Below are 72,089 nucleotides of genomic sequence, written 5' to 3'. Positions count from 1 at the left end.
GAAGTCATCAGTTGTTCATCTGTATGAAATCGTAACTGCACACTTTCAATTAACCGTGTGGAATGAACCACATATGAAGAATCAGAAATCACATTAATAGGCATATCAAAAGCAGTCAATACCCCAATTACAGCTACAAGCTCTGCTTTTTGAGCTGAAGCATAGGTCCTCTGGAAAACTTTACCTTTTGAGCCAAAATAAGAAGCTTTACCATTACTAGACCCACCTGTAAAACAATGAAAACACTTAGCAGGCTGCAGGTTGTTTACTGCAGGAATTGTAAATGCAAACTATTCGCAGTCTTGCTCAGCTAAAGGGATAGTAAAGAAACAGTCTTTGAAGTCTATGACTATCAAAGGCCAATTTTTTGGAATTATAGCAGGAGAAGGCAATCTGGCTGTGATGGTCCCATAGGTTGGATAACTGAATTGATGGCTCTTAAGTCAGTTAACATTCTCTGTTTACCTGATTTTTTCTTAATTACGAAAACTGGAGAACTCCAAGAGGAAAATGTTGGAGCGATGTGCCCATTTTCTAATTGTTCAGTAACTGATTTCTCTACAGCCTCCAGTTTCTCTTTACTTAGCAGCCATTATTCTATCCAAATTGGCTTATCTGTTCACCATTTTAAAGGTATAGGTTCTGGAGGCTTAACAATGGCCGCCATCAAAAATTATTTCCTAATCTTTGGCGGGAACTTTGTTTTTCCACTTGAAGCAGTTCTTTCAAATCTTGCAAATTTTTTTCTAGTCCTATACCAGGGACACGCCCCATTTTATGCATTGTATGTTGACTTTGAGGGCTATATAATTGTTCTGGAATTAGAACTTGTGCTCCCCATTGTTGTAATAAATCTCTTCCCCATAAATTTTTAGGTACAGAAGTTATAACTGGTTGAATAGTCTCAGGTTGTCCATCAGGCCCTTCACAATGTAAAATATAACTACTTTGTTACACTTCAGCAGCTTTACCAACTCCAGCTATGCTAAATTGAGTGGGTTGAATTGGCCACACGGACTGCCAGTGCTGTAGAGAAATGATTGAAATGTCTGCACCTGTATCTAGCAAACCTTTAAATTTCTTTCCCTGAATAGTTATTTCACAGGTAGGGCGTTTATCAGTAATTTGATTTACGCAATAAGCTGCTTTGCCTTGTTTATTTGTGCTTCCAAATCCTCCTGTTCATTTAATTTCACTTTTCCCCATTCCCACATACGGCACAATCAGGAGCTGTGCTATGCGCTCTCCTGGCTCTGCTTTCCAGGGAACAGAAGTAGATATAACAATTTGAATTTCCCCATTGTAATCTGAATCAGTGACTCCTGTATGTATTTGTACCCCTTTTAAACCTAAACTAGACCTTCCTAGAAGTAATCCTGCTGTCCCTGCTGGCAAGGGTCCACAGACCCCTGTTGGGATCTTTTGCTGGGGTTCCCCAGGCAGAAGGCTCACGGCTTTTGTGCAGCATAAATCTACTGTGGCACTACCAGCTGTGGTGGGGGACAGACGTTGTACGTGGGGTGAGGGAATGGCCTGAGCTGGAAATGCCCCGGTTTAGAATGGAGCCCGGGACAGGCCTCTCATGGCATTTCCCGAAATTGGGTTCCCATCTTTATCAAACTTAGAGTGACACTGATTAGCCCAATGTTCTCATTTTTTACATTTTGGACATATTTCAGGCTCAACAGTTTTCTTTTTTCCCCATCTGGTGGCCTGACTCGCTGATTTTTTCTACATTCTTTTTTGGTATGACCATGCTTCCCACAGTTAAAATAAGCTCCAGGAAATGGAACATTTCCTTTATCCACGCTCAGTCCTGCCACTGCCTGTGCTAGCAGAGTGGCTTTATGCAGATTACCTCCAATACCATCACAGGCCTTGATATAATCAACTAAATATGCTTTCCATCTGATAGGTCGCAGAGCAGCCTGGCAATCGGGATTAGCATTATCGAAAGCTAATAAGTGCAACACTATATCCTGAGCAGCCGAATCTGCAATCATCTTTTTAAGAGACTCCTGTAACTGAGCTATAAAATCCACATATGGTTCTCTTGGTCCCTGTTTTATAGCACTAAAGGAAGGGTATTGTTCCCCACCTGAAGTGATTTTTTCCCAAGCTCTAATGCACACTCCTCTAAGCTGCTCTATGGCATCATCCTGTGTGACCAGTTGTGCATCTAAACCAGCCCAGCCGCCAACCCCCAAAAGTTGGTCTGCAGTTATATTAATTCGCGGTTGGGCCAGGGCATTGTGAGCAGCCTGAATGGAAGCTTCACCTGCCCACCAAGTTTTAAATTGTAAGAACTGAGCAGGAGTTAGACAAGCTCGAGTAAGAGCGTCCCAGTCAGTAGGAATCATTCGACTGGAAACAGCAATATTCTTTAACAGTCCTATTACAAAAGGAGAACCTGGTCCATACTGATTTATAGCTTGTTTAAATTCTTTGAGTAATTTAAAGGGAAAAGGCTCAAATGTAGCTATAATATTTCCCTGTTGATCTGGGGGGTGTATTCTAACAGGGAACTGCCAAGCCTCTAAATCACCCTCTTGTCTAGCTTGCTGAATTCCTGCCTGAATAGAACTAAGAGCGGTCGCTTGAGGCGCTGCTTGAACAGTCACTGGGGCAACTACTTTTTGCCCAGTGTCCTCCAGAAAAGAAAGAACTGGAGGGTCTTTTTCTTCAAAATAATAAGGAGGGGGTGCAGAAGGGTAGGGATGAACCTCTCCTTCCTTTGCTGCTTTAGCTTTAGCTGGTAAATAAACATGTTCTGTAACCTCTTCTGTTACTTCGCTATACTCTCCTTTCTCCTCATCATCAGTGTGAAAAAGTTCCAAGGTGGAACAAACCAGATCCCATACCTGTCCCATTGTTACCCTGACGCTTCCAAGCTCCCCTTCTTACTCACCACGGGGATTGCTTTAAGAGTACTCGGGTGTCCTCCAGCTAGTTCCACGTTTTCCAACCTTCACTCTGGCGACCCTTCGACCTGGATGTGAGCCCCCACGATGGACACCGCTTGCCGAGACCAGCTCGGTCAGGGAGACCCTAACCCAGTGGCACTAGAGGAATGAAAGACACACACAGAGAGATATAGATGTGTGAAGTGGGAAATCAGGGGTCTCACAGACTTCAGAGCTGAGAGCCCCGAACGGAGATTTACCCATGTATTTATTAACAGCAAGCCAGTCATTAGCATCGTTTCTATAGATAATAAATTAACTAAAAGTATCCCTGATGGGAAACAAAGGGATGGGCCGAATTAAAGGAACAGGTTGGGCTAGTTATCTGCAGCAGGAGCATGTCCTTAAGGCACAGATGGCTCATGCTATTGTTTGTGGCTTAGGAATGCCTTGAAGGGGTTTTCCGCCCTGGGCAGGCCGAGTGTTCCTTGTCCTCATTCGGGTAAACCCACAACCTTCCAGCATGGGCCTTATGGCCATCATGAACATGTCACAGTGCTGCAGAGATTTTGTTTATGGCCCGCTTTGGGGCCAGTTTATGGCCAGATTTTTGGGGGGCCTGCTCCCAACATATGTGCACGGTGTACGTGCTCAGCGCCCCTTATAAACAAGTATAGCTTTTCCCCCAAGTTTGCCGAATATCTCTGACTCTATTGTGCGATACAGACCCTGTAAGGCATGAACCCCAACCTGCCGTTTCCCTCTTCAAAAAGAGAGCGCTTTCTGTCCATGCTGGAGACCATCTCTTCCCATTTCGCAAACTGATATCCCCAGTAAAGCTCTCCTTTCTACTCATTAGCCATCTTGATTGTCTTTTGAGCAACACCACTCAGACCCAGGTGTTAGAACTTGGAGGGCAGCAACTACATCTTACTCACCGCACTGTGCACAAGCAGATCATCTGAGTGTTTGCTGTTCACCAAAGTGACTTTGCTTTAATGTGCTGAAGATACAAATAGACAAAACCCATAGGAACTAGCTGGGCTTAAACTCCCTCTGTAGGCTGGGTGCAGTGGCTGACGCTTGTAATTCCAGCCCTTTGGGAGGCCAAGGAGGGAGGACTGCTGGAGGCCAGGAATTTGATACTGCAATGAACTGTGTTCGTGCCACGGCACTCCAGCCTGGGCGACAGAGCAAAACCCCGTCTCCAAAACAATAACAACAAAATTATCTCTCTACACAACCAGAATAATGAAATGGGCATTTATAATTACCCAATAATTACCCAATCAATTTGATCCCTGTATGAAGCCTATTGGAATGATTTAAGCCCATGAAATAATCTCCCAGGGCTGCAGTGCTGAGATGGGTCTGTCTGCACTGACCACATTAACCGATTTCACACACGGGCATATTGTCCTTTGTGTTGCGTTGTCACCACACATAAGCCTGTCTGTGGATGGCTCTCCTTCCCTTGCAGGAAGTGGAAGCCATCTATTTCAGCTCCTTTCAAACCACAGATATGATTCTTCAGTGGACTGCAGTCTTGCCCTTTATTAAAATGTAGTAATCCACATTTTTAACACTTTATAATTGTAAGGGTCTCTCACTTACTTTATTACATGTCATGTCATACTCACAAGTTACTCCATGAGGCAAGTTATCTTTGTTTTACACAGATGTGAACTGAAGTCTAGAGAAGGCCACACAGCTAGTAGGCACAGGGCTCCTGGTCCCTTATTTAATGTCCCCTCCCATACCTGGGGTAATATAGATAGTCCTATAAAGGATTATCCATTTAGCCATCAAAATATACACAAATGCTATTCTACATATGATACATGGCATATTTTTAGGTGAAGAATTTAAAGGACTGCAGGACTTGGAAGACAGGAGATTCTGTTGGAATTATTTTTCTTTTGCATAGTTTTAAATATACATCAAAGTATGTCATAGTTCCATTTTAAAAGTGATGAAGATAATTTAGAGGTGATAAATTACCCAAAGCCTGCCAAGCATCACTTTTGGAATCAGTTCCCAGAAACACCTTTTGGATATATGTCTTAATTACACACACACACACACACACACACACATTAAACTACATGGAAATGATGATACTTGAGTGACTTTGGCCTGTAAAACTACACTTTCATCTCGTTTAACCTAATAGAAATATTAGTTATTTGAGTTTACCGTCTTGGTCAGTTTTTTTGCCTGCACCTTTGTGGCGCTAACACTGTGGTCCTAAGAATCCTTTTGTGACAGGAGCAATACCCTGGGTGATACAAGAAGCCTTCTCCTTCTGTGCCTCTCCTTCCCAAGAGCTGACATGACTCTCACTTAGTAGGGGACCCGTGGCAGCTACACAAGGTCACAGGCACCTACTGCCTGCAGAGATGACACCTCATGCTTACTGTAGCGATGAAGCTATCTTCCCAGTGAAATTTGTTTATATATTTTGTAACCTGACACCAAATAAAGCTTTAGGATGATGAGATCTCTCCCACTATCCCTATCCCCTCTCCACACACGCATCATAGTTTGCCCCAGTTGCTGATGGTATATGGTAGTGATCAATGCAGGGTCCTTTCCAGTGATCCTTTGAGCGGAACTAATAGCGTACATCTCTGATGCATTTACCTTGAATTTTTCTCTAAGTAGCAAAGTGAAAGTTAATAAAATATTTCATTGTTCAGTCCCACAATTGTGTTACTAATGATGAAGTTGATAAAACATAAATATCCTTTCTGTCCCTTAGGGTACTGTTTAGCATCAGCAAATTGCGCCTCTACTGCCTGGTAGCCTAAGTAGCTTAAGACCTTGAGGAAGCTACTTCTCTTTGCTGAATTTCAGTTTCCTAGTCTATGTAAAATCTGAGCAACTATGAAGTACCTCTCAAATCTTGTGTTAATTAATGTCTGTGAAATGCAGGCTCTGGGTAAAGATTCATTCCGTCTCTCCTTTTTTCTTTCATATGTATCTGACATGCGGCCAATGGTACCCTATAACCTGCTCAGTGTGCATGTATTCAGTCTCTGAGCAAAACCTCAGTAGTTAGTGAAGTACTTTCATGTTCAGTTATGAAAATAAGGTAGGACTGGTAGTAACCTTATTTTTGTCATGAGGAAACTGAGAACAGAGTTGGTAAATAACTTGCACAAGGATAAAATGGAAAAAATAGATAAAACATCACCCCTGTTCAGAAGCACAGTAAACAAATGCACCAAATCTCCTGTTTTCAATTCGATTACACAGTATCTAGTAGGGTTCTATAAACCAATTATAGAGGAGAGATTCTGTCTGTATTTGTACAGTAACTACTTGAGATACCTTGTGGCTAAGATGTTTTGATCATTATCTAGATGAGTGGCTACTAGGAAACCTGAAGCTGAACAGAGCTTCATTTTTACTTAACAGTGGATGAAGGAAAGGGAAGGGGAGAAGGACACTTATATTTAGGTTGGGCACTGACTGTCTACCAGAACATGTGCCACATTCCACAGGCTACATCTTTAAAGGGTCATAGTTGGATGAGGTCAGCATCTTCATTTTACAGATGAGGAAGCTGAAGCTCAGGAAAGTTAAGTAACTTGCCTCAAATCATTCCATCCATAAGAAACTCATATCTTGGCACTGTTATGCAATTTTTTTTGGAGAGAGTACCAATTTGCAGATGACTTGGAAGATAATTTTATCAAGACCCTTATTCATTCTGTTTGTCCCGGTTATTCCACTAATGTAAGGTTATCGTTTTTTTGTTTATTTTTGTTTGTTTTGTTTTGAGATGGAGTCTTGCTCTGTTGCCCAGGCTGGAGTGCAGTGGCGCTATCTCGGCTCACTGCAGCCTCCACTTCTCGGACTCAAGCAATTCTCCTGCCTCAGCCTCTGGAGTAGCTGGAACTACAGGCGCATGCCGTCACACCTGGCTAAGTTTTGTATTTTTAGTAGAGATGGGGTTTCACCATGTTGACCAGGATGGTCTCAACCGCTTGACCTCATGATCCACCCACCTCGGCCTCCTAAAGTTCTGGGATTACAGGCGTGAGCCACCACGCCCAGCCTAGGTTATCTTAAGAAAATAGTTCAAAATACAGGGAAAAATTTATTGCGTAAAGTTCTTCCTGAGAGAGTTGATCATCATCGAGAGAAATTGGAAAGAACCTAATAGCCAACATGAGGGCCATGGCTAAGTAAACAATAAATTGTAAAACTTTCAGATGAGGAAATATTACCCAGCCAGTGAAAATATTGTTTCCAAAAAAGCTTGTAATACAGGAGACAATGTTACTGTAAAAAGGCTAAGTGAGAATAAAAAGACATTAGGACAGATATGATGATATATGTATAATCTATATTATACATATAGATTTTATATATATAGGTTTCCAGGGAGGCCTCAGGAAACTTCCAATCATGGCAGAAGGCAAAAGGGGAGCAGGCACATCACATGGTGAGAATGAGACCCAGAGACAATGAGTGTGCGGGGAGATGCCACACACTTTTAAATGGCCAGGTCTCATGAGCACTCGCTCATTTCGAGCACAGCACCAAGGGGATGATGCTAAACCATTCAAGAGAAATCCGCCCCCATGACCCAATCATCTCCCACCAGGCCCCACCTCCAACACTGGGGATTACAATTCAACATGAGATTTGGAGGGGACCATATTCAAACTGTATCAACACCCTGCCGTCAAAGCACTGATCATCAGGTACTTAGCTGTCCCAGTTAGGACAAACGCCTTGCTCACACAGACCATGTCTTAATCAACTGTGAATCCCCAGTGTTTGGGGAGTGTTCTATTCTCAATAAATGTTTAGCGAACTTACCAAGTAATTAAACTGGAGGCAGGAGGAGAGGATGAAGGGAAGATGAAAAAGGGGTGAAGGCAATATTGTTGTGTTGTGTTTTTTTATTTTTATTTTTATTTTTATTTTGAGACAGAGTCTCACTCTGTTGCTCAGGCTGGAGTGCAGTGGCCTGATCTTGGCTCACTGCAACCTCCGCTTCCTGGGTTCCAGTGATTCTCCTGTCTCAGCCTCCCGAGTAGCTGGGATTATAGGTATGCACCACCACACCTGCCTAATTTTTTTTTTTCTGTATTTTTAGTAGAGACGGAGTTTCACCGTGTTGGTAGGGCTGGTCTTGAAATCCTGACCTCAGGTGATCCACTGGCCTCAGCCTCCCAAAGTGCTGGCATTACGGTGTGAGCCACCACACCTGGCCGGTAATATTGTTTATATGAGGGAAACCACACACAATCACATCAAAGTGGACAGTGCTGACATTTCCTTTTTTTTTAAATCATCATATCTCGTTTTTGGACTCTTTAATCCTTGCAGAGATGCACTTTTCATGGTGTTGTCTAAATTCCTGAGAAGATAGATCAGTCCCAAGCAGCATCCCCAACTCCTGCTCAGGCCAGTCACCTGCATGGGGCCCTGTGACTGCTACGAGCCATTTATGCCCTACCAAGTCAGGGCAGGGAGGGGGGTTGAGGGCTGTGAAGCTGGGAGATCTCTGAAGAAGGGTTCAGCTGGCAGGACAGGCATCTGAGGAATTAGGAATGCTTTCCTGCTGTCGTTCTTTCTTTTCTTTGCTACAATCTGATTTCTACCATGAAACAACACAAAATCCAACCCTGCCATACAGGCAAGCAGGATTATGATCTGTTTCTGTCTCTCTCTCTCCCTTCCTTTTTCCGTTTTCCCCACCCCCACGTACACGTACATACACTGTGGAAGTGAGAATAAAAAATCAGAGATGACTCTAAATTTAACACTTTATTTGGGAAGAAAGAATTGCAACTCAGGGCATACAGGCAGACTGAGTAGTTTTTGGTATGTCTAAAGAATGAAAAGGAGGTTGGAGATTTTATGGGAAAAAAAAAAAAAGGGAATGTTCTGTGTGGTCCTAGAGAAAGTTCTTTGGTTTCAGCAAAGCTCTGGGGGCCGGCCAGCTCCATTTGGTTGGTGACCGTGGTGGACAAAATTAGTCCTGGAGTTGTAGCTGCTAAGGCCACAGATAAAACTGGTCTCAGGCTACAATAGGCAGTTTCAGCCACTAGACTTGCAGAGAATTTTATTTCTAGAGCAACGTCACGTGTCATTAGTGCTCTTTCCCCCCAGCCCTTCACTCTGTTTTGGTTGGGTGGATAAGAATGACTCAGCTTGTATGATCAATTTCCACAACACAGAGTATGTTTATGAAGAAGTTACTTTTAGACCGATAGTCCTAGTTTCAAAGTCACTGTCTTCACTATTATTTTTTAACTTGTTACTAATTTTCTTCCACATCAACTTGAAGAAAACTGTAAAATTCGAAACCACATTTTTAAACTTTAAAACTTAATATCTGGCTGGGTGCGGTGGCTCATGCCTACAATCCCAACACTTTGGGAGGCTGAGGCTGGTGGATCACTTGTGGTCAGGAGTTTGAGACCAGCCTGGCCAACATGGTGAAACCCCATCTCCACCAAAACAAAAACAAAAACAAAAACAATACAAAAAAAATACAAAAATTAGCCAGGTGTGTTGGTGCGGGCCGTAGTCCCAGCTACTCCAGAGGCTGAAGTAGGAGAATCGCTTGAACCCGGGAGGTGGAGGTTGCAGTGAGCCGAGATCATGCCACTGTACTCCAGCCTGGGTGACAGAGTGAGACCCTGTCTCAAAAAACAAACAAAAAAAAAGCAAAAACAAAACAACAACAACAATGAACTTAATATCTGAGCTAAAAAGGGTAAACGTTTTGGGAAGGGATCTGGTTACTATGTTTCCTGGAATACAACTCTCTTCTATTTGCAAATCCGTTCTATTTGCAAGTCCCTTTTCCTACACTTGATCTTAGCCAAAAGGCCGAGAAGCGATTGCAAGTCCCTTTTCCTTTCCCCATATTCTTAATTTCTTATAGGTTGAAACTCCAAGCCAAGAGCACAATAAAGTTTGAAGAGTTCTATGCAGCAGTTTGGGAAAATGAACCCATTCCCTCGGAATTCTTGCTGGGTTTGACCCTTTTAACAGAAGGCGGGGGCACTGCTGGCAGCTTCACAGATCCATGTAAACCTCAACGGAGAAGCTCAAACAAGGGAGACACCTCTCTGCTTTTGACCTAACGAGTAAATCACTGCATGTCTTTTTCAAAACAAGGAATTGCAGGCTGATTCTGAATGTCCGGCAGCTTCTGTTGGAACTCATAGGGCTAAATGTCTTTCACAGACAGCTTTTGTCTCAGACACGGCTATAGGCGTGACTTATTGGTTATTTCCCCTCTGCTTTCACACTGATAACTCAAATAATAAAATTCTAACAATCAAAACGAACATGTTTTACTAGCAAAAGAAAAAGTCAATGGGAGTCTATATACAGTATAGATATATCTGTAGTGAAACGTATTTCACATTTTAGCCAATCCGTTGTTCTTTTTATTGAAAACAGGTTCCTGGATCTCATACCATGGAATAGCTCAGTAGATGAAAGAATGATATTGAGGCTAGAATTTTAAAAAGACTTCTCCAAGCCTTGATTAAGAAAGAGGATTTTCTTAATCAAGAAAGAGGATTCAGTGGAAGGGGAAAGTAGCTAAGAACATTAGTTATTAATTACAAGGATAACAGGCCGGGCGTGGTGTCTCATGCCTGTAATCCCAGCACTTTGTGGGGCTGAGGCAGGCAGGTCACCTGAGGTCAGGAGTGTGAGACCAGCCCGATCAACATGGTGAAACCCTGTCTCTACCAAAAATACAAAAATTAGCCAGGCGTGGTGGCACATGTCTATAATTCGAGCTACTCAGGAGGCTGAGGCATGAGAATTGCTTAAACCCGGGAGGCGGAGGTTGCAGTGAGCCGATATCATGCCACTGCACTCCAGCCTTGGTGACAGAGTGAGGCTCCGTTTCAAAAAACAAAACAAAAACAGAAAAAAAACAAAAATTACAAGGGTGACAAAGTCAGGCCCAGACAGACATATTCTGTCTGGGCCTGACTCAGGGAATCAGCCTGTGAAATCACACAGCCCAGAGGGCCAGGACTTGTCCCTGTAATTTCCTACTAAGAGCAAAGCATGAGCAGCTGATGTATTTCACCATAATTACACATGCAAGAGTACATGTGGTGTGCATACAATGAGAATATTTTTTTCAAATCCAAACTCAGGACACATGGTCTGACAAAGGACTTCTAAAGAATTGTTCATTTTTGACATAATAAAACAGACAAATCTATTATGTGCATGTGTGTATATCTGTATACATATATATATAAATAAATATATTTCATACTGCATACCATTGCCAAGTGTTTGGTAGAACTTGGGAAAACTTCTGAGGCTGAATCTGGGCTCAACAAGAAGAATGCGGTGTTGAATAGTGTTGTCTGATAGGCACTATCAGGAGGAGATTGGCACCCAGGAGGAGAAATTGGCAGCCCACATAGCTCACATTTGCCATCACTAGACAATGAACTTGTTAGTGTCGTAAAACTTACATATTAAACCACATGTATCATTTCCATTAATGGTATGGTGAGAACAGAATAGGTGTTCTCAATAGAGATGCAACTCTTAAAAAATTGGGAGTAGAAGATCACAATGAATCATCAAAAAATGCAGAGGTTTCAGGTAAAAACTAAACAGATGAGGCAAGCTACACGTTTATTCTTTGACATTATAAAGTATGTGTACATCATTTAAAAAATCACCTTTCTTAATAAAATGAAGTCAGAATTTTCAAGGTGAACGCTGAAAAGAGAATCTCCCAGGTGAGGCAGAGAAGGCAGGTGAGAAGTCCTCCCTCTGTTCCCCCAAGAGTCACTTCAGCTTCGGCTTCTCATCAACCCTTGCGGCCACCTCCACACCCACCATGGGAGGCTCCCCCAGCTGTGGCCTGAGGGCCCTCCTGGGAGACTCCAAGGCACAGCTGAGACAAAGCTGAGGGTTCAAAAAGACCTTACCAAAGGCTGATGGATTACAAAGAAGAAATAAAAAGCTAGACCATAATTTGAGGATGCCTCAAATTATGTGAACCCCTAGATGTTCATGGACTCCAGGTTAAAAAATTCCGATATGTATAGGTATATTTTAGATTTATATGTAAAGTGATTTAAATCTTTATTTCCCAAAGTAAAATAATACTTTATGCAAAGGGTCAAACCTATTTCTTGCCAAAAAATTACCTTTTTGAGATTTTATATAATTTTAAATTAAGTAAATATTTGGTCTTTTCCCTCTTCAGTTATATCTATAGACCATGTCAAAAACAAAACAAAACAAAAAAAAAACAAGAACAGGGGAACAAGAAGAGCTACTTGATGTAAAGAAATGACTGAAAGACAAGTTCAGAGAAGAATTTAGGAATATGAGAGAACTTGAAAAACACGATCCAGAAAAAAGAGGCAAAAAGTAAATGTATTTTAAGAATTATACTTGGCCCACATTTCATTGTTTTACATTTGAGGATTTTTCAGATAAAAAAACACAGATTTATTATAGACAAATTGGAACCTCTGGAAAAATATAATCGAGAAAATGTGAATCATCTAATAATGTCGCCACTCAGATCAGCACTATTATTATGTTGGTACCTCTCTATCTAGTGTAACAAACTTTTAAATATAAATAAAACAAAACTTGTGATCATCCTCAATTATTATTATTTTGTTAATGTTATTATTATGTCACGAACATTTCAACAAATCATTAATTAGAGTTTTGACATGAATTTTAATATCCACCTAAGATTTTATCAAATGGACATATTATAATTTAACAATTCCCCCAAACTGGTAAATTATTACCAGTTATTCACTATTATATTTACTATGTTTAAGACTTTAATGGATATACATAAATATTTATTCATTTATTTCCTTCAGGCAAAACATAATTGTGAATATCTTTAGGAATATTTTTAAAACTGCTCTTCAGAAACTCACACCAATTTGCCTTATTACTAACAGTATATATGCACACCAGCGTTAGCTTTTACCCTGGTCTACGTTGGGTGTATTAGTTATCTATTGCTGTGTAAAAAATTACCCAGAGGTTTGCCAGCCTAAAACAATAAACGTTTATTTTCTCATGGTTTCTAGAAGTCAGGAATTTGGGCTGGGAGTCTCTCGGCCGGGAGCTCTCATGAGACTGCAAGTTCAGCTGCTTGCCAGGGCTGCAATCACCTCCCAGTTCACATGGGGGAGGATCTACTTCCAAGCTCACTCACTGGCTATTATCCAGATGTTATCAGGTCTTCGCCATGTGGGCCTCTCCATGGCGCAGCTCACAGCACAGCAGCTGGCTTCCCTCAGATTAACAGAATGAGAGACAGTGCCCGAGGAGGAAGCACCAGTCTTTTCAGAACCTCATTTTGGAAGTAATGTTCCATCAATTTGTCATATTCTATTTGTCAGAGCAAGTTACTACATCCGGCCCATATTCCAGGGAAGGGGATTACACAAGGAAGGGAATGAATACCAAGAGATGGGATCACTGTGGCCGTTTAGAAGCTGCCTATCACAGTATATTGCCTATCAAAGTATCCTTATTTCAAAAGTAAGCTTTCCCAAAAGTAATAACTCAATTTTATTTTACTTTGTTCATATTTGATTGCCTGTACAGTTGATCATATTGTTTATTTACTAATAAGCTAATATTTATCTAGTAAGATTTCTTTTTTTTTTTTTTTGAGATGGAATCTTGCTCTGTGGCCCAGGCTGGAGTGCAGTGGCGTGATCTCGGCTCACTGCAAGCTCTGCCTCCCAGGTTCATGCCATTCTCCTGCCTCAGCCTCCCGAGTAGCTGGGACTACAGGCGCCTGCCATCACACCCGGCTTTTTTTTTTGTATTTTTAGTAGAGACGGGGTTTCACCATGTTGGCCAGGCTGGTCTCGAACTCCTGACCTCAGGTGATCCACCTGCCTTGGCCTCCCAAAGTGCTGGGATTACAGGCATGAGCCACCGTGCCCAGCCTGTATGACCCTTTGAAACTGCACATTTGATTAGACTCCTTTGGCGTGCATGCCAGGCCTTGCATTCTCTGAGTATGGCCTTCCTCCCTAGCCTCGCCTCTCTTCACCCCTGCACATCCTCCTTCCATCTCAGCCTCTCCAAACCACGTAAAAGCTCTAAGATGCACTGTGCTGTTTCTTACCTCCAGTTCTCTTCATGTGCTGTTCTTGAAATGCTCCTCCCTTTTTTCTCATTCACTCACACTCGTCCTTTAAGTTCAGTTTAAGTGTCACCTCCTCAGAGTCTCCTTGCATTCTTCCATCTGACCTAGATGCCTCCTCTCCTCCCTGACTCTCTCACAGCACCCATTCCATACCCTATTATAATTGTTTCTTTTTTTTTTTCTTTTTATTTATTTATTTATTTATTTATTTTTATTATACTTTAGGGTTTTAGGGTACATGTGCACAATGTGCAGGTTTGTTACATATGTATCCATGTGCCATGTCGATTCCCTGCACCCATCAACTCGTCATTTAGCATTAGGTGTATCTCCTAATGCTGTCCCTCCCCCCTCCCCCCACCCCACAACAGTCCCCGGAGTATGATGTTCCCCTTCCTGTGTCCATGAGTTCTCATTGTTCAATTCCCACCTATGAGTGAGAACATGCGGTGTTTGGTGTTTTGTCCTTGCGATAGTTTACTGAGAATGATGTTTTCCAGTTTCATCCATGCCCCTACAAAGGACACAAACTCATCATTTTTTATGGCTGCATAGTATTCCATGGTGTATATGTGCCACATTTTCTTAATCCAGTCTATCGTTGTTGGACATTTGGGTTGGTTCCAACTCTTTGCTATTGTGAATAGTGCCGCAATAAACATACGTGTGCATGTGTCTTTATAGCAGCATGATTTATAGTCCTTTGGGTATATACCCAGTAATGGGATGGCTGGGTCAAATGGTATTTCTAGTTCTAGATCCCTGAGGAATCGCCACACTGACTTCCACAATGGTTGAACTGGTTTACAGTCCCACCAACAGTGTAAAAGTGTTCCTATTTCTCCACATCCTCTCCAGCACCTGTTGTTTCTAAACTGTAAACTCTTAAAGACCGAGTGCACTTTTAGCCTGGTGTATTAATATCGCATTTACAGACTTTATTTGAGTTTTTCCAGTAATGTAGCATATGCATTACAGCACAAGGTGATTATGTGCCCGCAACTTTCTCTGCTTTCCGGAGCTCCCAGGTGTGGGGTCTGGAGGCATGGGCAAGACCATCTACTGCTCAGAGCTGGGAGCTGCAGGTGCCACCTCCTTCCCCTAACCATGCCCCCTCACTTCTCCCTACTCTTGAGACTGAGCCCCATGGCCAAGCTGCTGTGGAGCCAGGAAATGAGATGTCTGGATGCTCTGCTGCTGGCCTGCCACAGCTTCCCATGCTATCTTCTTGGCCCCTCCCTATCCCCACCCCAACAAGACTGGGTGAGAGGGGAGGTGTTGATGCTCGTTCTGCTGACTGGCCCCTTTTGGGGGAGATGGCTGGCCCCAAGACAAGAGATGGTGGTTCTCTAAGCATAGAAGGTGGGAAACTCAGCACCTTTTCTTTTCTCAGTCAATTCCAGAAGTAACAGTAATAGCCAAATGCTTCTTGTGGGCCAAGAGCAATTTTGAGGGCTTTACATTTAATCCTTATGGTAACCCTATGACGAATGAATTAGCCTTATTATTCTCAATTGACATATGAGGAAATTGAGTGAAAGAAAGGTTAAGTAACTTAACAAAGTCACCAGCTAGTAAGTGGCAGCGCAGATTCAAACCAAAGCAGGCTGGCGCCAGAGCCCCTCTGTGTGCCCACGGGGCTCCACTGCCTCTCTCCTTAACCAGCTGTTACAGGGAGGTTCACTGACACCCACGGCGATGGTCCAGAGAAGTGCTTGGCAGCCAGGCATTCCTCCCTGAGCCTCAGTGACCGAGTGGGATCGTGGTGCTTCTCTTTGCCCCTCGTTTAATTCTACCTGCTGGATGTGGTTTTCAAGTTACAACATCTCTTGGCTGGCTCCCCATGGCTTTTCAAAAATGTTTCTCTTAGAGTTTAATTATTAGTCATCTGCCCACTATTTATTTGTACTTTTCATGACATTTACTTTCATATGCTTTTACTGCTTTTTTTAATTGATAAGGTAACATGCGCTCATGACAAGCTATGCTGATTGCAAAAAGTGCACAGTATGTAGAACAAAGGCATACATTTTGTTCACAGCTTAAATGTGGTGATAAAATGTATGCTTTTTTTGTCTGTGACTAATATAGCCTTCCTTCTAACTCCATCCTCACCTTACCTCTCTGCCACCCCCACCCACAGACTAGTGGCAAAAAATTAAAAAATAATAATAACTCGTGGCTCACGCCTGTAATCCCAGCACTTTGGGAGGCCGAGGCGGGCGGATCATGAGGTCAGGGGATCAAGACCATCCTGGCTAACATGGTGAAACCCCGTCTCTACTAAAAATACAAAAAATTAGCCAGGCATGGTGGCGGGTGCCTATAGTCCCAGTTACTCCGGAGGCTGAGGCAGGAGAATGGTGTGAACCCTGGAGGCAGAGCTTGCAGTGAGCCGAGATCGAGCCACTGCACTCCCTTCAGCAGGCAGCCTCATCAGCAGGCAGGGGAAAGGGGCGCCTTCGGGGTGGACAGACACCTCCTCAGGTCTCTCCTCTTATTATCAGAGTGAAAACCTTTTCAGAAGCTGTCCCAGCAGACTCCTCTATTTCATGTTACCCCTAACCTTGCCACATGCCCGGAGTTGGAAGGAACACTGGGAAGGAGAGTGCCAGGCATTTCCACAGCCTCTGCTGTGGGAAGCAGGATCTGCTGCCTTGGAGGAAGGGGGAGGTAGACGGCTGTGGCGTAAGAAACAGCAGCGTCTGCCACCTGAAACAGACCCTGCTCTTTCCCCTGGGCAGGGCAATGCTTTAAGTGCTCTAGGCTTGTGCTCAGAAAAGGAAAATAGAAGAATCCACTAATAATTTTAAAATATTATCTCCTGTATATGGCAACATACACTATGGATACATGGTAATACGTACTTTTTTGTATTTTACTTTTTTCATTTGACAATGCTAACTTAATCATATACTAAATTCTATATATACTAGGCTCTATTTCTGGACTTTCTGCAATGTCTAGTCCTGTGCAGTATGACACTTTGTGTTGTACAATCTGGCAGGGCGATGCATCTTTAGTACTCTTCAAAATTTGCTTAAATATTTTTGCAAGTATGTTTTTGTAATGTTAGCCCCATTTAGAGCTGAACTATGCCTTAAAGGCCTGGTTATACTCATGTTTACACACACATATTCATGCTTAACTGGAATTATGTGCTATTAAATGACCAAGTTCCTCTTGTTAGCTATCCCAGAGGGTCACAACTTCAAATTTCTACATGAGCCAGGCAAGTAATGTAAATGACTGAAGCAGGCTACAGTTCCAAGATTAAAACACAGCAATATTCTTAGCTTCCTGAAAGAAATAGTCTTTCCTCCATTTTTCTAGAACCATGTGTCTCATTTAATCTTTTTTGATGGAAACATAGTAATTAGGAAATATTTCTCAACTACCAAGTGACTAGTAAGTTGCATCCAACATTTGGCCTTAATTATGGGGAAATAATAAAGAGTAGTGGGGATTGTGGCAGATCTGCCTCTTCTAAGGAGAGTAATGGCATCAGCCCCAGCAATTGCTGCTACTGGGGATTACAGATACTCACATATCTGCTGATTTTTACAGAGAGCTAAAAATACAGATTTCATATGAAACTTCCTAATTTAAAATGCTAATATTTAACACATCTGCAGGCCAGGTGCCATCCATAGGCTACTAGCATGTAAGCTCTGAATTAGACCTATATATTACTACCATTAAAAAGTAGTTTTATGTTTGCTAAATTGTAAACTATTATTTTTAACTGACTAAACCAAATATAATCAAAATAGCTAAAAACCAAAACAACTCAGAGGAAACTGTATGTGAATTTATGTTGGATAATGTTAATATTAACCAAGGGGAACCAAATTGAGATCCAATGATTTCCCTAGCTTGTTTGGGCATAATCTTATTTATTCATTTTATTCAATTAATTTATTTACTGAGTACCAACTACATTCAAAGTGTGGTAGCAGACTTGGAGGGAAAAAGAAAAAAGACATGACATCTTCCCTGGTTTGACTTATTTTCTTAATGCCATTAATGACGATATTAACGTAAAGCAGCTAATAACAACATTAGCCCAGCTTTGGACTAAGGTTGTCACACATGCACACACACACACACACACACACTTTATTAAGATATTTAAATAAATATTGAGTTTTTTCTTTTAAGTATCACTCATAATGCAAATAAACAAAAAACCCTCCGAATTCTAGAAGAGTTCTTGTTTTCATTTAGAAGTCCAAACAATGGGAAAATTAATCAAGGTAAAGCAAATAATTTAAATATGTGAAGTTGTAAATTAAAAAAGAGGAAAACGCTGAGGCTGGATTCCTGACTTTATAACATGCTATCTTCACCGAGAGACATTAAGTAATATTATTTAATGTTACATTTTAAAATAGGTTTTGTAATGAAAGAAGAATCAGCCCCATCTCTACCTTAACCACAATTGATGTCAAATTGGCAAATTTGTTTCATTACGATTTTCTCTAATTCTTGACCACTTTCCAGTAGGTGTTTGATCAAAGTGAATGTCCTATTTTTATGTTTGTTTCTATACTGGTTACTTCCTCCTCAAGGGAATTACAAAACCAATCATTATTTAAAGCGTCTATTAAATTAGAAATATTTTTGATAGAGATATGATATAAATATACTTTCGTTGGCACTTCTATTAAAGTGATGGAGAGTTCTGAAATCATCTGTAGTTTGGTTTGTATGTTATCAGTAACTCTGAAGATTGTGAAGCTGCATCTTGAGAAGATATTTTTCTTCTGCCTGTGTCAAGTTGTCTATACTACAAAACAATAGAAAAATGCTCATATAAGTTGACTCACTTATGCTAGAAATGGGACCATTTTAAAAATCTATTATTTTTTGTGTAATTTGAGGGAACTGTTGAATAATTTTCAGGAAGTTAGAACTACGGCACCTGGATTTACCATGATAAGGTCCACTTTTCTTTTTCTCTTTCTTTTCTTGTGTGTGTGTGCGTGTGTGTGTGTGTTTGACAGAAAGATTAACAAATTAAAAGGACACATCATTAGTCAATAGGAATTTCAAAAATAACATACATGTAAATTCTTTTTTTTTTTTTTTGAGACGGAGTCTCGCTCTGTCGCCCAGGCTGGAGTGCAGTGGCGCAATCTCGGCTCACTGCAAGCTCCACCTCCCGGGTTCACGCCATTCTCCTGCCTCAGCCTCTCCGAGTAGCTGGGACTACAGGCGCCCGCCACCACGCCCGGCTAATTTTTTGTATTTTTAGTAGAGACGGTGTTTCACCGTGGTCTCGATCTCCTGACCTTGTGATCCGCCCGCCTCGGCCTCCCAAAGTGCTGGGATTACAAGCGTGAGCCACCGCGCCCGGCCTCATACATGTAAATTCTTGAAAGCAGGTAATAAGAATTTACATATATGTTTTTTTCAATAAAGTACTAGCATGTAAGCTCTGAATTGGACCTATATATTACTACCATTAAAAAGTAGTTTTCTTTTTGCTAAATTGTAAACTATTATTTTTAACTGACTAAACCAAATATAATCAAAATAGCCAAAAACTGGAATCTTTGGTGATTTCACTTTTCTACAGCGCCCTTAAGTGAAATAAATTTTTTTCTGTCTCTTTACAACAAAATGATACATATTTTTCTTTGTTTGTTTTACTTACCTTTATAAAAGAAAACTGTATGAGCTATCATTTAAAAAACTTCTGAGGCTGGGCATGGTGGTTCATGCTTGTAATCCCAGCACTTTGGGAGGCCAGCGGGGGAGGATCCTTTGAGCCCAGGAGTTCAAGAGCAGCCTAGGCTGAAATTAGGTGACAGATTTTAGGTATTAACCTACCCAGTAAAAAAATTCCAATGGTAATTTCCTGAATTTGAAATTATAATATTAAAAATTCATCATTTTATTTCCTTCTCTGTATGGATATCTCTTATCATCAAATAATCTCTGATTCCATATACTGTGAATCTGTTCATTATCATTATCATGCATGATTGGAGCAAGAGAGCTTTTGATTCCTACCTGGTGACTGTGAAAATCTCTAGGCCACCAGGTGGCAGAGTGTCCTTGGTTTAGATTCAGCATTGCTTTTTTTTTTTTTTTTTTCACTGATTGCCAAATGAATTAATAGTTTACAGCTATTGTGAGCAACCTTTAAACCTCTTACTCATGTACCCCTAAAATCATTTTGAAAACATGTGCATCACCCACAAACTTTTACGTTTACATATATTTCAACAAAAGTTTAAATAACTCAGGAGATGTAACTTTTGGCATACTGTAGAAACTTTAAAATAAAATTGTTATATCAATCTTTACATACATCTAATAGAATACAAAACATTATAGGGGTCTGATAACCACCATCATCTGTTTTTAAAAATTCTGAAATAAGCTCATCTTTCCTAGTTGGATGCTTTATATTACTCTTTTTTTCCTTGAATCTCATTTTCCATTTTATCTCCTCTACAGAATTTTATACTAATATAAAATATTTTATAATTAAAAAGCTGTGATCACCCTATTGTACTTCTCTGCAACAAGAGTATGTATATAGATATTTTATTTTTTGTGTCGTGACCAAAAGCTGTTGAATGTCAAAATTTTACTAATATACAGTTATCCAACACCATAAACATGTTACTTTTGATAAATAGTTATAACAAAAAGTGAAATTAATTGGAAATGCATTCCTGAATGAGTCAGCTTAGGGGCTAGAAGTTTTCATTGTTTGGGGCCCAGGATTCTTACACTCCCAGGCAGTGCACTGCAGTAAGATTCTGGATGGGAAGGGGGGGGCCTTTTGTAAAGTAGGAGAAGGGTGCTTGTGAAAGAAGAGACAGGAAGAGGAGATCCAGCCTAATGAAAGCTTGTTAATTTTAACATAATGGGCGCAGGTTAATTTTAGGAAAGAATATGTATATGAGCTGATGATCTAGAAATTTGTTTTCTTAAAACAGTGGTTCTCACCTAGGGGAGATTTAGCCCACAGGGCACATTTGGCAATGTTTGGAGACATTTTTGGCTGTCACACTGGGGGCAGGGTGCCGGCATCTATTAGGTAGAGGACAGGGCTACTGCTAAACTACTCTGAGAGCCCGAAACCTAGCAAGTGCTCAATACATGTTTGTGGAAAGGAAAAGACAATAAAAAGGAGGGAAGGAATCACACAATTGGCTGCAGAGAGAGCCACAGTAAGACGACTGGACTCCTGCAATTAAATTTGCTGAAAACCTCAGAGTACTGCCTTCTCTTCTGTGTTTATACAGTTTTCTTATCCGAAAGGAGAAATTCGAGGAATAAAATTTAAAAGGTCTACATTTTCCCAGTATATATTTTCATTAATTAGAGAAATCCTGAAAAACACAAAAAAGACCAAAATGACCCCTAATTTTACCACTTAAATACCTACAGAGAATGATAAATAGCAGCCCTTGTTTTGCTTATCTCATCCCACTTATATCTGCTAATCAGTTGATGTCCATTCCTTCATAATTTTTTCAAAGCTTTTTTTTTTCTTTTGATGGGAGTTTCGCTCTTGTTGCCCAGGCTGGAGTGCAATGGCACGATCTTGGCTTACTGCAACCTCCACCTCCCAGATTCAAGAGATTCTCCTGCCTCAGCCTCCTGGGTAGCTGGGATTATAGGTGCCCACCACCGTGCCCGGCTAATTTTGTTGTATTTTTAGTAGACACGGGGTTTCACCATGTTGACCAGGCTGGTCTCGAACTCCTGACCTCAGGTGATCCACCTGCCTTGGCCTCCCAAAGTGTTGGGATTACAGGTGTGAGCCACCGGGCCCAGCCTTTTCTAAGTTTATAAAGAGCAATTTATACCTTTAAACTTTAGAGTATAGAATATTAAGATGGCTTCAAAATTGCCTATTGAGAGATTCTTTCTTTCCTAATATTAAAAGCACAGTGGTCCATTGGGGTTATATATGTATACTCACACACACACATACACACATATTATTGTGTACTGTGGGAAACAAATGACCATACTTTAAAAATAATCTTTATTGAGATATCATACTGCTAAAGTTTAGAACCATCTCCTTGGGGGTTTAGGCAACCGCAAATTTAGAGGGAACCCAGCCCTCTATAAGACCCACTGCACTCCTGACACTAATTGCAGGTTTGGGGGATTGGTCCCAAAACCACCCTTGAGTTCATTTATTCATTAGAGGGACTCACAGAGCTCACTAAGAACTGTGACACTCACAGTTACGATTTATTACAGGGAAAGGTTACAGATTAAAATCAGCCAAGGGAAGAAGCACAAAGAGCAGAATCCAGGAAAAATACCCAACGTAGAGCTTCTGTTATTCTCTCCCCATGGAGTCTTAGAATTATTTTCTCAGTATGTGTCTGTAACAATATGCATGGAATATTGCCAAGTAGGGAAGTTTTCAGGGGGCTCCATTATACAGGTGTGATTGATGGCCTGTGTGGCTGATCTCCGTCTCTGGCAAGCTGACACTGTGTGACTCAAATGCCCACCCTATATCCCATTGTTGGTCTTTCTGATGGGGTCAGCCCCACCCTAAATACTATCTGGCATGGCTAGATCCAACCTTACATGACATTGTTAGACTACTAGCATAATCCAAGGCCCCCAGGTAAACAAAGACTCCTATCTCCTATGAAATCCAAGGGCTTAGATGTTACCACCCAGAAGCTGAGGGCAAAGGCCAGACCTCTTTGGGTGTAAATTTAAATTCTTTACTACACATATATACGTACAACCTATACATAGCCATTTTAAGTGTACAGTTCAGGCTGGGCGCCATGGCTCATGCCTCTAATCCCAGCACTTTGGGAGGATGAGGTGGGCAGATTACCTGATATCAGGAGTTTGAGACCAGCCTGGCCAACAAGGTGAAACCCCGTCTCTACTAAAAATACAAAAATTAGCTGAGCGTGGTGGCACTTGGCTATATGTAGTCCCATCTACTTGGGAGGCTGAGGTGGGAGAATTGCTTGAACCAGGAGGCGGAGGTTGCAGTGAGCCAAGACTGCTCCACCGCACTCCAGCCTGGGCAACAGAGTGAGATTCTATCTCAAAAAAAAAAAAAAAGAAAAGAAAAAGTGTACAGTTTAATGACTTTCGAAAAAATGTATACATCTGTGTGACCACCACCACAATCAAGAAAAAGGACATTTCCAGCACCCCAGAAAGTTCCCTCTTGTTCCCTTGTGGTCAGTTCCTCTCTGCTCCCTGGCAGGTTTCCCCTGTTTAGAATTTCATGTATAAATGGAATCATACAGTATGAATGATTTGCTGTCTGGTTTCTTTCAGGCAGCATGTTTTTGGGATTCATGCATAGTGTGCCAGCCGTGTGTTAGTGCTAGGTAGGATTTCATCTCCCATGTATGTGCCACAATGCGTCATCTATAGATTCACCTGTTCAACATTTGGGCTGTTTCCAGTTTTAGGCTACTTTGGACAAAGCTGCTATAAACATTCCCATATATGTGTTTGTGTAGACATATGTTTTCATTTATTTTGGGTAACTCGCTTGGAGTGGAATTGTTGGGTTGGATGGTAATCATGTGTTTAATTTATAAGAAACCGCCAAACTGTTTCTGTCGTGGTTCTAACATTTTACGTTCCTGCCAGTAAAGTATGAGAATCCAATTGCTTCACAGCCTCTCTAGCACCTCGGGCTTTCTAACTTTAGTCATTTTCATGGGTGTATAGAGTAATTACTTATTGTGGTTTTAATTTGCATTCCCTGGTGACTTTTTATGAGTTTACTGGCAACCATATATCTTCTTTTGTGAATCTGATGAGATTCTTTGTCTATTTTCAACTGGGTTGCCTGTCTTCTCATTGATTTGTAGGAGTTCTTTATATTTTTTGGATATATCCTTTTCCAGATATGTATGTTTGTAGCTTGCTTTTTTAAGTCTCTTGATGGTATCTTTTGAAAAGCAGATTTAATTTTGATGAAACTGAAGAAAACTATATTTTAAAATGGTGCTGTGAACTCTGAATACATTTATAGCTATTTCGTTGCCATCCAAAAATTCTACAAATGTTATCCAACAGGAAACTGATGAGTTTTAGGGGAGTGCCCACTTACAAAGCCTTTCTCCTAAAATTAAGTGGTGTTAATAGTAATATTACACAGTTTCTCACAGATCATCAACTAAGTCCTTCTTTGGTGGGAAAGGCAGATGCTTTCCAAGAAATAGGTATTAATTCTACTTCCTACTCTATTTTTTCTTTACATAGTAGACACAAAAACCATTAAAGCTGGCTGGGTGTGGTAGCTGACACATGTAATCCCAGCACTGTGAGAGGCTGAGGTGGGTGGATCACCTGAGGTCAGAAGTTCAAGACCAGCCTGGGCAACATGGTGAAACCCTATCTCTACTAAAAATACAAAAGTTAGCTGGGCATGGTGGCTCATGCCTGTAGTCCCAGCTACTCGGGAGGCTGAGGTAGGAGAATAGCTTGAGCCCGGGAGGTGGAGGTTGCAGTGAGCCCAGATTGCGCCATTGCACTCCAGCCTGGGCGACAGAGTGAGACTCCATCTCAAAACAATAATAATAATGAAATTAAAAAAAATTTTTTTTAACCATTAAAGCAACCAAATAGTACAATATTGGCTACTACATTGCTTTGGCTGCTACATTTCAGGCACTGTGCTAAAATAATTAATCCTCATGGAAACTCTGTGAAGTAGATATTTTTGTCTTCGTATTCAGATACTCAGGTAAGGACAGTGAGTTCAGAGAAATTAAATACCTGAATGAATATCAGACAAAGAGGTGGCTAAGCTGTGATTCCAAGCTAGGTCTAACTCCAAAGCTGGTGTTCTTCATTAATATTCTGTATCTGTTCAGGACATGTACAAATCAAATCATGGATATTTGATTTTAGATATACTGAATGTTGATTTTGGCAGGTTGTAGAGGGAGTAGAGGCTGAGGAGAGGGGAAGGGGGACAAAGATCAGGTCTGGAACTTATTTTGGCAGGGGCTGTTCATGCCTCCAGTTCCTCATCCCCTAGATAGGCTGGATAACTTTATGAGGATTAGAGTAGCCAAGCCAAACTGAACCAATTTAAACACATTCAGAAGCAGAACTGCTTCAGATAATCTAACCAGTTAACAGGACATTCAGCTTATCACATGCTCTGCCGGAATTTCACAGGATCCTTCTTTTGTTAAAGAATATTGGAGAGCGACTTCCTCAAACTTTATGCTAAGGCTTGATCTACCATTTCACATGTAATCAATACTTTTCTTGTTACCACTTATGTCAGATCTCCTCATTAAAGTCATGTAATTATTTGGAATCTTATCCTAGTGATTAACACAATTAATGCCAACTCTCTTTTGAAACCTTTAATGCATTGTTATTTTCCAACTTGGCAGATGTGAAATTCCTTTAGTTTACTGAAGCTGCAAGTTTGGGACTTTGGTAGTCTCACATTAGTAGTCACACATTCTACTAAGGCCCTTCCTTCTACCTGATGCCCTGAGTGGATGTCACTTGCACAGCAAACATCAAATGCTCAGTGATATCATTAAGTTATAACTGCTTTAATCAGCAATACAGTGTCCGCTATTGTATAATTCTACTGAATTCTGATTGTTTGGATTTTCCTTTTTACAGTTAATTGTTGCATTTGAAAATCCAGATGATCTTGACTAGTCAGACGGAGATGAATTAAAAGACTGTGCATAACCTATTAGAAGTTATGCACTTATTAATAAAAAGACAAATCTGTGTTTTCCCCCTTCTTTAAAAATCAAGCACCAAAACAATAATTTAGTTTTAGAATGCATTAATATGGTATTCAACTGCATTGTGGAAGGAAGAAGTAAATTAGAAAGAAAGTGATAGTTACATGTGCTTAGAAATGGGCTATTTTCAACCAAGGGAAAAAGGAACCCTTATATAAATGCCAATGCTCTTTTTTTTAATTGCAAAATAATATTTAAAAGATAGTTAAAAGACTTTCAAGTCTTTTAAGAAATGACAGTTAAAACAGAATTTTGCAGCCTTTTCTTTTATCATAAACTATAAGAAGAGGTGAAATCCACAATTTTCTGAAATTTTGTCCCATGTAAACTTCCAAAATGTTTCTTATTTTTAAGCCTGGAAAACATTAAAACACCTTTATCCTGAGAAGTTTGTGTCACGTTCATATCTGCTCTGATCCTCCCACAATCCACTATTTGATTATTAAAGGTAATTGGCACTTAGCATCAAATCTTTAATACACTGATATCTAAGTATCTAATTTTCTTACTATCAGACAGGAATTTAGACTTCTTATAAAGTTTTCATGCTTATTTGATTGTTGCTGCTTATAATGAAGGCCTCAATAATCATAAAAATTCCAATAAATGTTTCAGATATAAAAGAAATTTAAGCAATATTTTTAAAAATTAGGGTGAAAAAATGACAATAGCCATGTCTTTCTCCCTCTCTGAACATATTCCCTAAAAAAAACCCCAAAAAAAGTTTCTCATTAGAAATAATTATGAATATATTGTCTGTGCTTCACAAATGAGTTGTAAATATAAAAAAAGAAGTCAGATAAAATATATATACTAAAAAGGGAGAAAAGACATATAATATACTCTGTTCCTTTGGAATCCTATTTTCAAAGTGCTTTACAAATTACCATATTCTTATAGTATTTCGTGAGTTAAGTAGATAGTTAATATTCTTGGTATTTGGCAACTCAGATCATAAAGAGGTAAAATATGCTAAATTGTCCACATCCCTTGAGCCTACCCCTGAGTACTTTGTCCACGCTCTTCTCCTCTGTCCATGGTGCTCTGCCTAGGGGATGTAGATAGCCATCCCACCCTATAGGGGTTAGCTGGGCCAACTGAGAAGGGGCCATGACAAAGAATAGCTTAGGCATCACTTGACATCAGGCATAGAAAGAGAACAACTAATGGGTAAGAAGACTCAAGTGATATTGATCGGTGGCTCCCCAGGGTTGAATTCAGAACATGTTCTGCTGTCTCCTGGGTGCCAAGTTTTGATGGAAAGGGCAAAGGACAACTTGAACAATGTGGGGTGGGCGGGTGAAATCTCCATTCATTGTTGTTCACGTGGGAATGCAGTGCTCGGAATGAGGGAGATCTTGACAAGGCTCCCTGCCAGTAGCGGCCTCTTGTTTCTTATCAAAAACGGAATACTCAGTCCTTCTTTCTCTTCACCGTTGGGGTTGGAAAGTATTGGGAGAGCATATTGGTACCAGAGGGCAGAGATATTGTGTGAAGAGGACCTTTGTGCTTACTGGGAAAAAAATAGGAGAATGAAAAGAGGAGATTCCAAAGGAAAGAACAAGACTTGGAAGTTGGAAAACAGAAAACAGACTAAACGAAAAAGAATAAGCAAGAAAGTGGCCCTGGGTCTAGAAAACACCAATTTTTTTCTTTTGCCAGAGGGTGAGAGGTCCAATGTAAAGGAAACACACACACACACACACACGCACACTTCAAGAAGCTCATGTAAGGAAAGAGTAGGCACAACCTATATAGACATTAGTAGGGGGCAGGTCAAATACATTATGGTACATCCATACAATAGATACCATATAGGCTTTTAAAAGGATTTAAGTATGCAAATATTGGCACAGATATCTAAGAATGATTTACTAAAAAAATAAAATGGCAGAGTAATTTTTAAGATATAATTTTATCCTAAAAATAATAATATAGGTTAGCATATGTATAGAAAACAATATGGAGGGTAAAGCATCAAGCAGCCAAAGGTAGTTATTTCTTGTGGGAGAAAGGGAGAACGAGGAGAAATTATTGTGGAAGGTGATTATGTTTTATATTACACATTTTTGTGTTATTTGAAACTTTTTTTTTTTTTGATGTAGTCTCACTCTGTTGTCCAGGCTGGAGTGCAGTGGTGTGATCTCAGCTCAGTGCAACTTCCATCTCCTGGGTTCAAGTGATTCTCTTGCCTCAGCCTCCCGAGTAGCTGGGACTACAGGCACACGCCACCATGCCTAGCTAATTTTTGTATTTTTAGTAGACAGGGGTTCACTATGTTGGCCAGGCTGGTCTCGAACTCCTGACCTCATGATCTGCCTGCCTTGGCCTCCCAAAGTGCTAAGATTACAGGCATGAGCCACTGCGCCTGGCCTATTTGAAACTTTTAAAAATAAAAATTATATCGTTTCCATTGTGTATTAGAAAGAAATCAATAATAAGTATAGAAATAAATTACATTGCAAAGAAGAAACATAATACATAGGTTAAAAAAAGAAAATTTTATAATTTGCAGTAAAACTTAACATTGAAGTAATCTATACCCAGATATCTGTATCTGTGAAATGGTGATCCCAAAGTAAGAGTTTTAATTTCATTTAAAGAATGTTTGTCTTAAATTGACATGCGTGGTGAATTTTTAAAAGGTGATAATTATAGAAGTGTATTATACTTTATTAGCTCTAAAACTGAATATTAGATATAATCCATAACTTACCTATTGATGTAATTGACATTTGTCAGTAATTGAGTATTTTCTTCTGATCAATTTGAATTATTCTCTTCAGCTCTTATATTTGGGTAAATCTCATAAAGTAACTCTAATTGCTTTAATTTAAAGACAGTCCTTCCAACAAGAGACTCACAAAGCACTAAGAGGAAAGAGAGAGCAATAAAATTTTACAAATATGTATTGAAATACATGAACAGCATATTTTAAATCAGGTCTTTAGAAAACAGCGGAATTTGAAAGCCATCTAACTGGACTGCAATAGTCAACCTGCATAGATGGGCCCAATTGCTGTAACGTTTGAAGTAACTAGACTAGGTTACATGTAAAACATACAGTAATGACAATTTCACCTGGGAGTCTGGACATTCTTCTACTTATCATTTAGGAAAAGCTCTCATATGAAATCAGATCAATAAGCTATCCAGGGCATTGTAAAATCTCAGCCGCAGCCATACCAAAAAGAAAAAAAAGTGTAGGCCGAACACGGTGGCCCATGCCTGTAATCCCAGCACTTTGGGAGGCCGAGGTGGGCAGATCACCTGAGGTCGGGAGTTCGAGACCAGCCTGACCAACATGGTGAAACCCCGTCTCTACCAAAAATACAAAATTAGCCGGGCGTGGTGGTGCATGCCTGCAATCCCAGCTACTCAGGAGGCTGAGGCAGGAGAATTGCTTGAACCCGGGAGGCGGAGGTTTCGGTGAGCAGAGATCGCGCCATTGCACTCCAGCCTAGACAACAAGAGGGAAACTCTATCTCAAAAAAAAAAAAAAAAAGTAAATCTTTTATTGTGTACAAAATCACACATAAGCTATGTTCCAGTTTGTTTGCATATGGCAGTCAGGTCAGATAGAATTCTATTTAATAGGATGTCATCAACAATCCACTCACATAGAGCTGGGGCCCTGTCCCAAATTAATGCAACCGTAAGATGAATTGCCTAAGATGGAGAAACTTACATGTATTTATGATTTTGGAAACTCTTGAAGGCTTGTCTTATACATATCAGGCTGAAGTAAAACTTCAGAGACATTTCTCCCCATAGTATTGTAAAATTAGAGGCCAGGCACAAAAGAAATAAAAGGCTAGGATGAGGAAGTCAGTAGGGGCGGGGCGGGGGGATCGTTAACACCTAGAACAGTGCGAAAAGGCCACAGGAAACGGTCCCCTTCAGCCATCTGGACCAAGGTGAGGCACTAGGGAAACCCAACGGGAGACACCGCTCTTAGACAGGAAGAGTTGCTGGCTGTAAACAACTCAGGCTGTTTTGTCTTGTGAGAACAGTTACGGAATGGACACCGCGAGGGCAACGGACTTCTGAGATAACTAAACGCACCTCTCCTTGGCCACTCAGCTCCTCAACGGGCCCCACCCTTCCCAGGTTGCCTTCCCAGTGTGCCCCGCGCCTTTCCCGGCGTGCCCTGCTGCCGCTCCCCAAGCTGCTCTCCTGGAGGCCTCGGGTCGCCCCTCCGCCATCTGCAGCTCCCTGCAGACTTGCAGGCTCAGACGGGAGCTGTCCACTGCCTGCATCAGGAAAAGGGCTTGCTTGCGTGTGGTAACCACCTTCTTCAATGTGAGATTCCCCCAGGTCCCATAAATGCTTGGGAAATTTCCCTAACCCCCTCCCATTCCATGTGACCTTCAAAATCCTGAAAAACCTATGGCCCCAAGGCTTACCCACCTGGGAACAAGTCTCGTCTCCAAAAGTCAATCAACCTCAGGTTATGCAATCTAGGGAGAACACCTGCTCAGGATCAAAACGTTTCCTCTTCATTCTTTTGCAGAAATCTTCAGCTTTAGCCTGTCTTTAGCTATTATTCATTGTCTAATTGCTTTGTTCCCCAGTAACTCAAATGAAATCAAATTCTGCAGAAACCGAGTTTCACTGTGTCTGGAGGAAGAAGGAATGCAAAGGGAGTGTGAGGAAACGAACCATTCACCTTTTTCAGTCGTAGCGTCGAAGTGAATACAAACTTTACCCAATTGTATTGTTGATACTATGAATGTGTGACATTAAGAATTTAGAATTTATAGAGTAATCTATGTGTTCATTAACAAGCTTGAATCTAGAAATAATCTTGTTGGTTGGTAGCTTAATTGTGATTATCCTGCACATTTTAAAAATGAAGAAACAATCTGTGAGAGCTTACGAGACTTTCTAAAGCCTCACATCGAATAAGTAGCAGAACTAAGGACCCAAACCCAGGTCTTCTCACTTTATTACTCATGTTAAGAAATTCTTTTTTAAAAAAGTCATTGAAATTATTATTCGAAGCCCTTCACTTATGTTTATTTTGATTAATATAAATAAATGTTCTATGATGGCAAATATCCTTTTCTTTGAAGATAGCCTGATAATAAAAACAAAACACATCCATGTATAGAGAGATAGATACTGTAGATACAGAGATATTATATATAGAGTAAGAGAGAAAGAGAGAGATACAATATAAGTGTACAATACAGGAAAGGCAGTTGTAGGGAAAGAAAGAGAAAGAGAGAGAAAAAGAGAAAGGGAGATCTCAAGTTGATATGGCTCAAAAGAGAGGCCTCTCAGTTGGGAGGTCCTCTGGGGATTTGGGATGACGCTGGGCCACTTGTGGTTCATAATACCAGGATCACACTCGTAATTCCCATATCTCAGGCTCAGTCCCACCTGGCCCTTCTGGAGACTTTCAAGCCCATGGATCTGACTTTGGAGTACAAGATGGAGAAAAGACAAGACGTATTACTCAGGATGGGTAATGAGTATGTCATCTACCAAGAGATCCTGCATATATGATCAGGATTAATGTTTTTTATCATCACCCTGTGTTTGATCAGAGTTTTTGTTTTTGTTTTGTTTGTTTTTAATGTGCTTTTAACGTCTAATGTTAGAGTAGTAAATTCCTGGAAAATCAGTTAAAGGCTGGATTATTTCTCCATTTTGAAGTATATACTTTTACCAGAGCTTGAGAACTTATTTTATAATAATACCCAGATATTTTCTGAGGGAATATAGTATTAAAGATTTTGACAGTAATAAAGAGAACAGAGGTGATGAAAAATACTGTTTTTCCTGCACTATATATCCTGGTGTGTATTTTAAAGATAAAGTAATCTACTGGAAAAGATGTTGATGTAAGAAATTAAAGTCTTTAAAAAGAAGCTCTAAACATTGTACTTTTTAAAAAGAGGATAAGAATATCATCCTGAAATACTTTTTGAGTATTACACATGATTTAATTGCATACTAAAATAATTTAAGTATCCAATTAAACACAGATTTGTGAGGAAAATAGATGGTTCTGTTTAGGGATTTGGTTGAAGAACCAATGTTAAAATGCAATGAAACAAACCCAGATTTACATCAGTAGATGTAGTATTATTTCTAAAACACATAATTAGAAAAATATATTTAGCCAATATAGATTTTTTTTGTTTTTGAAGAATATGTCATTTAGCAAAAATTACAAAGTCCTTAATGAAGAGGGCTAAAGTCATTAATACATAAGCATTTCAGTTGTAAGCCTTCCCATTATAGTTACCTGTAGGGGTAAATAAAGGAGCTTTATTAAATGTAAGGCCCCATCTTTTCTACTTAAGTCTTTTAGACTTTTAGATTCCTTGGAAATTTCACCCACTAAAATCAAAGTGTGATTGCTAAATCAGTATTAAGATAGTAAGAATCCAACTGTGGGTTTTTTTCCAGATTATTTATTTTTTATTTCTTCTTGGATTCTATATACAAATACTATGCTTTGGTATTTTGAAACTTAAATAACAGAAAAGGGGAATTTCTATAATGGGATTCCTACTACTTATTTTATATCTATGAAAGCTACTTTGCTTGTTTATTTGCTATATACAGACAGAAAAATGTATGGAGCTAATTTTAAAAACCCAATATATTTTCTGTTACGGAATTTAAAATAAGCCTGACAGTAACTTATTTTTTTGTCCTTGGGGAGAAATATCAGAAGCTAGTTTCCTCTCTGAGGGCAGATCAAATTTATTGTGTGACAGATGATTTCTTAAACACACTGGATCTGTCCTAAAATACTATCTCTGGGATATAGGCCTTAAGACTACCTTCTAAGTGAAGGAGGTCTTTGGGATACTTAAGAATGTACGCTCTCTTGGATAAAGTCTGAGATGAACTATTCTTATTTCAAAATCCACTTACAGAGTATAGTGTTAAAGGTTAGCTTTAAGTGTATTGACTTTGTCATAATCTTATACATGAATATTTAAGTTTCTCTGGAAGGATTGTGGAGAGACCTTTTTCTGCTAGAGAAAGTGTGCAACATGGTACAGAGAACTGTAGGAAGAGAAATGGCAGCCCTGCTTGAGCAGTGAGAATAATAAAATGGTCACCTGGAGAGCTCCAGAGACAGTAGGCAAGGTTCAAATTCAAGCTCTACCAGGTAATAACTATGTAAGGTTTCACTGTACAACAGAGATAATATATAGTACATTTACCTCATAGTGTTGTTGTAAGGATTATATAAATACAGGTAATGTATCTGACATGCAGTAGGCCGTCAATAAATATTTGCTATTATCATTACAGCTGAAAACTTAAGCTACTTACCTGTACCTAGAGAGATAGTGAGTGATGAGCTAAAAATATGGCCTAGATGATTATGTTTGAGGTTTAGAATCTTAATCCATCTGGCCTCATACTAATTTTCCTTGTTATACTACCTGTAACGTAACCTCCGCCCCCCAATTGTCTAGCCTATATACACTTTCAGAATTCTCTTACCCTAATGTTCATCTGGGTTTCTTGTTCACTCTTCCAAACTCTGATGCTTCCCCTTGTTGTAAAATCCTCCAGCTGTGCCCTCCAGAATTCCCAACCCGTGAAGCACAAACTCTTCTCCATCCTCCATCCTTCTAAATGCAGTTTAATCACAAACTGGCTTTTTGCCCAGGACATTACTTCCTTTTTCAGGAGGAAGCTGTTCATTTGCCTCGCTCTTTAGTGCCATTTCCAGACTATTTCCTTTTAACTTTCTTCACACGCAGGCACCTCAGAGATCTCACTGACACTATTAGGACAGTGTTAGGAATGATAATAATTGATACTGGTAGGGTTAAATGGGGACAATGCATGTAAAATGCTTGGCATAGTGCTAAGAACATATGAAATTCTCAGTAAATTTTGGTTTTTGCTATTATATTCACTTTCTAAGTGAAGGAGGTCTTTGGGGGGTACTAAGAATGTAAACTCTCTTGGAAGTCTGAGATGAACTGTGGTATCCAAAATGACTACACCTAAGAAATCATGAATTGAGCCCATTCCTGACTATTATCTCCTATCTGTTCTAGTCCACTGACCTTCCTGCTGTTTCCCAGTTCTATCCCTGCACACATGTTCCCTCTTCCCTCTCTAAGCTGGAGCACGGTTTAGATTCTATTTTTCCATGAGTCATTTTTTTGGTCAGTATTCTACACTCCCTTGCTTTGTTGCCTTTTATTCACATCTATTTGACAAATTCTCAAACCTGCATGTGCCCAACTGCTCATCTTGTCTTCACCTGCACCCAGGCTGCTTAGTGCTGCTGGGGGAAACCGTGCTACTGAGGAGACATACGTTACTGTAAATTCATTGTCACCAACTTCACGTGGATTCCTCGTGTTTCCTGTCAATTTCCTGTCAATTCCCACTATGTTTTATTAGTCATTCTCCACTGTGCTTATTTCAAACCTTTTTCATTCTCTTCAAAGCACACATTCTCTACTGGTATATTTATTGCAGCACTATTCACAATAATAAAGATATGAAATCAACCTAGGTGTCCATCAACAGAGGATTAGATAAAGAAAATATGGTATATATACACAATGGAATGTTATTCAGCCTTAAAAAAGAATGAAATCATGTCTTCTGCAGCAACATGAATGAACCTGGAGGCCATTAGCTTAAGTGAAACAACTCAGACACAGAAAGACAAATACCACACGTTTTCACTAATAAGTGGGAGCTAAAAAAATGTGTACACATGGATGTAGCATGTGGAATGATGGACAGTGGAGAATCAGGGGGTGGGAGGCAGGGTGGAGGATGGGGGTTACTTGATGGGTACAGTGTGTTGTTCCAGTGATGCACTGAAGGCCCCGACATCACCACAATGCAATATATCCATGTAGGAAAATTGCACTTGTACCCCAGGAATATATACAAATAAATACATAAAAGCTTCTTTTTATGTTATTATTATTTCTTTATTCTTTTTTAAGTTGACATAAAATTGTATATATTTATCATATGCAACATGTTTTGAAATATGTATACATTGTGTAATGGCTTAATCAAAATAATTAACATATGCCTTATTTCACATAATAAAAATTCCTCTTCTCTCAAGTACATATACCCTTACAGTAGAAATGAGTTAGTCATTTGTTCATTGATTAAATATTTATTGAGTACCTTCTGGTTGTTGTTACATTCTAGGGATACAATGGTGAACAGGCAAATGATGAAGTCAAGTCCTGGAGATGACTGGTGTTTAGTCCCTAGTTGCACTAAACCTGTTTTCATGGAGTTTACACGAGAAGTGGAGACAAAAGACAGACAATAACCAAGTAGTCAGTAAACCAATAAAATAATTTCAGATAGTGGTAGGAGAGATAAGATAATAATGACAGTGTGATAAGATAGAGATTGGACACTGAGGTGGGAGACTAATTTTGGTGGTTAGGGAAAGCCTCATTTTATCCAATACAGTGAAGGTAGTTTCACTGTTAAGAAAACACATTTTACATTAAAGATAGTATATGCATACTTATTTACTTAATCAATTTTCAAAATAGCCTTTCTTGTTATACAAATGAAAACTGAGGCTCAGGGAATTAAGGAAATTGCCCAAGGCCACACATAGCTACTAAATGACAGAGCTGGGATTCAAACGTTGGTCCAGTTAACCCGAAGCCCATGCTATCTCCACTAAACCACATGCCACTCACCAAGACGGGCTCTTGAGAAAAAGGGCTTGTGTTACTGTTAGGTTTGAACAGTCTTTTCTAGTATGTTTGGGAGGGCTTTTTTAACCTGTTTTCTACATCAAAAATAGTAATACACGATATTTATGTGATGTTTTTCCAGGCACTTTTGTTATCATTATCTCACTATCACATAACCCCTCAGTAAGATACAGAACACTCACAGACCATTGAGACCACTTTTATAAATGAAATGTAAAAGTTAAGCGATTTTCCATGATTATCTAGCTGTAGAATGGTGGATATAAACTAGATTCGGATTTCTTGACTTTTAATCTTTTTTTTTTTCCCCAATATGCCTATACAAAATGTTTGTTTCCTTTTAAAGTACTGAGTTTAAGAGTTTAAATCCAAATAAAACCTGAGAATTAATTTTCTTTTCTGATGCAAAATACCAAGGAGTTCTCCATTAGTCCAGGTAACTTCATTGTGAAGAAATGATAAAGAGAATAAAAGGGAATAAGATAAACACTGTGCAGGTGTAACATTAAATTACCCTTTTTTTTTCTAATTTTATACAAATGAAAAAGAGGATACCCAACTGCAAAGTCCCTGAGATGCTATTTAAATTCAAGTATTTCTGAATACAAATACGTGATAACTTATTTGCAGCTTAGGACAAAAAGCCATTTTTGTTTGTTGCATTGTTGTTGATGATGTATATATGTTGTTTTATAATTATTAAGAAAGTATACTCTGGTTTCTCTGCAGATCATATAAATATTTTGCCTTTTTATAATTATTAAGGAAGTAATAATGAAAATGGAAAAAGAGCCTTTTTGATGTTATTCTGTCATTGCATTGTCAAAAGAAAATATATTCCCCTCTTTTCCAAAAGTCAGCTGGGTTTTATCAGCTTTGCAAAATGATGAATGAATGCCTTGTTCATTATTATTGCTTAAGTCATTCTTATTTATGCCAGTGATTCACGGATTATGTTTTGATTGTTCTTGAGAGATGAAAACACTTTCTTGCTGATGAATAAACACTGCCACTTTTAAAATATTTGTATGCAAAATGTCTTTAAAGCCATTATGAAATGCTTTGCAAGAGTATTAGGAAGCTGTTTTTCGAAAGGCATTTTTTTCTCTACCTTTTCTTTCATGCTAAGCAGCCCAATTGAAAGGCTTTTCAGAGTTAACTTGTTTAAGCAATACCAGTGTTTTAGTGTAATGAATAACTTTTTACAGAGGACAATCACACACAATTCAACATGCCGGTGTTTCTATTTCTGTGCTCCACCAATGCAGGGATTCTGTGGTAGAATCTCTTTCTCTGAGAAAGCTGAAGCGATCAAAACCCTGATTAACCTCTGATATTCACGTGGTGCTCTTGATCTTGAGGACTGCAGCAGTCACAAAGCTTTAATGGCAGCCATATGCTTAGGGTATTGTGGGTATGGGTGACCCAAATGTGAACTTGGGGGGTGACTGATGCTAACTGCTATTTGTTTCAGGTTTGGTGTGGAGATTACTGATGAAGAGTTTGACTTTCTACTTGACAGAATCCCCTTGATGAAGATGGAAATGTCAGAGACCCCCAATTCATGGCCGTGTTGGATTCTTAGCACTCCTTTTCCACATTTTCTCATTTCTTGGTAAATTTTTTATTCTTGCTTTTAGTACAGAGAATGTACCCCAAAAGTACTAGGATTATTTACATTTTCTCTTTATGGCCTGGTATCTCACTTATTAATATTTTATAAGTGACAAAGGATTTTTGAAAAAACATTGTTAACAAAAAGATAGAATTTTTAAATGATGAACTATGGCAATGCATTTGAAACTATTTAATGTCTCAGAACCTGAATAGTGGACGTGGGAGGGTAATGTGTGACTGAGGTGATAAACGAGGCATGTAAACTGTGTTTGCAGACTTGGGAAGAAAATTGCAGTAAGTGGCAAAAGTCAAGTCCTGGAGATGACTGGTGTTTAGTTCCCAGTTGCACTAAACACTCCCACACACAAACTGACTTTTACCCCCTCACTCGCCTCCCAAGGGACTCCCATTTACAAGACATCTTTCTACTTTCTTCCCAGAGGATTCTGCCTGGACGGTAGAGTACACACCTATTGCCAATGGTTGTGTTAAAGGCGGAGCAAGAATGCCTTCTGAAATATTCTCAATCTGTATTTCTCTATCAGGAAACCCAAGTTTTTACTCTTTTCTAAAATCTTTTCGTGGATTTTATAGGGTAGTTCAAGGCTTAAGTATTTAAAATTCTGATCAGTATTGACCATTTTATTCCTCAAGTACTTTAAGGCATGTTGCAGTCCCAGGCATCTGATGATTTGGGCTGAAGCTATTGAAAGATGGGCTGCTTCTTCCTAAAGATACTTTTTTTTTCTGGGGCAGTTTCAGAATATAATTATCTTCATCCCATATGCCTCCTGGACCATCCTCCAGATCTCATGATTATCTCTTTAGCCATGAAACCCACCCATGTTTTCTGTTAGTTCTTGATAGCAGGGTGGAAGTTACCAACCTGGTTTGGCTTGAAGGGCATGATAAAAGCATGCTACAAGTCAGAGAATGCCCTCAGACAGAGTCGCAGGTGCTGGCAGTAGGAAGCCCTTGAAGTGAAAGAGAACCAGGAGTGCTGAGGAGGTACCAGTAGGCCTTACCTAAAGGTGGGCATCTCCTACCGTGCAATTATTCCATAGCATTTCCCAAGCTTATTTGACCTTCTTTGATGGAGCATCTTAGAGGCTAGCATTCCACAGAACATGGGCATGCTAACTTAGTTGAGTAAGTTATTCAGCTAACTATTAGCCTTTATTTTAGGAGGTGAAGATCAGGTGCCTGAGAGAATGAAATGAAGTGGGGGGCGGGGGTTGTTTCTTTGGTTTTGTTTGTTTGTTTTTTGAGACAGAGTCTTGCTCCATCGCCCAGGCTGGAGTGCAGTGGCACGATCTCGGCCCACTGCAACCTCTGCCTCCCAGGTTCAAGCGATTCTCCTGCCTCAGCCTCCCGAGTAGCTGGGATTACAGGCATGCGCCACGACGCCCAGCTAAGTTTTTTGTATTTTTAGTAGAGACGGGGTTTCACCATGTTGCCCAGTGTGGTCTTGAACTCCTGACCTCAGGTGATCTGTCCACCTTGGCCTCCTAAAGTGCTGGGATTACAGGCATGAGCCACCTCGCCTGGCCTGTTTGTTTGTTTAAGTATGGGGCCTGTAGGGAAAGAGAAGTACAAGCAAGTTGTTATGAAGGGAGTTTCCTGAACTTCCAGAAGGCAGCAGAGTAGAGGCACTGAGGCCCAAGTGTCAGTGCCAAAGGAAAGGGGCAGGGTGGAAAGAAAGAGGTGGCCACACTAACCATAGAGCTGGCATGAGCCTGGCCTATTCCCCTCAATTTCAGGTAGATCAATATTAATGACAGGTCACATCTCTTTGAATTCTTTATATTATTGACAACACATAAAATGACAGATTGTAATTTCATTGTTAACATTAACAAATGCCTCTACTTATCGATATTTTACATACCCAATCTCATTATTATTCCTTTTTTGCCTGTGTGAAAACAGATACATAGAAAGATTAAGTGAGCTGCTCAGGTTACATAAGTCAGTGAGAGTACACTGCCAGCTAAACCTAGGTCCATCTGATTTGAAAATCTACAAGCATTTCCACTATTTCACATTGCATTTCTGAATTATACAACAACAAAAATAACTGTTCTCTTTAACAGGCGTTTATTATGTGCCCCATGTCCTGCTAAGAGCTTGACATGCGTTATTTAATTTAATGGTAAATACCATTTTCCTCAATTCTGCTTGAGTTCACTGATGGATTGCTAACTGTCCATCGTATCTGCCAGATAGAAGGATGGAATTTATTGCCTGGTGGTGTGGTGTAAAGGCCCCTACACTGGGTGTTAGGAGACTTGGATGACAAGAGTTACAGCTTGGCTTTTCATTTAATAATGACATGCCTTTCGTCAGATCTTTCTTTAATATCCCCTTGCTCTGGTTTTCTCATCTGTAAAATGAAAAGTTTAGCTCAAAAGATCTCCAAGGTTCTCTCTAAGTGAAAAGTTCTGCTTGAAGTAGTTTATATTCTTATAAATATTAATGAAGATTTGAGGCAGCCACTTAGTATGACTTAAGAAGATGCTGTAACAGAAGCATGTGTTTCCCTGGTAAATAAGAAGAATTAACAAGCCATAACATTAGAGTAATAAATTCATTTTTAGAGTCTATTTTATAATCATCAAATTAAAATCAACACAATAAACATTTATGAGTACTTGTGTTTACAGTCAAGCATTCCTGAATTGTGAAAATAAATGTTTCTTTTAGAGAATTTTTTTGTAATTTTGTCACAAAATCTGCATATATGATTGAGAACTTCATTTCATATATATATATATATATATATATATATATATATATATAAATGGAAATGGAAAAGAAACATAAGTGTCAAACTGAGGAGAATGAAGAACGATAGAAACAGTATATAGAATGGTTAACGGTTCCAGGAGTATTAACAATATAAAAATCCATATCACTTTAGACTCTTTTTATTTTACTTCTTCGTAAGTCCTGCCTTTAGTGCCCCAGTTTTTAAGGATACACATAAATACTAACACTTTTTAAAAATCTGAATTAAACTCAGGAGGCTGAGGCAGGAGGATCACTTGAGCCCAGCAGTTTGAGGCTGCAGTGAGCTATGACTGTGCTACTGCACTCCGGCCAGAGTGACCAAGTGAGACCCTGTCTCTAAAACAAAGAAACAAATAAAAAACTGAACGAAAATTAATGTTTTGGCCATAATAAGATGTTTGAAAAAACTGTGGCAAAAAGTGACAAAGTCCATTAAGAACAAATGGTAGACTTTGTGACATGCTCACACTAGTTTAATCACCAAGAAACCAATGGAATTATTTCGCTGGGTTTGTGACTTCCTCATTCATTTTACAGGCAGCTGTCCCACCAAGAATACCACGTCCAAGAGCAGGATTCTCCTTCCAAAGTGTGTGTGTGGACTTGAGAAGCAGCCTTTGGAAGATGGCTCTGCCCAGACTTTGTAGAGCCTACTTTAATTCCTTGGAGGTCTGCAATCTCCAGGTTGTCAGTCATGCAGGACCTTGGCTGTTGGTGAGACAGAGTGCTTCCTTTTGGGTGAAGAAGTCTGTATTACTTTCCTAGGGCTGCCATCATGAAGCACCACAAACTGGGTGGCTTAAAATGACAGGAATGTATTCTCTCACAGTTCCAGAGGCTGGAAGTTCAAAATCAAGGTGTGAACTGGGGCATGCTCCCTCTGAGACTCGGGAGAATCCTTCCCTCCCCTTTCCTTGCTTCTCAGGGTGACTGGTAATCCCCGTGAGCCTTGTTCTGCGGCTGTTCCATTCTCATCTTTGCCTCAGCTGTCATATGGCACACTGCGTGTCTCTGTCTCTGTGTCCAAGTTTCCTTGCTCTTATAAAGACACCAGTCTCCTCAAAATGAGGGCTCAACTTACTCAGTATGACCTTGTCTTAACTAGTAACATCTCCAACTACCCTATTTTCAAATGAAGGCATATTCTGAGGTGCTGTGGATAAGGACTTTGACCTATCATTTGGGGACACAATTTAACACATGACAAACCCTGTTATAGACCTAGCATGTCTAGTTTCTTACAAATTTTGCTGGGGGGAGGGTACAAATAATAATTAGCTCTTGTGTACTCTTGTGCATTCTCTGACAATAGCAGTACCAATAGCTAACATTTAATGCCTACTACTTGTCAGGCACTAAATACAAACTCATTTCATTCTTAAAACAGCCCTGCTTCACATATGAGAAAGCTGGGACACAGAAAGTAACTTGCCCATTGTCCTCCAGTTAGCAGTGGCGGAGCCAGGGTGCAAACCCAGACTGCACCTGCCCAGAGCCCACATACTCAATACCACCTTGCCTTCTGGACAGTCAGGACAAGCAATTGTGCCTCTGCTAACCATTACTGTGCCAACAAGCAAGGTTACACTTGAAATGTGGCTTGCAATGCAAGGTTTAGCTTTTACAGGAAACTCACTCATGTTTTCTGGTTACTTATTTTTTTTTAAGTCTGAATTCAATTTAGACTTAGTATTAAAAAAAGAATATTAAAACCTCTCAATGATTTTTATATTGATTACATATTGAAATGATTATATTTTAGATATATTGGGCCACATAAAATATATGATTAAAATTAATTGCACTTAAAAGCATCTTTTTTAGTGTGCTATTAGCAAATTTAAAATTATGAATGTAGTTTGCAGTGTATTCCTATGGGACAGCCCTGAATTAGACAGCAAATCTTTTAAATTAGAGTAGGCAGCATAATGGAAGAAAGAAATTGATTCAGTCTTTTATCCCAAGTAAATCAGTTCCTAAGGTCTCTGTGCCTTAGTTTATCTATACAACGTGATGGAAAACTTGAATTTTCTTCACGAGTTTAATAAATTGATGAAAGTCGATTATGAATCATTTTGCCCAATGTTTGCAGGAGGCTAGACAATTATCCACCAAAGCCAGAATATTATAATAAAATAGCTCATCCAGATTAAATATGAATTTTAGGTATTTATTACTTTCTTTAAGCAAATAGATGTGTATCTTTGAACTACAGACATTGAATCCAGAACGAAATATTTCTTTATTTTATTTTATTTTTTTTTGAGACAGAGCCTCGCTCTGTTCCCCAGGCTGGAGTGCAGTGGTGTGATCTCGGCTCACTGCAACCTCTGCCTCCTGGGTTCAAGTGATTCTCCTGCCTCAGCCTCCCGAGTAGCTGGGACTACAGGTGCGCACCACCACGCCTGGTTAATTTTTGTATTAGCCAGGCTGGTCTCAAACTGCTGACCTCAGGTGATTTGCCTGCCTCGGCCTCCGAAAGTGCTGGGATTACAGTTGTGAGCCACTGCGCTTGGCAAGAACAAAACATTTCTGTGGCGAGGCCTAGCTTGCTTGGCTCTAAGGCCAATACTTTTCTCATTATACGTTCCAGGTAATGAAAACTGTGGTAAAAATACAAAAAATCAGCTGGGCCTGGTGGCGGGCACCTGTAGTTCCAGCTACTCCGAAGGCTGACGGCAGGAGAATGGAGTGAACCCGGGAGGCGGAGCTTGCAGTGAGCTGAGATCGCACCACCGCACTCCAGCCTGGGCGACAGAGTGAGACTCCGTCAAAAAGAAAAAAGAGAAAATTATGCTTAATAATTTTTAGGTGAGGTGATGATCAGCTGTGCTTCACCTCAGCAGTGGAAGATGTATGTAGATAAATGAGATGGGGTTAAAGCTTCTATGCTTTTATTTGACATGATGTATTGATTTGTGTAGCCAATTTTTACATAAACCAGAATCTCAAAACTTTTACTCTGTACTTTGCTGGGACTGTGAAGTTGCCACAGTGGGACTTTCATATGAATAAATTCAGAAAACAAAACCACTTAGAGACGATAAGATACTCAGACGTTTCAAGCACTTCATGTGTTTTTGTCACTTACTCTTATTATCTTTTAAGTTAGAAAAGCAATAAAGGGTTATTGTAAATATCCAAATATAAAGTGTATATAAAATGAAGAGGGAAAGTTTCTGCCCTTATCATTTTGCCCAAATCCAGCCTTCAAACAAAAACCGATTAATTATTAATTTTAAGATAGAAGTCAGTACATTAGTTTTGTGGCTCTAAAATATTTTATAAATTATCACAGTGCTCAGTATGAACCTATGTATGGCTGTGGCTCTAATAATGTTATATGTATACAGTTTTTTATTTGTTCTTTATAGTCATATATTGGATCAAATGTATACATCTCACATTCGTTAAAGATGGCAGTTCTGCTAAAAATATGTGTATTTTCCAAGAGTTTTTTTTTTTTTTTTTAGCAAAGAATAATGAAAAGCTGATTTAGAACAATGATCTCCTCCAGAGATGCTTGTTAGAAAAAGCAGACTTTTTTCACATCCCAATTTTACTGTGTGTTGACACGGCTTATTATGGGGTTTAGAAAGATCATCTATGTGGTCTCATGAATATGGGAGATTGTCCATAAAATTATATTAGTTATTGGTTTTGTTTAGATTTGTTTTGAATGGCAGAGAAATGGCATCGTTTAAAAATATTAATGAGCTTTGGAAAAAGAATAATTAGGTCAGGGTGGTAGTTAGGGTATAGTTTCTTTAGCTTCATTAGTACATTTACCACAAGTCATTTGAACATGTTTATCCCACCCATATAATTACATAAAAATCATAGATATATTCTGTCTTTATGAAGGTCACTTTCCTTATGTTAAGGGGACTCATCTATGAGTAAATTAAGTTTGGCCTTTCGGGGAGTCCCACAGTATAGTGAGCCATAAGATTTTCCCTGCTGGATTGTAATTGAGTCTTGTCAAATGGCAAACCACTTGTATCTCAGTATCATAATGAAGGAGTTTTGGGAAATTTATTGACAAATGGTCTAATTCTGAACATGTTATCTGAGAGCAAGAGGACAGTATTTGCAAGTCAAATGATGGAAGAATCTATTGTCAGACAATTAAAACATCTTCACTGAGACCCACCGAACTAACCTTTGTGTGGTCTTGTTCTCAGATGGAAATGATTCCTAGAGACAGTTGACAGCGTGAATTTTGAGACGACACTAAATGTGTGTGGGAACTTGCAAAAACAAATCTAAAAAAAGATTTAGGATCAGGGTTTTCTTTGCTACTTTTTTGCCATGATGGGGTGGGAGTGGGAGCTGGGGCCAGGGGTTGTGGGGAGGCATCAAGGGAAAGGTGACGTTAGAGATGCTGGTAAAAGTTAGTCCTGGTCGAGGCTGGGGTGAACAATGACACAGTGTTGTTGTGGGCTGCCTCCACGACTTAGATATTCTTCCCATGTCAGTATAATCACTACTGGGAGGTAGCTCGATTAAGGATTACCATATCATTAATAGTATCCATGACTTTTGTTCAAAAGCTACTTGTGCAATGTTGCCTTGTGGATGAAGGGCCGTAATCCTCTGAGCCGCAGCTGTAGAGAGGGAGGCTCCTTAGAGCCGCCCACACTGACTTCCCTGTCCTCTCGGATCAGTTCTAAAAAACAGACAGAAACAACAGTCAACTCAAAGCCAAAAAAAAGAAACATCCATTCTACATTTCCACATTCATCCCCAAGCTTCAATCCCTGCCAATGTCTCCCATTCATCTCTTCTCTAACATCCAGATCACCACTCGGATGGTGGCCAGATTAAAGGGGAACAATGCAGTTTTAAATGTAAAGTTTGCATCTAATTTTTTTCTTTGCATGAGAAAAAGCACATTGATTCTATCTATGTGTCTGTCTAATGCTTAGCCAGTAGTTTGTCAGGTCTTTCTTATTTTCTTTGGCAACATGAGGCAACATTTGTGTCTTCCCACTGTCTAGGGTTTCTCAGTTTATTTGGTGAAGACACTTAACTCTGAAATTTGTACTTGGGTAGGAAATTATATATGCAGTTAGTAAACAGTGGGGTTTTGCTTCATTTAATTAATATTGTTGCTGCTAAGAAACTTCTACTTCCAGTGGGTGGGAGCACTGAAAGAAATTGAAAAATTTAGCAGTAGCCTGAAATCTAAGCAAACACACCCAGGTATTGGGATTGGGCAGAAGAAAATAACTGAGTGAGCCACATTTGGTAAAACTCTTTGTGTTAAAAGACGGGAAAGAATGGATGTGAGCTTTAGAGGACATTTCATTTCATAAAGATCACCCCTCAGAAGGGGAAAGGAAAGGGAAGAGGGAAAAAAGGACCTTTATTTTTTTGGCAAAGGAAAATGTTAAAAAGTAATATGAAACCTGGAGTTCAATTTCTTGAATTTTAGCTTCATAATCACTTTTATTCCAAATTGAAATGAAGCTTTGCCTTGGTTTACTCATAAATCATGATTCTAAAGAGTTTTAGTCTTTTATTTTCATCTCATTGCTTCATTTAAAAATCACTGTAACTTTATTTTTTACAAAAAACACTGACAACTTTTATTTATCCTAAGTTATTTTTCCGAGGAATCTATAAAAAGATTTGGACTATGGACTTTGGATCAGAATGTCTTAAGTTCTTTCTGATTGCCTAAAGATTTATGTTTGTCCAAAGTACATGGGAAATTTTACTTTTTAAAACCTTGCTCAGTGATAACACTTTATTTTCCCATCTCTCCTCTTTCCTGTGGCATTGACATCCAAGCTGTGCTGTCATTTAATGTCACTGACATCACTTCCTTTTAAGATGTATTTATTGGGACGGAAATTACGTAAGTCTTGCTACCTGAAACACTGTAAGTGTGAGACAGCTGGGAAAACTCAGGAATAGTTTAGCACATTTCTAGGCCAAGAGTATCTATTCAACAAAATCATTCTATTTGTCAAGAAAGACTTGACAATACTCATCAGACACTTTAATTTAGTGTCTCTTTATGTCATGAATGTATGTGCTCAAGGGATATTGTTTACATGTAATGCTGCTTAATCTTGTACGTAGTATTTGAGGAACAGAAAACTTGGGAGAATGTGCTCTCGACTATGAAAAACAACCTAGTTCTGACCTTTGCTGTGCTCATATTGGTTAAAGAAGTACCCGGTTCTAGTAGATGTACTGGTAGTTTGCTAAGACATGAACCATCATTTCCATCCCAATTCCAGGATTTGTCTTTGTTGAATAGATGCCTGTAAGTAGAAGTTCTTCAACCTGGAGTTACTTTAAGAAGACACATTATTCCTAATATAGATGACAAAGTATCTGAGATTTTTTAGAAAATTATTTAACATGTTAGCATAGCACTTGCAGGTGAAGGCAAGAGTGAACCAGGAGAAGAAGGGGTGAAGAGTGGTCCAAGCAGACATTAACATATGGGAATGTTACCGTATTAAAATGTGATACCAATTGCTGAGTGTAAATAATACCTCAATGTATCATGTATTCACTCTTACAAAGAGGTTCACAAATTATGCAGGTTTTTTTAGAGATAGGAAAATTTCATAAAATTGATACTCTGCTAAAATATGTAATTTTAGGTAACACAACAAACTTGCTGCTCAGTGCCATATGGGGTAATACTGATTATCCATTCTTTTTTTTTTTTTTTTTGATGTGGAGTCTCGCTCTGTCACCCAGGCTGGAGTGCAGTGGTGTGATCCCGGCTCACTGCAACCTCTGCCTCCCAGGCTCAAGCGATTCTCCTGCTACAACCTCTTGAGTAGCTGGGACTACAGGCGCCCACCACCATGCCCTGCTCATTTTTGTATCTGTAGTAGAGATGGGGTTTCACCATGTTGGCCAGGCTGGTCTCAAACTCCTGACCTCAAGTGATCCCCCTACCTCGGCCTCCCAAAGTGCTGGGATTACAGGTGTGAGCCATCGTGCCTAGCTCTTATTATCCATTCCTGATATTCTCTTCCTTGTTGAGGGAGCCCCACTAGCATAACATTCTTGGCTTCTTATTTTCTCCTCCCAGGAGTGGAAGAGTGACATTTCTGATTTGCGCTGTGGGACGGCATAGCCCAGCCCCTTTCTCTGCACTGGGAGCCACTGCCCACAGGGTGCTTGCGTTCTAGACTGCCCTTCTGGCTCAAAAGTTTTACAGGAGCCTGCCTCTAGGGGGAGAGCTGCAGTTTTTAGCACTGTGACTAGGTGATAAATTTGGGGGACAATATTCAGAAGATCATTATTACCATGCAGTCACGCCATATTATCCAAGAGCTCTGTCAATAATAAAGCTGACCCACATAATACTTCTCTCTCAGTTCCAGACCCAGGTGATAAAAGCAGAGGTGTTTTTTATTGAACCCTCTTAAGCAGCAGTGTCTATAGCTTAAATGCTCTGAATCAGTGGTTCTCAAAATATGGTCTGAGGACTTTTTGGAGTCCTTGAGACCCTTTCAGGGGCCTGTGCGGTCAAAACTATTTTGTAATACTAAGATGTTATTTGCACTCTCGTTCTGATGAGCATGGAGTGGAGTGTGCAGAAATGACACGTGATAACACCATTGCTCTGATGGCTACTGAAAAGTGTGCTGTGTACTCTTTATGTTTTAAATATTTCTCAGTTTTTATATTGGTAAACATTGATAGTTAGAATGAATGTATGTGCTCTGGATTTCTCAGCAAATAATTACATATAAATAATTATCTCCTACATAAATCAATGCTGATTGGGGTCCTGATTAATTTTAAGAGTGTAAAAGAATTCTTAGATTAAGAAATTTGAAAATTGCTGCTGTAAACCAAGGAGAGAAGTGCTCTGGCCTAAAGTTAGACACCTCTGGGTGGCTCCACTACTGAAATGTGTAACAGTTCCCTCAGGAGATAGCCAAACTTTGTAATCTTGGACATCTCAATCTACCCAGATGAAAACTGGAATAGATGAATTACTCATTAAGCTGATATTCACTGAGGGTCGGCTCTATGTTAGACACTGTCTCCTAGGCAGAGGGGGGCACATGGATGAGCAACTCCATCACTGTCCTCTAGAGTCTCACAGTTGAGAGGAGGCAACAAACCGGTGAAGAGATTGACGTACTGTGTCAGGTATACAAGATGTGCTGTGGGAACACAGAGTGGTACTAATCCAGGGAGCAGGAGACAGATAGACACTCTAAACTGGATCTTGACAGACAGTTAAGAGTTGGCCAGGAGAAGAAGAAGTAAACGATACTCCAAGCAGAGACACTAACATATGCAAAGGCCTGAAACAGTGCTCTTTGAATAGTGGGATGGAATCCATTAGTAGGTCATAAAATCAATTTAATGTGTCATTGCCAGCATTTAAGAAAAAGGCAAAATAGAGCAGAATGTCGAGTGCACCTCATATAGTAAGGGTTATTTTTTTCATGAAACCTTTTTCTCTCTCTCTCTCTCTGTGTGTGTGTGTGTGTGTGTGTGTATGTGTGTCTGTACTGGGTTAAGGTGTAAAATGTATTTCTTAGTGTAGGAAAAGCATTTTAGATATTATCTAGGAAAATAATTTTAGATATTTGATTTTAGCAATAAAATTTGTCTTTTCAGTGTAAGGAATGAAATGCTACAATCTTAGGCTAATTCTTTTAGAGCATGTTATATCACATGAACGCTGAGACCCGTTAATACATTTAGCTGGTCAGTAAGTTCAGATTTGTAAGTTTAGCAGTGCTGGCATGGAAAAGCCTGGGGGAAAATCTACTGAGGCAGACTGAAAAGTTTTGAAGTATTATACATAGAAAAAATTATTAGTGATTGATCATAATAAAATTAAGAAAATGCTATTGAGGCATTCATCAAAGTGCCTAAAGAAATAAACAAGCATTTTATTAATGCATCCTGAAACTTGTGACAGAATTTTAGGATAATAAATGTTAAGAGTTTTAGAGACTAGGCTAACTCCCCATTAGAGTCCCAGATAACTCTGATCTAGTGTTCTGGCCTAATTTCTTATGTTACCCACTGCTGAACATGTTCCATGTAGTGGATGGTAAAATATTGTTTTATCTAAGTGAGACTTCATGGCAGCACTGGTTGCAAATGTTAGGTGTCATTTGTCTTGTGTCCTTCTGGTCTAATACTTATGTCAGCAGCTGAGATACTGATTCTAGCCAGGGTTTTTGTATGCATGTGGGGTATTTAAAATACCCAGAGAATTGGATCAAATATGATTATCTGGTTTGTGTTTTTTGACATATGATTTAAAAAAATTGAACTCAGGTGTATGGAGGTATAATTTACATACAGTAAAATTCACCCGTTTTGGGAACACGGTTGCATGGATTTGATACATGTACCACTTTGAAACTCAAGAACCAGAACACCTCCCCCAGCCTTTACAGTCAATCCCCTGCCCCAGCCACAGGCAACCAGGGATCTCCTCTCTGTTCCTGGAGATTCGCCCATTTCAGAATTTGCCTGTGCGACTTTAGCAATGAAAAAATTGACATAGAGATTAATATGGGATAATTTAGTGTGCAAGGAGCAATGTTACTTACTAGGAAAATCACAGCCTATTTGGTATGAGTCACAGCATGCCTTTTCCACTTCTTACTATGTAACCTTTTTCATGACTGCCCAGTTAGTTCTTGATGAACCAAATGGATTTCAGAGAGGTTTGGGAGCCCAGGAACTTACAATGTACCTTGTGAGAGGAGTCTGAGCTCTCAGAATGTCAAAGTAATCCACTCCTTTGGCCTATTGGCCCAGGGGCTTGCAGTCACGCTTTCTAATTTCTAATCCATGCTGGGTTGTTTCCATCTGGGCAGGTTAGGCTTACTAGCCAGGATGACCACATACTGTACATTAAACTGTAGGGAGGACGTTTAGGCAAGCCACAAGCAGAAGGACTTTGTGACCACTTTATTTCCCATAGGATTGCATTTAGCCACCCAGTAGGATAAGCTTGGCGTGTGGCTCTTTCAGCCAGGGCAGATAGCCAAGGGTATCTGTATCAAGAAGGTCTATTAAAAGTATTAAGATTGGACGACTACTTACATGCCAAGTCCACCTTTGATTTCCACAGTAACATGTATTTTTAGTTTTAATGTAGTACTTTCAACTTTTAAGGGTCTAAAATAACTAGCTTCTTGAAATCTTAAGGGAAAGGTCATTTGTCTCAGTAGCCAAATCGTTTACTTACTACATACATCCTGAAGCATGTTGGTTTATTCCCAGAACACTTCCATTTCAGCAAATCTGAAGACAATGTGTTTACTTAGTGTATATGCGCTATTTTAATTTATATTTTTATTTTTTGGTTACTTCCAGAAGAGAATTCATATCCTCAGCAAGCTAGCACTAAAGGGAACCACAGAGGTCATATTGTCCACCTTCTTTTTGGAACAGGGAAGAAATTTGAGACTCAAGAAAGGTGAGGCTTCTAAGGAAGATTAATTTCAGGAATTAATTTTTTAAAGAGTACAATGTTTTTATTCACCAATAAACTGAAAGTCGATTTCTAGATGTTTCTTTCTCGCGTATGCTCGATTTGTTGTATTGGTAAGCAAAGCCCTGGGAAGGAAGCTTTACCTGCTCCTCAGACTTACCCATCTTCACTGTGACTGGTTGGGACACAGTGAGGTCTGTGAGGCTCTTTGCAGGATGCAGCCACTCAAGGCCAATCACGAAGATTGTTCTCCCTAAGGTATTTCTTGGTGAGGCATTTTAAGGACCTTTTAGAAAACTGTTTCTCAGAAACAACTGTGATTTTATTTTTGAAGCATTCACTGTTAACAACGTCTGTGAGATTTTCAGTTTTTCCATTGATTTTAACCTTTTAGAAACTGTTCAAAATTTCCAGAATCAAAAGTTCCATCTTCTATTGAATGAGTAAGGTCCAAATTAAACTTCCATGTTGACCACGTATGCTTCTTGTCTTTCTTCGGCATCAGCCGTATGATATGAGGGCAGGAATTAATGTTTGTGTGAATCTAACTACTTTTGTTAGATCTCTAAGCCTAAAATTGGCAACACATCTGCACTAGAGCCCAAACTACCAATCCACACTGTATTCCACCAGTGAACTCACCTATGCTTTGCAGCAATTCCTCACTGAAGATACTGGCATATGCATTATCTGCCCTGTACTACCACCAGCAAACCATTATTAGAGGTCTAAAAGTCATCACATTTAGGCCGGACATGGTGGCTCATGCCTATAATCCCAGCCCTCTGGGAGGCTGAGGCAGGAGAATCACTTGAGGCCAAGAGTTGAAGACCAGCCTGGGCAACATAGTGAGACCCTATCTCTACAAAAATAAAATAAAATAAATTAACCAGGTGTGGTAGCACACGCCTGCAGTCCCAGCTACTTAGGAAGCTGTGGTAGGATCACTTGAGCCCAGGAGGTTGAGGCTGCAGTGAGCTGAGATCACACCACTGCACTACAGCCTGGGTGACAGAGCAAGGTCCTGCCTAAAAAAAAAAATTCACATTTTTCTCACACAGAAAATAATGAAACATTTATCTGCACATAGCATTAAGATAGCTACTAGATTATGTTCATTAACTAACTAACCCTTGAGAGGCCTAGCACAGGTAGGTCTTGGTGAGTCTAAGTCTGAGTGGTACATAATTTAGAGAAAAGACAGAGAATCTAGATAATATGTTCATCTTACATATGGTCAACAAGTACTGTATTTTTAAGAATTTTAAGAAACTGCAGAGTCTGAGAATTTTAAGAAGCTTCTTCTGATTAGATCGGCATTTCAGGAACTCCTTAATGGACTTACCTTTCACCTTACAATAATTCTCCAATCTTTATGTTGGAAGAAATAAACTAGATTTAGGATGTGAACATTTGATGTGTATGTATTTACCTTTTGCTGCATCACTAGGGAGCAGTTATTAAGTATAGTTCTACGAATCTCATTATTGAGGTGGTTTCCAGCATAGCAGGTGTAGTCGTTAACTGTGGCTACTGAGTGTGACTGGACCTCTCTGCTGAGGCCTCACAGACATGCTGCTATAGAACCTCACTTCCAGCCAGGAGCAGTGGCTCACGCCTATAATCCCAGCACTTTGGGAGGCCAAGGTGGGTGGATCACCTGAGGTCAGGAGTTCGAGACCAGCCTGACTAACATGGTGAAACCCTGTCTCTACTAAATACAAAAAAATTAGCCAGACGTGGTGGTGCATGCCTATAATCCCAGCTACTTGGGAGGCTGGAAGGCTGAGGCAGGAGAATCACTTGAACCCAGGAGGTGGAGGTTGCAGTGAGCTGAGATTGTGCCATTGCACTCCAGCCTGGGCGACAAGAGCGAAAACTCCACCTGAAAAAAAAAAAAAATAAAGAACTTCACTGCCTTGCTCTCCTCTCTCCGCTCATCCCTTAGAGAAAGGATTCCATTGTCTTCTTCTGTTAGACCTTGTGTCACTTAGGATGAGGCTCTGTGTGAGTAAAAGGAACTTGGCTCCTATGTCTTCAACAGGACAAGAAGCATGTTCTTCTGTTCCATAAGAGAAGAATGGAGGCAGCAGCCCATGCTGATGTGGCAGCTCCAGGGTATTACCCAGGCTCTCTACCTTCCAAAGCTAAGTTTCCTGCCTTCAGGGTCACATCGTGGTTCTAACAGCTGCTGAAGCTCTGGCCTTCATGTTCTTGTGGCAGGCCTGGCGAAGGGGAAAAGGTGGAATGGTGGAAAGGGGTTTCTTCTAGCTGAGTCTGTTCCCTTTAAGCACGATTCTCAGGGCACTTGCAAACACTTCTGCTTAGGCCGGGCATGGTGGCTCATGCCTGTAATCCCAGCACTTTGGGAGGCTGAGGTGGGCGGATCACCTGAGGTCGGGAGTTCGAGACCAGCCTGACCCGTCTCTACTAAAAATACAAAATTAGCTGGGCATGGTGGCGCATGCCTGTAAACTCAACTACTCGGGAGCCTGAGGCAGGAGAATCACTTGAATCCAGGAGGCGGAGGCTGCAGTGAGCCGAGATTGTGCCATTGCACTCCAGCCTGGGCAACAAGAACGAAACTCCGTCTCAAAAAACAAAAACAAAAACAACAAAAAACAAACAAAAAAACACTGCTGCTTTTATCTTATCGGTGGAATTTAGTCAGGTGGATAAACCTAGCTGCAAAGATGGCTGGGAAATGTAGTCTTTACTCTGAGTAGCTTTTCTGACCAGCTAGGAAGGGTGGGAGGGAGGACAGTGGATGTTGTGGTAGAAAACTAAGCTTCTGCCAGATCACTTAGGTGGAATAGTCTGTCTATATCCATGAAGGCTTAATGCCTCATAACTAGCGACCACTATTTTATAGAAAGAACCTGTATGGATATATGATTGCAATTAGTGCAGTCAGCAGTCATCTGGACATCCTCAAAGAAGCTCAGAGATTGTTCTTGTGTCATATGAGCGTATTCGCAGTAATGGTTTATTCTGTACTTGAATGTTTTCAACTGTAAGAATTCATATAAAGCAAATTTAAACTAAAATCACAAAAATACATCCACTGTATAGATTTAACAAAGTCTTCAGGGAATTTAATAGACTGAAGTAAAACTGTGAGAAATCTAAAACACAGTAAAAGGCTATAAAATAACTAATGGCTTTTAATGAAATAATTGATTAAAGTATGATTGCTGAACGCAACCCCCCAAATAAGCTTCTTGTTAATTTTTAGGGAGGTTGAGGAACTCCAGCACCAACTTATATATTCTACATCCTACGTCTTTGAGTAGGTTTACTAATCATAGGTCTTTGAAGATAACTTTTCTTTACAACTTGTGCTACCATTTATCAGTCATGTAACTTTACAAGGTTTATTGAAGTATAATTTACGTATGATAAAATTCACCCCCTGTAAGTGATTTTAGTAAATTTGTTGACTTGTGGAACCGCCACCACAAAACGGTTTTAGAACATTTCCATCTGCTTTCTGCTTCTGTAAGTTTGTTTTTACTAGATATTTTCTATAAATGGAATCAATTATGCAGTATGTATTTCGTGTCTAACTTCTTGCGCTTAATGGTTTTAAAGTTCATCCATGTTGTAGCATGTAAAGAAATCCATTCCTTTTCATTGCTGGATAGTATTCCATTGTAGGAATGTACCGTATTTTGCATATTCATTCATCAATGGATACCTATTTAGACTGTTTCCAGTTTTTGACTAGCATGAATAATAGTGCTATAAACTTTTGTGTACATGTCTTTGTGTGAATATGGATTTTCATTTTTCTGATAGATTCTTAGAATTGCTGGGTTGTATTAGTAGTTTGTTTAAGTTTTTAAGAAACTGCCAAACTACATTCCAAAGTGTCTCTACCATTTTACAATCCTACTAGCAATACATAAGAGTTTCAATTTCCCTGTTTCCTTAACAACACTTGTTATTGTCTGTCTTTTTCATCATAGCCATCCTAGTGGGTGTCTAGCGATATCTTCTTCTGGTTTTAGTTTGCATTTCCCTAATGAATAATAATTTTGAGCATCTTTTCTTTGTATATTAGACATTGATATTTCACCTTTAAGAAAATGTCTATTCAAATCTTTTGCTCATTAAAAAATTTGGTCATTTGGCAAGAACTTTCTATTTGTTGGTCATTGTAAATGCTCTCTACATATTCTAGATTTAAGTCTTTTATCACATATATGATTTGCACACATCTTATCCCAGCCTCTGACTTGTCTTTTTATATTCTCAATTGTGTGTGTGTGTTTTTTTTTTTGAGACAGGGTCTCACTGTGTCACCCAGGCTGGAGTGCAATGGCACAATCACAGCTCACTAAAGCTTGACCTTCTGGGCTCAGATAATTCTCCCACCTCAGCCCCCAGAGTAGCTGGGACTACAAGTGTGCACCACCACGCCCAGCTATTTTTGTATTTTGGGTAGAGATGGGGGTCTCACCATGTTGCCCAGGCTGGTCTTGAACTGCTGGGCTCAAGGGATCCACCTGCCTTGGCCTCCCAAAGTGTTGGGGATTACAGTCATGAGCCACTGCACCCAGCCCATTGGTGTCTTTTAAGCACAAAAGTTTTACATTTTGATTTAGTCCAGCTTATCAATGTTTCCTTTTATGGTCTGTGCTTTTGGTGTTGAGTTGTGGGATTCTGAGCAGTTGTCTAACCTCTTCAAGCTTCAGTTCCTTTGTCTATAAGCTCGTAATAATAATTCTTACCTCAAAGGTAACTGTAATTTAAGTCTGATTTCTTTGTATGTGTTTGGAAAAGACGGAGGTATAAGCAGTGACTGCAAGGTTAATTTTCAACTTGCTCTTAAGTTTTATAAGTTCTTGGTACTTAGGGCTGGCTTGCTGGGAGCAGGGAACGTGGTATGTGTAAAAGTTACTGAATGTATCTGCTAATACATTTTGCCCTCGTCTTGGATCCAAGTGATCAAGCTTCACAGATGGAAGAAATGAGCAGGTGAGGTAAGGGCAACTGAAGTACATAGGGGGTTAATAATTGGTTGAAGTTGCCTAGGAAAGGGAGTGGTGAGGAGTAGGAGGGAGAGATTATGAAGGGGCTTGAGGAAACTTCTGGGGTAATAGAAATGGTAGTAATAATCTTGATTGTGATGATGGTTTCATGGGTATATACATATGTCAAAATGTATCAAATTATACACATTAAATATTGCTGTCTTATTGTATGTCAGTTACCCCAATAAACCTTTGTTTAAAAAATTTTAAAAGAATGGTCACACCTGTTAGGATGGCTATTTATTTTTTAAAAAAAAACAAGTGTTGGGCCAGGCCTGGTGGGTCATGCCTGTAATTCCAGCACTTTGGGGGGCCAAGGTAGGCAGATCGCTTGAGCCCAGGAGTTTGAGACCAGCCTGGGAAACATGGGGAAGCCCTGTATCCACCAAAACTAAAAAAAATTAGCTGGGCATGGATGCATGCACCTGTGATCCCAGCTATTTGGGAGGCTGAGGTGGGAGAATCGCTTAAGCCCAGGAGGTAGAGGCTGCAGTGAGCCAGGGTGGCACCAGTGTACTCCAGCCTGGGTGACAGAGTGAGACTTTATCTCAATTAAAAGCAAAACTAAACAAAAAAACAAGTATTGGCTGAGGATATGGGAAGAGTGAAACCCTCACACATTGCTGGTAGGAATGAGAAATGGTACTGACACTGTGGAAAACAGATGGCAGTTTCTCAAAAAAGTTAAACATAGAATTACAATATGATCCGGCAATTTCACTTCTGGGTACATATCGAAAAGAACTGAAAGCAAGGACTTGAGCAGATATTTGTTCATAGCAGCATTATTCACAATAGTTAAAAAGATGAAAACAACCCAAGTGTGTATCAACAGATGAATAGATCAACAAAACGTGGTATATACCTACAGCGGAATATTATTCAGCCTTAAAAATGAAAGAAATTCTGATACATACTGCAACATGGATGAACCCTGAACTCATTATGCTAGATGAAATAAACCAGACAGAGGGACAAATATTGCAGGATTCTATTTACGTGAATAGGTAACTCCTAGAGACAGAACCTAGAATAGAGATTACCAGAGACTGAGGAAGGAGCGGATGGAAATTTGTTGTTTAATGAGCACAGAGTTTCTGCTTGGGATGATGTAAAAGGTCTGGAAATGGATAATGGTGATGGTTGCGCAATATTTTGAATGTATTTAACGCCATTGAGCTGTACATGTAAAAATGGTTAAAATGGTAACTTTCATGTTATTCTATTTTCACAACAAAAAATGCAAAAAAGAGAATGGATGAAGTGACATAAGTTTAAGTGGTAATAACAATAAAAGAGGTATAATGGGAAGCTGACAAGTCAGCCTCAGGGATAAGTCCAGAAATCGGGAGATTCCGCTTCCTTCCTGGTTTCTTGATCCTACCACTCACACCTATCCATTATTATAAATTTATTCTCCCAATTCTTTACTCCCTCATTTTCAGGTGCTTAAATGGGAGCATGGAGAAATGTAAAGTGGAAAATAAGTGGAATGCATTGAGCCTGGAGAGGAGAAGACTTGGGGGAGGTCATGACAGCTCTGTTGAAATATTTACAGGGCTGTCAGGTAGAGGAAAGAGGAGGCTTATTCTGTGTGCTTCAGATGACAGAAATAGGATTTCATGGGAAGCAGATCATTTTTGCCTCCAAAAAAGGAATAACATTTTAATAGTAGGAATGACATTTTAATAATAGGACAGTCTATGAGTGGAATAGATGCCTTGGAATGCTGGAAGTGGGTAAATAGAGGCTGGGGATGTTGCAGAGGGGATTGCTGCGTTTGATGGGAATTTGGACCAGGTGGTCTCTGTATTAGCAACCCAACAGGAAGAAGGAATTTTCAGCTGGGATTTTTGAAGCCTATCTAATGAAAGAGTTATTTACAGAGATGTGAGCAGGATTGAGGAAGCCTACAAAGGATATTGAAGTACCCAAGAACAAGCAACAGTGGGAAGGCCCCACCATCAGGCCTGAGGGAGCAAAGCGGAGCAGTGCTGTTCAAGGGGACCGAGGGAGCTGTAGGAGAGCGGTCAGCAACAGCTGGAAGGGGGACCCCCTCAGCAGGAACTGGTAGTTCCAGAGGGAGCAGCCTCTGGCAGAATTGAGGTGCCAAGGCAAAGAAGCAGCTGGGCTAGAACTTCCCGGCCTCCACTTCCTGCTGTCTCTCACTGGCAAATTGAGCTCGAATGCAGAGACACAGGAGCTCAGGGGATGCAGTTTGCAGGGAGAGATGACCTTTGTAAGGTACTGAGCAGGACGGAGAAACATGTCTGTAAGGTTTCTTCCATCTCAGAGACCTTGAGTCCCCTCACCACCCCAAACTTCAACTTGAAGAGAGCAAAAGACCTGAAGATTACACTACTCTACGAATGATCAGTTCATCCTGTGAACGTCAAGATGGGATTGAGTTACTGCAGTTTCAGTAAGGATGAGGGAAATGCCCTTGATAAGCCAAGATGGGAGAGAAGCTGTCAGTCAGTCAACATGTATTTATTGGGACCTACTGTATGCTGGGCATTCTTCTAAAGACTGCAGATCCCCTGGTGAGCAACATGGAAATTCCTCTCCTGTTACACACTAAAAATAGGAGGCAGACAATGAGCACACAAGCACATTACTCAAGGTGCAATCACACGACACAATACATTGGTTGAGATCATGACCTTATCATTTCCTAATTGTGTGACCTTTGTTAAGTGACTCAATCTGTGTCTCCGTTCCATATGTGTAAACGAGGATCAATGACTGTACCTCCGCAGTAGGGTTGTTATGAGGCTATAGCTACTTAGTACATATAAATCCTTTAGAACAGTGCTGAGCACATATAGCAATGTTTGTTCTTATTATTAGCAGGCAAACTAGGTGAGAGAAGAGCTAATAAAGCAGAAAAAGGCAGAGAAAAGAAAATGGTGGGTCTGAGCATGATGGGAGCCATTAGAGGGGAAGCTGGGGGCTGGTGAGCAGACTTGCCATTACGAAAGGGCCAGAGCTTCTAGAGGAAAGGGGGAAGTAGCCACCCAAACCCTCACAGAATCCAGTCAACATCTCCAGGGAGAAATCAAGCCACCCTACAGAAAGTACACTTGTGTGGCCTGTTAATGCTGAGGTCGAATTCATTAGAAGAAATTGTGCAATATAGAATGGAATCATTTTTAAGCATTTAAAAGCAAGAAGCAGAAGTGAACCATGCTTAAAAGAGGCAGGCACATAGTATCTAAGAGCTTGGGCTCTGCAATTAGACCGGCACAAGTTCAAATCCCAGCTCTGCCATTCACTATTATCTGACCTGGGAAGGGTTACTTAGCCTTGTTGATGACTAGTTTCCTCTTGTGGAAAATGGAAATAATCATAGCTATCTCACAGGTTATTTTGAGTCTGAAAAGAAATATTCTATGATAGGCCGGGAGCGGTGGCTCAGGCTTGTAATCCCAGCACTTTGGGAGGCCGAGGTGGGTGCATCACGAGGTCAGGAGATCGAGGCCATCCTGGCTAACATGGTGAAACCCCGTCTCTACTAAAGAATACAAAAAATTAGCCAGGCGTTGTGGTGGGTGCCTGTAGTCCCAGCTACTCGGTGGGGGGCTGAGGCAGGAGAATGGCGTGAACCCGGGAGGCGGAGCTTGCAGTGAGCCGAGATTGCGCCACTGCACTCCAGCCTGGGTGACAGAGCGAGACTTCATCTCAAAAAAAAAAAAAAAAAGAAATATTCTATGATAATTGCTTTGCACAATGCCTGGAATATTCTAAGGCATCAATACATGTTGGTGTTGCTTACTGCTATCATTATAAAAAGATAGAATGAACACCTGTGCATGACTTGGAAAGGGTGAGCATGGTAAAATATGGATGCATTTTGCTTTAGTTGCTTTGTAAGATGTTTGGGCTTATAAAAGATAACTTTTGAATTTCTTTGCCAGCTCTGAATCTCCTACCACTAAGGAGGAGCATCCTATCTACGATGCCCTCACAAAACCAGAACATCTGCTCGTGTTCTGCATGAGCAGTTACCAACAAAAAGATCTCCCAACACTCAATGGAAAACAAAGTATTTTGATGATAAAATTCAGTACGTGAGCTACGTTTATTTTTGATTATTTTGACATTTCAAGCTCAGAAACAGCATTTGTGAAATGGGTATTGCTGGTGAAAATTAAATGGAAAATTGGCACTTAAAAATTTTGCAATTTTTTCCAGCTAATTCCTTTCTAAATACAATCTATTCCTTAAAGAGTCTTGCTGTGATGATTTCTGCCAATTTCTTTCTTGGTAGTTTCCAATAAATCAAACTTCATAGATAATAAGAGAATAGCAAAATGATAAAAGGCTTCTTTCCTTCCGTTCAGAAAATACTCATTTGCAGATTTTTTACAGAGTACAAATGAAGGCTTGAATGTCAAAGTTTTGTTTTTGTTTTTAAATGACAAATTGTTCCGGGGTACATATACTTTGACTTTCAGGCATTCATTCATACTCTGTAAAAAAATTTGCAAGTGAGTAGGAACTTAAAATAAAAGCTGAAGAGGTAACAAAGAAACACTAGAAAAGAAAAAAGGAAAAAACTCAGTATCTGTGAAGTGCAATAACATGAAGCACAACAGAAAGGGAAAAAAAATGCCAAGTTGTGTCACCAGGAATAATAAACCACGGTATTTCCAAGTAGATGTTTTAATAAAATACATTGGAGTAGGTCTTTACTTTTACTCCTTTTTTTCACTCTGTCACAGTATTAAAATAAAATGCTCATTATTTGGAATAATGAGAAAGAAGCCTTATTTATCCATTATGGGGGAAAACTTAAACGTGGAGTGTTACTACTTCAAGCAGTGCTATCCATATTACAAATAAAAACCTAACTAGGAATAAGTGATTTAAAAATTCCTATTCAAAGCAGGCGTACATCACTACATTGCAATGTGCCACAAACAAAATAAAACTTTAACGCAGGAAAATTAATTATGGGATTGAAAAGTTGAAAACACACCCAAGGAATTCATAATTTTATGAAGGTTTGGCTTATAACTGTTACTGATTTTAGACTGACTATCCCTTTACTCTTAGGTAAGTCCAAGGTGATTTATGAGGAGACAAATTATTTTGAGGTTTTTATTCTTTAGATAGTTTGGTATTTAGTGCCAAAATACCCACTTTTAAAATAGTGGAGAATAAATTAATGATGTTCAGCAGTATAGAAAAGTCCTCTACGTTTTCCCTTTTCACCTTTAGAACTTAATCTTTTATTTAGCACCTGGGTGCTAAATATTTTAAGGACCAAGAACAACTGAATATGTGAGAGATGATCTTGCTGTTCTATTCGAAGGAGTTTCCCTTGGTTTTTCTTTTCTTTTTTCATTCTTTCATTTTCTCCCCTTTTGGAGAAAGCTCACCTCTTTGTAATTCAAGAGAGGTCTCGAATTCACCTTGAGAGGCCACCATATATTATGAAATGCATTGTTTCCTGAGTCCACATCATTTGCTTAGCATCCCTTACCAATTTAGTAGAAAGATTCTCCTCCAGGGATTGTCAGCTGTCATATATCTCTTTTGAAGAGTAAGTGGGTCTTTCTCCTCAAGGAGAATTCACTGGCTTGGTGTTACTGGCTTCAATACATGTGACTTCTTTTCTGAATCCCCCACGCTGAGTTCTTGTGTTCCCTTCCCCCAAAGGTCATGTCCTACACAGCGTCCCCACTGTGCTGGGTCAGCAGGAACACAGAATGACCATTTTTGTTCATCATTATTTGCCTAAACCTAGAGAAAATAAGATCATGATTGATTTCACCCTCAGGTTCCCTCTACAAACTATGTTGTCATACATACAGAGTAATTATTTGTTTTTCACTCCTTAGGCGTGTATAGGAGGTGAAGATGGGTTCTCTGCTTTTCAGTTTGGGCAGGGCACTACTGAATAGTGAACACGACACAGAGAATGGCTGATTCAATCTCCTTGTTTCTTCCAGTGGTCACACTGAGCCTATTTCAAGCATGTACAAGATCAAGGATCCATTAGACTTTTTTATTTTGTGTAACTTTTGTGGGTTTCCGTGGAACTCCGGAAGTGCTGTACCTTCTTTTAAAAATTAAATTAAATTACCTAAAAAGAGAAAGAAAAAGAGCCTGCATTTTCCGGGGTTTCCCCAGAGGCTTTTTTTTTTTTTTTATCTGTTTAAACTAACCAGGGATTTTTCACGTATTGACATAAGCATTCATTTGCTAATTTGTTGGACATTCAACTGCATGGAGTCTTCCCCAGAATCTTGAATGAAGCTGAAATACTTGGGTCCTTAGGACTGCTTGAGTCCTGCATCGTTCCCTGAACACATATGGTTTTTCCTCCTCTATCTCCTTAGATAAAAGTCAGTGCTGATCTCCTTAAGGAAAGAATGAGTTAAATGGACCCATATTCTAGGCCTGGATCTAAAAATCCCGGCCTTTTCAGAGGCCCCTTAGCATCTGCAGCAGCAAGGCCATTTGCGCATACATACATAAATAAATTAACAATGAATAAATAATCTAATCCCAGCCACACAATGCCACCTTGCAGATTTGATCCTTTGCAGCTCCCAGTGAATTTGTCCATTTCTAATTCTTTTTGATAAAGTCCTCAGATACTTGCTGACTGTCAGGCTCATTTTCTTATTGTTTTCGCTTGATTAGTTCTGTATGACCTAAGGTCACCCTTAAAATCCACATCTCTCGTGAAGACTCCGAAAGGCCTTCTTTTTAGAACCCACCCCCGAGAAAAGGATGGAAAGTGCCTGCCGTTTCTCCGCACAAAAGCCAGGCAGGTTTTTCGTCACTAGCCTCCTGAAGCAGCCCTTCGTTCACCCAAGCGCAAAAATATCTCATTAGGGGCTACCGTGTTTTTGTAGCCTCTTTATCCAGTGCACTTGGGTATGCCTGTGTCAGGTCTCCCGGGCCCTGGAGGAGCTGGGCCACCTCCCCTTTAACCCTGCTGGGCTGCCCGTCAGTGACAGCACCGGCCCGGCACCTGCCCACCCATACTGAGTGCCTGAGGCTGTTTTTTCCTGGTCTTCTGAAAAGATGCTGGCCTTCATGGGGGCTGGAGAGGAGTGGAGGAGGGTTGCTTTTTTTCTTTTTAAAAGCTGGCTGGGGTCAGGCATGGTGGCTCACGCCTGTAATCCCAGCACTTTGGGAGGCCCAGGAGGGCGGATCACGAGGTCAAGAGATCAAGACCATTCTGGCCAACACGGTGAAACCTCGTCTCTACGAAAAATACAAAAAATTAGCTGGGCGCGATGGCGGGTACCTGTAGTCCCAGCTACTCGGGAGGCTGAGGCAGGAGAATGGTGGGAACCCAGGAGGCGGAGCTTGCAGTGAGCCGAGATCGCGCCACTGCCCTCCAGCCTGGGCGACAGAGCGAACTCCGTCTCAAAAACAAAAACAAAACAACAACAACAACAAAAACTGGCTGGGAAGTTGCTGCCTGTCCCTCATTTTCAGGCTGCACACTCACTTGAGGCTGTGGGTCCAGGGATGGGTACACTGTCTAATTCTCCAGTCTCTGTGCTCCCCAGGTCAGGGCAGGGCCTTACCTTATACCATGGAGGCCGCCTCACACCGCATCAGCACTGCTCGCTCACTGCTCATTCTCTTCTGTACTAGAAGGTCAGCTTTTCCTTGAATGGGAAAAGAAGTGACACTTTGTGTTGGCTCATTAAATAGACTTAATTACTGGGAACCCAATTCCTCACTTCTGTTTTTAATTGAAAAATTCACAAAGACTGTCTAAATCAACTGTTCGGTATCCTTCAACAGTTTTGATAGAGTGTTCCATTTCTGACTGTCAAGTCTTTTGGAATCTCAAGAAGATTTTCTTTGTCATTTTTGTCCTTTCTTCTTCTGGACCATCAAATAAAACCCTGCTAGATTACATGGAGTCTTAGAGTTGTTACTTTCTAGCAGCAGTGAATCTCTTGAGCACCCGAGGAAGATGTTAATGAAAATTGTACTGCATGCAAGTTTGAAAAAGTGGGCTCCACCACCCACATGGAAATCTACTGCACAATTAAATTCTAAAATCTCATTGTAGACTTCCTTTTATGTGATGAAATTTTAAGAATGGATTTTTATATATTTTGGTGTATTTCAGCAATTTTCCAGAAGGACAAATTACCTAGGCCGAATTGCCAAAGCCCTCCAAGAATTTAGTGCCATCACCTGAATTTGAAAAAGGCGACTAGTCTTGACCCCAGTCAAGATACTCTTGTTAACAAGCACCTCAGCTCAGGAAGCTCTGGAAGAGCGCGCTTTGTGTGATACATGGGGAGGTGAGCTCTGAACACAGTGATATTTCCCGAGTCGAGGATGTTCCAGCTCAAACAAGACCTTCAGGCACCAGAAGGCATGGATTTACACCCATCATCTCTGAACCATTAAAGAAAAAACTTTGAGGCTGCGTGCGGTGGCTGACACCTGTAATCCCAGCACTTTGGGAGGCCGGGGTGGGCGGATCACCTGAGGTCAGGAGTTCAAGATCAGCCTGGCCAACATGGTGAAACCCCATCTCTACTAAAAATACAAAAATTAGCTGGGCATGGTGGCACGTGCTTGTAATCTCAGCTACTCAAGAGCTGAGACAGGAGAATTGCTTGAACCCGGGAGGGAGAGGTTGCAGTGACCTGAGATCGTACCACTGCACTCCAGCCTGGTGACAGAGCAAGACTCTGTCAAAAACAACAACAAGAACAACAACAAACAAACACAAAAAACTTTCAGCCTTCAAAAGATTAATCATCCTGGGATAGTAACGGGAAAGAGAAAACGTAACTTCAAGCACTTGCCTTACCATTTTGTGTCCAATGCTTACTATTCTCCCACAGTTATGCTGCGTGCTCTTTGAGGCTCTGGAACTCAGGACAATCAATGTTTTATGTTACTAAGGAAGGAAGAGGGGTTGTTGAAATGATTCTACCTTTCTTTTCAGGAGAGGATTACCCTCTTCTCTGAGGAGAAGATTACTCAGTCTTCATGATGAGAAATCTCTATTGCATGTTCTTGAGCATTGCAAAGAGAAATTAGTGAAAAAGCAGAAGCCTCTGCATTCTGAAAGAACCTGCAGTGTTGGGAGCAGGCCCCCCAAAATCTGGCCATAAACTGGCCCCAGAACTGGCCATAAACAAAATCTCTGCAGCACTGTAACATGTTAATAATGGCCTTAACGCCCAAGCTGGAAGGTTGTGGGTTTACGGGAATGACGGCAAGGAACACCCGGCCCACCAGGGCAGAAAACTGCTTAAAGGCATTCTTAAGCCACAAACAATAGCATGAGTGATCTGTGCCTTAAGGACATGCTCCCGCTGCAGTTAACTAGCCCAACCTATTCCTTTAATTCGGCCCATCCCTTCATTTCCCATAAGGGATGCTTTTAGTTAATCGAATATCTATAGAAACAATGCTAATGACTGGCTTGCTGTTAATAAACACTGGGTAAATCTCTGTTTTGGGCTCTCAGCTCCGAAGGCTGTGAGACCCCTGATTTCCCACTTCACACCTCTGTATTTCTGTGTGGGTGTTTTTAATTCCTCTAGTGCCGCTGGATTAGGGTCTCCCCGAACGAGCTGGTCTCGGCGAGTGGTGTCCATCGTGGGGGCTCGCATCCAGGTTGAAGGGTCACCAGAGCGACGGTTGGAAAGGAAAACTAGCTGGAGGACACCCGAGTACTCTTAAAGCAATCCCCGTGGTGAGTAAGAAGGGGAGCTTGGAAGCGTCAGGGTAACAATGGGACAAGTGTGGGGTCTGGTTCGTTTCACCTTGGAACTTTTTCACACTGATGATGAGGAGGAAGGAGAGTATACTGAAGTAACAGAAGAGGTTACAGAACATGTTTATTTACCAGCTAAAGCTAAATTGGCAAAGGAAGGAGAGGTTCATCCCTACCCTTCTGCACCCCCTCCTTATTATTTTGAAGAAAAAGACCCTCCAGTTCTTTCTTTTCTGGAGGACACTGGGCAAAAAGTAGTTGCCCCAGTGACTGTTCAAGCAGCGCCTCGAGCGACCGCCCTTAGTTCTATTCAGGCAGGAATTCAGCAAGCTAGACAAGAGGGTGATTTAGAGGCTTGGCAGTTCCCTGTTAGAATACACCCCCCAGATCAACAGGGAAATATTATAGCTACATTTGAGCCTTTTCCCTTTAAATTACTCAAAGAATTTAAACAAGCTATAAATCAGTATGGACCAGGTTCTCCTTTTGCAATGGGACTGTTAAAGAATGTTGCTGTTTCCAGTCGAATGATTCCTACTGACTGGGACGCTCTTACTCGAGCTTGTCTAACTCCTGCTCAGTTCTTACAATTTAAAACTTGGTGGGCAGATGAAGCTTCCATTAAGGCTGCTTGCAATGCCCTGGCCCAACCGCGAATTAATATAACTGCAGACCAACTTTTGGGGGTTGGCGGCTGGGCTGGTTTAGATGCACAACTGGTCATGTAGGATGATGCCATAGAGCAGCTTAGAGGAGTGTGCATTAGAGCTTGGGAAAAAAATCACTTCAGGTGGGGAACAATACCCTTCCTTTAGTGCTATAAAACAGGGACCAAGAGAATCATATGTGGATTTGATAGCTCAGTTACAGGAGTCTCTTAAAAAGATGATTGCAGATTGGGCTGCTCAGGATACAGTGTTGCAGTTATTAGCTTTCGATAATGCTAATCCCGATTGCCAGGCTGCTCTGCGACCTATCAGAGGGAAAGCACATTTAGTTGATTATATCAAGGCCTGTGATGGTATCGGAGGTAATCTGCATAAAGCTACTCTGCTAGCACAGGCAATGGCAGGACTGAGAGTGGATAAAGGAAATGTTCCATTTCCTGGAGCTTGTTTTAACTGTGGGAAGCATGGTCACACCAAAAAAGAATGTAGAAAAAATCAGCACGTCAGGTCACCAGATAGGGGAAAAAAGAAAACTGCTGAGCCTGAAATATGTCCAAAATGTGAAAAAGGAAAACATTGGGCTAATCAGTGTCACTCTAAGTTTGATAAAGATGGGAACCTGATTTCGGGAAACGCCATGAGGGGCCCGTCCCCGGCTCCGGTCTAAACCGGGGCATTTCCAGCTCAGGCCATTCCCTCACCCCCCGTACAATGTCTGTCCCCCACCACAGCTGGTAGTGCCACAGTAGATTTATGCTTCACAAAAGCTGTGAGCCTTCTGCCTGGGGAACCCCAGCAAAAGATCCCAACAGGGGTCTGTGGACCCTTGCCAGCGGGGACGATAGGATTACTTTTAGGAAGGTCTAGTTTAGGTTTAAAAGGGGCACAAATACATACAGGAGTCATTGACTCAGATTCCAATGGGGAAATTCAAATTGTTATACCTACTTGTGTTCCCTGGAAAGCAGAGCCAGGAGAGCGCATAGCACAGCTCCTGATTGTGCTGTATGTGGGAATGGGGAAAAGTGAAATTAAACAAACAGGAGGATTTGGAAGCATAAGTAAACAAGGCAAAGCAGCTTATTGGGTAAATCAAATTACTGATAAACGCCCTACCTGTGAAATAACTATTCAGGGAAAGAAATTTAAAGGTTTGCTAGATACAGTTGCAGACATTTCAATCATTTCTCTACAGCACTGGCAGTCCGTGTGGCCAATTCAACCCACTCAATTTAACATAGCTGGAGTTGGTAAAGCTGCTGAAGTGTATCAAAGTAGTTATATTTTACATTGTGAAGGGCCTGATGGACAACCTGAGACTATTCAACCAGTTGTAACTTCTGTACCTATAAATTTATGGGGAAGAGATTTATTACAACAATGGGGAGCACAAGTTCTAATTCCAGAACAATTATATAGCCCTCAAAGTCAACATACAATACATGAAATGGGGTATGTACCTGGTATAGGACTAGAAAAAAAATTTGCAAGATTTCAAAAAACCACTTTAAACGGAAAAACAAAGTTCCTGCCAAAGATTAGGAAATAATTTTTGATGGCGGCCATTGTTAAGCCTCCAGAACCTATACCTTTAAAATGATGAACAGATAAGCCAATTTGGATAGAATAATGGCTGCTAAGTAAAGAGAAACTGGAGGCTGTAGAGAAATCAGTTACTGAACACTTAGAAAATGGGCACATCGCTCCAACATTTTCCTCTTGGATTTCTCCAGTTTTCGTAATTAAGAAAAAATCAGGTAAACAGAGAATGTTAACTGACTTAAGAGCCATCAATTCAGTTATCCAAGCTAAGGGACCATCACAGCCAGATTGCCTTCTCCTGCTATACTTCCAAAAAATTGGCCTTTAATAGTCATAGACTTCAAAGACTGTTTCTTTACTATCCCCTTAGCTGAGCAAGACTGTGAACGGTTTGCCTTTACAATTCCTGCAGTAAACAACCTGCAGCCTGCTAAGTATTATCATTGGAAAGTGTTGCCATAGGGCATGTTCAACAGTCCCACAATTTGCCAGATGTATGTGAGGCAAGCAATTGAACCCACTCGAAAAAATTCTCACAGTGTTAGATTACTCACTACATGGATGATATACTTTGTGCTGCCCCCACTCGAGAAATATTACTCCAATGTTATTATCACTTGCAAAATTCGATTTCTAGTGCTGGTTTAATTATAGCTCCTGACAAAATTCAGACTACTACTCCTTAATCCTATTTGGGGACCCCAGTAAATGACACTACCATTGTGCCACAGAAAGTAACCATACATAGGGATCTACTAAAAACATTAAATGACTTTCAGAAATTACTAGGGGACATTAATTGGATACGACCTGCTCTAGGCATTCCTACCTATGCCATGAGTAATCTGTTTTCTATCCTTAGAGGAAATCCTAGTCTTACTAGCTCTCTGCAATTAACAAAGGAGACTGAGGTCGAGTTACAACCGATTGAAAAGAAAGTCCATAAGGCTCAAATAAATAGAATAGATCCAGAGAAGATGCTAGATTTGCTAAGTTTTTCCACTCAGCACCCACCTACTGGTGTTATTGTCCAAGAATGGGACTTAGCAGAGTGGCTTTCTCTTCCACATACTAATTCATGGATTCTTACTCCTTATTTAGATCAAATTGCTACTATGATAGGAATTGGGAGAACTTGGATTGTTAAATTACACGGATATGATCCTGGAAAAATTATTGTCCCTCTCATGAAGGCACAAATACAGCAAGCTTTTATAAATAGTCTTACTTGGCAAACCCATTTAGCTGACTTTGTGGGCATTCTCGATAATCATTTTCCTAAAACGAAGCTGTTTCAGTTTTTGAAATTAACTAATTGGATTCTCCCTAAAATAATTAAATTTAAACCAATTGAAGGTGCTGAGAATGTTTTTACAGATGTGTCTAGTAATGGTAAAGCTTCTTATTTTGGCTCAAAAAGTAAAGTTTTCCAAACGTCCTATACTTCAGGTGAAAAAGCAGAGCTTGTAGCTGTAATTGGGTTATTGACTGCTTTTGATATGCCTATTAATGTGATTTCTCATTCTTCATACATGGTTCATTCCACACAGTTAATTGAAAATGCTCAGTTACGATTTCATACAGATGAACAACTGATGACTTCATTTACCCAATTGCAAACAGCAGTTGGAAGTAGAACGCACCCTTTTTACATCACTCACATTAGGGCTCATACATCTCTTCCAGGACCTTTGACTTAAGGGAATCAAATGGCTGATCGCCTAGTTGCTAATGCAACATCTAATGCTGACACTTTCACAATTGAACCCATGTTAATGCCTCTGGTCTCAAACGCAGATACAGAATTACCTGGAAAGAAGCAAAGCTATTATCCAGTGATGCCCAACTTGCCAAATGGTGCATTCCTCATCTTTCACAGGAGGAGCTAATCCTTGAGGACTGGAATCTAACTCTCTTTGGCAAATGGATGTCACCCGTGTTCCCTCGTTTAGGAGACTAGCTTATGTACATGTGTGTGTGGACACCTTTTCTCACTTTGTCTGGGCTACATGCCAAACAGGAGAGTCTTCCACCTGTGTTAAACGTCACCTTTTGCAGTGTTTTGCGGTGATGGGCATTCCAGCTTCTATTAAAACAGATAATGCCCCAGGCTATACTAGCCAAGCTCTAACTACATTTTTCTCTATGTGGAATATTAAACACATTACTGGTATCCCATATAATTCTCAAGGACCAGCCATAGTGGAAAGAATGAATCTCTCCCTAAAACAGCAGTTGCAAAAGCAGAAAGGGGGAGACAGAGAATATGGAACCCCGCAGATGCAATTGAACCTAGCATTATTAACTTTAATTTTTTGAGCCTGCCCAAAGGACAGATATTATTAGCAGCTGATCAGCATCTACAGAAACCAGCTGCAAAGACAGAAGTAAAACAACTGATTTGGTGGAGAAATCCAGTAACAAAAAGTTGGGAAATAGGTAAAATAATAACTTGGGGTAGAGGTTATGCTTGTATATCTCCAGGCCAAAATCAACAGCCGATTTGGATACCATGAAGACACCTGAAACTTTATCATGAGCCAGATGCCGAGGAAGAGACTCTGGGAAGATCCCAAGGACCCCCCAGTTGCAGCCATGTCAAGACTGATGCTGAGGAGGACCCCAACTGTCATGAGCAACACCTGTCGAACACAGCCACCCACCTGGGGACAGATCAAGAAGCTGTCACAGATGGCGGAAGAAAACCTGAGGAAAGCAGGACAACCAGTCACAATGAGTAATGTAATGGTAGCCATGATAGCGGTTATCACCACTGTCGTGAGTATTCCTTCAATAAGGGCTGACACAGAGAACAATTATACTTATTGGGTATATTTATCAATCTTGGCTGGCAATAATGCCTGGACGCAATCACTCTGACACAGTTACACATGCTTTCTGATCTCAGTATTTACTGTAATAAAACTGCTCCTGTAATTGAGGCATACTGCCCTCAAAAACCTATTTGTAAACAGGATTGGACCCTTGTTTAGGAAGGTTGCATTGCAGAACAGGCAGAGGTGCTGCACAAGATTCCGATGGAATCATTATTAATTGGTCCCCTAAGGGGATGTTTAGCTTGAATTGCCCCTCTCAGTCTGCGTGCCACAGCCACACTATGTTCAGATGATCCGAACAAAACGGTCAGATGGTAGAAATGATAAGAAGTATGGCAAAAGTTCCTACTATCTGGAACCATGGCGGTATAGTGGCACCTCAACCTCAAATGATATGGCCTGCTCTAGGAGCTTAACATAAGGATTTAAAATTAAAAGAACAAATATTTAAAGCAGCCCAGGCACACCTGACCTTAATGCCAGGAACTGGAGTGCTTAAAGGAGCTGAAAATGGATAAAAACACTTGGAAGCTCTGTGATTTCAATGATGATTGTGCTTTTAATCTGTGTTGTTTGTCTTTGTGTAGTCTGCAGATGTGGATCTTGACTCCTGCGAGAAGTAGCTCACTGTGACAAAGCTGCCTTTGCTTTTGTCAATTTGCAAATCAGAGAAGGGGGACTTGTTGGGAGCAGGCCCCCCAATCCTGGCCATAAACAAAATCTCTGCAGCACTGTAACATGTCCATAATGACCCCTAATGATTTACGGGAATGAGGGCAAGGAACACCTGGCCCGCCCAGGGCGGAAAACCACTTAAAGGCATTCTTAAGCCACAAACAATAGCATGAGTGATCTGTGCCTTAAGGACATGCTCCTGCTGCAGTTAACTAGCCCAACCTATTGGGTCCATCCCTTCGTTTCCCATAAGGGATACTTTTAGTTAATCGAATATCTACAGAAACAATGCTAATGACTGGCTTGCTGTTAATAAATACGTGAGTAAATCTCTGTTTGGGGATCTCAGCTCTGAAGGTTGTGAGACCGCTGATTTCCCACTTCACACCTCTATATTTCTGTGTGTGTGTCTTTAATTCCTCTAGCGTCGCTGTGTTAGGGTCTCTCAGACTGAGCTGGTCTCAGCATGCAGCAAACAGAGAGCCCAGAAATGTTCAAAGTGCCATCAATGCAGCATGTGCTGTCAGAACAGCAATCCTAATCTTTCCTTATTTTGGAAGTTATAAAATATTTCAAACGCACAGGAAAATATACAGAAAGATATAGCAGGTGCTCATTTACCTACTGCCTAGACTCCATGACGATAACATTTTGCCGAATTTGCTTTAGCTCTTTTCTTTCTTTTTTTTAAAATGGAGTCTCACTCTGTCCCCAGGCTGGAGTACAGTGGTGTGATCTCAGCTCACTGCAACCTCCGCCTCCCGGATTCAAGTGATTCTCCTGCCGCAGCCTCCCGAGTAGCTGGGAATATGGGCACACACCAGCATAGCTGGATAATTTTTGTATTTTTAGTAGAGAAGTGGTTTCACCATGTTGGCCAGGATGGTCTTGAACTCCTGATCTCAAGTGATCCGCCTGCCTCTGCCTCCCAAAGTGCTGGAATGGTGGCATGAGCCACCACGCCTGGCCTAGCTCTTTTTTTCCTAAGAAATCAAACTTTACAGATGCTACCGAAGACCCTTTGCATCCTGCCTGGTCACACACCTAAGGTCACTCCCAAGATCACTATAGTTCTTAAGAAGCCTTTATTTCCATTCTCCTTGTCTCCATAGCCTACTAGGATGAAAATACAATCCATATTATACATTCATGCACACACATATACACACAGAGGGCAGAGTGAAAATGGTACATGAAAACATTCACAGTTGATTTTGACAAAATTTGAG

The 72,089-nt window shown here is 40.4% G+C and overlaps 2 long non-coding RNA genes across 5 annotated transcripts; one reads left to right on the top strand and one right to left on the bottom strand.

Annotated features, from left to right (window-relative positions):
- Positions 1–12,952: 12,952 nt before the first annotated feature.
- On the bottom strand, positions 12,953–29,920 carry LOC129481328 (uncharacterized). 4 transcript variants are annotated; one of them, XR_008657349.2, is made up of 4 exons: positions 29,509–29,864; positions 28,537–28,690; positions 19,724–19,863; positions 12,953–13,196 (listed from the first exon to the last, which is right to left on the bottom strand). It is a non-coding gene; the product is annotated as an uncharacterized lncRNA (long non-coding RNA). The 4 variants fall into 4 exon arrangements; XR_008657350.2 differs by having other exon boundaries at positions 12,953–13,191; XR_010120389.1 differs by lacking the exons at positions 12,953–13,196; positions 29,509–29,864 and adding exons at positions 18,488–18,853; positions 29,886–29,920.
- Positions 29,921–36,992: 7,072 nt separating this feature from the next.
- Positions 36,993–50,343, top strand: LOC134736426 (uncharacterized). Its single transcript, XR_010120432.1, has 3 exons — positions 36,993–37,136; positions 40,466–40,642; positions 50,264–50,343. It is a non-coding gene; the product is annotated as an uncharacterized lncRNA (long non-coding RNA).
- Positions 50,344–72,089: the final 21,746 nt, after the last annotated feature.

The sequence above is a fragment of the Symphalangus syndactylus genome, chromosome 4 (assembly GCF_028878055.3).
Source record: "Symphalangus syndactylus isolate Jambi chromosome 4, NHGRI_mSymSyn1-v2.1_pri, whole genome shotgun sequence".
Classification (NCBI taxonomy): domain Eukaryota; kingdom Metazoa; phylum Chordata; class Mammalia; order Primates; family Hylobatidae; genus Symphalangus; species Symphalangus syndactylus.
This window is presented reverse-complemented; position numbering and strand designations above follow the sequence as displayed.